General features: G+C 43.8%; 2 long non-coding RNA genes across 4 annotated transcripts; both read right to left on the bottom strand.

Moving 5' to 3' along the window:
* Positions 1-32,838: 32,838 nt before the first annotated feature.
* LOC120223500 lies at positions 32,839-35,035 on the bottom strand. Its single transcript, XR_005526314.1, has 2 exons — positions 34,828-35,035; positions 32,839-33,015 (listed from the first exon to the last, which is right to left on the bottom strand). It is a non-coding gene; the product is annotated as an uncharacterized LOC120223500 (long non-coding RNA).
* Positions 35,036-44,850: 9,815 nt separating this feature from the next.
* On the bottom strand, positions 44,851-47,692 carry LOC120223499. 3 transcript variants are annotated; one of them, XR_005526311.1, is made up of 3 exons: positions 47,522-47,692; positions 45,368-45,421; positions 44,851-44,974 (listed from the first exon to the last, which is right to left on the bottom strand). It is a non-coding gene; the product is annotated as an uncharacterized LOC120223499 (long non-coding RNA). The 3 variants fall into 3 exon arrangements; XR_005526312.1 differs by lacking the exon at positions 47,522-47,692 and adding an exon at positions 46,912-46,976; XR_005526313.1 differs by lacking the exon at positions 44,851-44,974 and adding an exon at positions 45,160-45,216.
* Positions 47,693-72,089: the final 24,397 nt, after the last annotated feature.

Raw genomic sequence — 72,089 nt, 5'->3', positions numbered from 1 at the left:
GTGAAGCCTATTCTTGATGGCTACCTTTGACTGACGACCCTTGCACAAGTACTTGCAATACTGCAAATGCTTATTGAATATCCACTGTGTGCCAGACATCATGAGAGGTGCCCGATAGACTCACTGATGCCTAAAACATGCTTTCTGATTTCAAGAAGCTTATGCCTTGGTAAAGGGGAAAGACTTATACACAAAGAAGAATGGGAAGCTGACTCCATGAAGTTCTACAACTCCAAGGAATTTTAAGTGCTATGTTAGCAGAGGCATGGCCAAAGAGTTGTTAGGACTTGGTACTGGACCAATTGTTGTCTTCATGTCTGGCAAATGGTGGCTATCTCATTTGTATAGTATGCGTGATTTGGGGAGGGTGATGTAATTAGAACATGGCCGTGGGGGGGGTGGGTGAAGCATCAGGAAGGGCTTCACAGGAAGGGATGCAGCAAGAACCTCCTCATTGGTGTCTTCCTTTCCTACTTACACTCTGAGCATTAATAGAAACATAGTGTGTGACCTCAGCTGCAGCAAAGAGGGTGATCAGGAGAAGCCCCACAGTGACAGAGTATCCAGTAAGACTTCATTCTTTAGCAGATACAACAGACTCATGGGCCACACATACCAGTGCAATGTGAGCCTGTTCTATATATGCGTATGTGGTGGCCCAGCTCGCTGAGTGTGAAGAGTGGACACTAGGGACCCATGTGTACCAGCCACCTCAGTCCTCACCTATCCTACAGTTCTTGCCCCAGTGTGATTCCCCTCAAGGAATTCACTTCTCCATAGAGCGTCTGAACAAAGAAAAGTTTTAACTGCCCATGAGGCAAGCTCTTTGGCAAGGCCCACAAGGCCTTTCTTTAACCTTGGCCTTGACTACCATCCCTGTCTCCTCTCCCAGAACCCTCTTCACCTTCCTCTGACTGATCTAAGCTGCTATTAGTTTCTTCTCACACCTCCTTTGCACATTCCTTTGCACTGCCTTTCTCTCTGCTTGGAATGACCCTCACAGAAAGTTTCTACTTTTATCATGTAGTCCAAAGGCCATCTCATTTGGAAAGCAGTCCTTGGCCTTGCTAGGCAGTGAAGCATTCCTCTGAATCTCCATGATGTCTGGTCATATATCTGTTTTCATACTTACTCTAATTCTCCAACTAGTTTATTCTATGTGTGTCTCCCCAGAGGTCAAATACTGTGCTATATTAGTCATTTTAGCCCTAGGAGCCAAACACATGCCTGGCACTTGGCATTTAGTGAATGATATTTTACTAAATAAAGTGGATTTGGTGAAAGACTCTACTTTAAGGAGGGAATAATGAAATATTTTTCATCTTTTATATATAAATGCCTACCTTGGTAAGATAGACCCATTCTCCATAATCTGCATTAGTGGACCACAAGAACTGACAAAGGAGGAACCCTTCTCAAGGGTGGGGGAGAGAAAAAGCCAAGCAGGCAAAGCCAAGGCCTCTTGAGCAGACCAGGAGAGCAGACAGGGTGCAGACACGTGTTCATAAAGAATGCCCCATGCAAAAGAGATCTGTGTTAGAATAATAATTAGAATAGGTGGAATAATTTGGGGAAATGCTGTTTACTCTTTTCTATTAATTCATTATTACTTATTCATCCCTTCATTTAATAAATATATTTTCAATGTCTACTATGTTCCAGGCATTGTTGTAGGCACTGGAGACACAGCAGTGACCAGCAAAGTTCAAAGTCCCTATCTTCATGGAGCTTACATTCTGTCTAGTGTGACCAACAGGCATCAATAAACTAAGAAATTGAAGCATATAGTATTTTAGAGAAGAGTATTAACTCTTACAGAGAAAAAAATAAAGTGGGAAAGAATATTGGATGTGTGGGGGAGGGGAGTGTTGGGATTTTGAAAGGGAGGGCAAGGCAGTTCTCAGCAGAGGTCTTGTTTAAGGAAGGATTGGAACAAGAGGGGGAGTGAGGAGGGTGTATCTCTGGCTAAAGGTGGATCAGAGGAGAGGGAGCTGTGAGTGCCCAGGGTTTACAGAGCCTGGAGGCCAGTGTGGCCACGGCCCAGGGAGGGAAGGGAGAAGATGTGAGATGTGGGCAGAGAAGTTATGCAGGAGCAGTATTTAGGGTTTGGGGTCATAGAACTCTGGCTTCCATTCTGAGTAAAAGTGTGGTGACCTCTTAAAGTCAATGAGACACCCCACCTGGGTGTTGGGTTGGGATTAGACACCATCAGGGAAGAGCAGAAGCAGGCACACTGGCTAGGAGGCCCTTCAGAGAATCCAGGTGGAAGATGATGGTGACCTGAACCCAGGTGCAGAGTGGGCTATGAGAATCGGTTGAATTCTGGAAATAGTTTGAATGTAGAGCTGATGGGATTTACCAAAGAGCAAAATATGAATGTGGGAGAAATGACATTAAGCTTTTTGACTCGGGTCAAAAATTAACTTATGGAATGAAGTGGCTGTTAAGTAGGGTGGCGAGACTGAGGGAGGAGGTTGAAATAAGGTCAAGTTTCAGATGTTGCTCAGATATCTCGCAAGAGTTGAGAACAGGCAGTCTGGCACTCAGAGCAGAGGTGTGAGCCAGAGATACAAACTGTGTGGTTGTCAGCATGTATGCAGTACTTAAGGCTAGGAGACTGGGTAAGGTCACCCAGGAGATGAGTGTAGATGAGCAAGAGAAGAGAGCCAGGACTGACCCCTGGGAGTCATGGAGAGTCACACTTAAATTCTCAACTCTGACAATCCCTGAAGGAATGAAACAGGTTGAACTTGTCCTTTCCCAATATATTTGACCACCGAACTCACATTCATCTTCATAATCATGGAAATGACATTCCTTTGAACTCATTGTGAAGAAGGCCACTTTCAGCCTGGGAGGTATCCTGGCGCCATAAGGTAAAGAGTTTCCCACGCTCTGCTAAAGGCTTTTGACTTTATCTTGCAGGTGGTGGGGGCCACTGAGGGATGTTAAGAGAAGAACTCTCAGGATTACAGATGTTGGTGGCAGTGTGGAAGGTGGCTGATGGAGGGGAGTCTGAAGGAAGAAGACAAGCAAACAGGTGATTGCAATAGCCTAGGTGAAAGGTGCAGAATCTTGAGTGTAGTGATTGTGAATGGAGAGAAAACTTAGCTAAATGGATATTTAGGAAGTTTAGAATCTGTAACATTTGAAGACCAATTAGTTATATAGTGGGTGATGAAGAGATTCTAAGACAACCCTAAGGTTGGATGGGATTTTCTATCATTACCTGAATTCCTTAGAGAGGTCTATCAATGCAAGCTACAAGCTAACATTCCATGTAATTTACTTAAAATTTTTTAAATGTTTATTAAGTTTTGAGAGAGAGAGACACACGGAGTGCGAGTGGGGCCGGGGCAGAGAGGAAGGGAGACACAGAATCTGAAGCAAGCTCCAGGCTCGGAGCTCTCAGCACAGAGCCTGGTGCTGGGCTCAAACTTACGAACTTTGAGATCATGACCTGAGCTGAAGTCAGATGCTTAACCGACTGAGCCACCCTGGTGCCACTACCTATGTAATTAACTTTTTTTTTTTAACATGGTAAAAAATATATCTTATAAAACAAATACAAATCAATATCCAAATGAAATTGCTTTCCTTTTTTGTCATTCATAAAGTCATGTTAGTTTTTTTTGTTAACACAAAAACATTTAAAAACGGTACCTAACAGAGTCTGATAAACTGTATGTGTAGGGGATTTTAATGGTATTTTCTTTAACATTAATAGTTGTATTTTGATAGTGGTGTGTTCTCATGTCTTATATTTGCAGAATACAGATTTAAAAAGAAAACGGGTTATATTGACTAGAAAAAAGTTCCCAGTGGCTGGGTTAACAACCTTTTGTATATATATATATATAGTCCCTGTTCTCCAATATTGAAGAAAAGGTGAGAGACCTTTCCAACATGGCTTATTGTGATTTTTCTGTGTTTAGAATGCTGGCTGGAAAATGCTGACATTCCTCTGGCTATTCCATGAGCCCTGGAAAGAAAGGATGTTTCTGTAATGTAGCTCTGGTAAGTTTGCAGCTTTTTCCCTCTTTAAATAGCTCCTTGCCTGCAATAGTGACATCTCTCAAAGTTCCATATGCTAAATTGAGAAGCAAACCCATGTTGTTTAGGGTTTTATGAATGATGAATAATGTCACAAATTGATGGCTAATGAAGCAGAGGAAAGACTTTCAGTGTGACATCTAATTAATTCTTAAGAAAAAAATGAGCATTTTTTTTGGTAGTATATATTGGTTTGGTTCACAAATATTTCTGATTTTTGGGTGCCTGGGTGGCTCAGTCAGTTAAGTGTCCGACTTCGGCTCAGGTCATGATCTCATGGTTTGTTGGTTTGAGCCCTGCATCAGGCTCAGTGCTGACAGCTGGCTCACAGCCTGGAGCCTGCTTCAGATTCTGTGTCTCCCTCTTTCTCTGACCCTTGCCTGCTCACATTATCTCTCTCTCTTTCTCAGAAATAAATAAAACATTAAAAAAACCCAAAAAACAAATATTTCTGATTCTCTTCTCTCTGGGCACATTGTAGGACTGAATTTTCAGTCTGCGTTAGAAAAGACTCATCGTATGACTGACTTCAGCCAACGAAGTGGAAGTGGAAGTGACATGTATCACCTCTGGATAAAAGTCAGTACAAGCCAATTCATAATTTGCTACCTTTCCTTCCCCTTGTCATGGTGACCATGATGCTTCAGATGATGAAGGCTCTATTCATTTTTGTTCCTGAGTGAGACAATATGGGGATGAGTCTCTGGTGAATTTACAGCCTTTACTGCTTCCAGTGACTGAGATTTGGGGTTTGTTTGTTACAAAGCCCATACTGACTAATATGCTTTTAATTCTTTATTTACACATTTAAAATGCTGCTTATGGCAGAGAAGGACAAATATCATATGTTTGCAGGTATAGGAGGATTAGGAGGAACTTAACTGAGGACCATGGGGGAGAAGAAGGGGGGAAATGGTGGGGGAAAGGGAGAGAGGCAAACCATGAGAGACTCTTGAATGCTGACAAAAACTGAGGGCTGATGGATGTGGGGGGGTGGGGGGAGATGGGCATGGAGGAGGGCACTTGTGGGGATGAGCACTGGGTGTTATATGGAAACCAACTTGACAATAAACTATTCGTAAAATAAATAAATAAATAAAATGCTGCTTATGCAGTGAATGACCTATACAAAAATAATTTTCTGTTAATATTTTGATGTGTTTTTTCTCTCTTTTTCATATATATATATGTATACATATATATACATATATCTCATATATATGTATACATACAGATATATACATAAAGAGAAAGATATATATACTCTTTTAAAAACTAAGATCACACTATACACTATTGCTTTTTTATTTATACTATATCAATAGTCTTTAAAATATATACATTTGCTGCACAATATTAATTAGTGAAGGAATGTTGTAATCTATTTTTATATTTCCATATTTTCTGTTTATATTATATATTCAATAATGAAGTAACATTCTGTTTTTTTTCTTTTTCTTGTTGTAAACAGCATCCCAATGATACATTAGTGCATATCTTCCCTCGGATTGCTGCGTATGTCCTTAGGGTAGAAGCTAGAAGGGGAATTACTGGGCCAAGGAGTATAAATATTTTTAAGACTTTTGCTACATATTGCAAAACTGTCCAGGAGAAAGGTTGTACCAATTAGCACTGCAGCAAAGAGACCTGGGCCATCTCACCACCTCTGTTGACTGTTAGAATTCTTTTAAACTCTGCTAATTTGGTAGGTGAAAATGCTATCTTGTTGTTCTATATTTGCATTTCTTTGATTACAAGTGATGTCGAACATATTATTTCATATGTTGATGGAGTCATTTGCATTTTTTCTTCTGGGAGTTGTCTAAATGGATTCTCAAGGCCCCCAAACACCAAACTGTTAAACAGAGAGCAATGCAGGAAGCCAGCAGCGCGGTTCTGTTGCCACGGAGCCTCCACACGTGTTTTTGAAATGTGAGTGTTGAACAGGCTTCTCTTATTCCCTCTCATCTTCCTTGTTTTGATTATTTTCTCTCCAGTCATCTCCCTCCACAGCCTATGTCTCCCTCAAGCCTTGGTCTCGCTCCAGACATTTTATTGCACCAGGCGGCAGTCGTGACTGAACCTGAAATTTTGGAGACAGAAGGACAAACGAGATCAAAGTTAGTTTTCAAGGGAACAGCATTATTGTGGAAAAACCCACGAAGTGTCTTCCTTATGACAATCCCTCCCTACCCAACTGATCTGTTCCCATGACCATGACCTAAAGGCAGCGGGCACATCCTCTCTTCTACGGGGTCAGTGATGAAGGGCCTCCTCCTCTGGCTTTAGGCTTGAATCTCCCATCCCTAGTGATAAAACTTAAAGCACTCTTCCCGGAAGCGTTCTTATTTATTTCATAGACATTGCATTATCCCAGATTGTCTATTTGGTGCTTTTAAGGAAGGAGAAGAAAGAGTCTAAATTTCCCCAAAGTGAGTGTTAATTTTTAGCTAGTGTGAGATAAAAGACAGATTGAAATGGAGCCAGAGGGACCTGCCCTTCACCCTCCTTCTTATTGGAGTTGGAAGCTCACATTGGTATGTCAGACAGCAGCTGGCAGCCTCTTTTATCATCATTAATTGTCCGCTGAGTTGTCACAAGGAGAGAGTAGAATTCAGGTTTAATTACATCTGTATCATCTCTGATAAAGTTCAGGAGATTCCTGTGGTACAAAACAGGCGTGGGCCAGTGATGTGCCAAGGATAGTCTGGGAGACAGAAGCCATGTGTATCCTTGAGGGGGAAGAGGTGAATTAACTGAATTCTGAGGGAAGTAAGGCTTATCAAGGCTGGAAAACTCTCCTGAGACATGGTGGCGGGGACGAGGGGGAGGGCCAGCCGCTAGTGGCATTGAGCTGACTGAGGGTAATTTGGTTTATTTGGGGCAGGTGTAGTGAGGCTTCACAGGGAGTCAGCAAAGATCCGTTGAAGGAAATTTGCTGTTTTTTATAGGCAATAACCAACTGCCAGGCAGGGAGCAGAGAAATACATTTAGTTTTAGATAAAACAATAGCACCCCTTACTCCCATTTCCTTTATGAAATCGGTCTCTAGATGGGTGCAGGTTTCATTCTGGAAACGCTGGTGTGGAGCAAGGCTTCAGTGACAAGAAAGCCAGCTTTGCCTATAACAGGAACTAAAGTGCAGCTTCACAGGAATGGCGAGGGGCAGGTGGCATGGGAGGTGAGTGTGTCACTAGCTCATTGTTCTCCCAAATACGTCAGTAAGTGTTAAGGGCCTGCACCACACTTAGGACAATGTCCCTTCTGCCCGGCTTAGTCCACAAGGTCGCATTCGGTCTGATAGCAAGCCCTGGGGACCCTCCCCCCCATCTGCTTCTGGTCCTCTCCTTATTGACTACCATCTGAACTTTGTAGCTCAGAATAAAGCTTTGGCCCCTCATTTCCCTCCTTCTCCACACGGATCTTGTGCTTAAGAATGTTCACCCCTTGGTTTCATCTTCCCTCACTTCCTGAAAGAAAATCTTAGGCCATTTCATGAGCTCTCTCTGGTGGAATTAAGTGTTTTCAAAGAATTGTATAGATTGGCCATCTGGCCCTCTGCTTTTCAAAAGGATAATTTCAGTGCTGCTCCCATATCTTAGGAAGAGCAATTTATTTTAGTCCTTAGGCCCTCGTTCGGCATAGATCACATAAATGAAACCTAAAAAAATCTGAAAATAATGATTGTATGTATGTGTGTCTGTGTACTACACATAATAAAAGGGTTTTGCACATATTCTAAATCTCTAGTAAAAGAAAAGTCTTCCTAATCTAAAGTTTGTGGTGTTTTATGTTAGGTTTCTCATTCAAACCACAAAACTACTCTTTGCTCTGATTTTTATAGTCAGGAACAGAGCTTACAGGGGTGAGTTTGGAAAAGCAAATAAATCAAGTTCAGAGCTCTTAAAATTTAAAATATATGTTGACTAAGATACATAAGAGGATTAATATTGAGTACAAGAAATATATATGACATATATCATATATATGCAAAGTTTGCATGTGATTGCAGTTTTCTTGAAGCCAGAGATCTATATTTGTACCCCTATCCAGTAACACTAGGCACAGTAAGATGATTGATAAATACATACTGAGTGTGTAAAGTATTTATTGAATGTGTTCAACAGCTTTTGCAGTTATCATATGCCCTGATGGGCTAATCATGTGACTTGGGGCCTGAGCAGAATTGATGTGAGTGCCAAAATACAAAGTTGTGTGGCTGAGCTCATCCCAGGTCATGGAGCCCAGCAGAGCTGCCTCTGAAGTATGGAGAATTGAGCCACCTGCCTGGGCTCCAGGGCTGGGACTGTGTGCTGCAGGGGCTGATTACAGGGTGAAACTCAGGTGGGCTTCCGACTAAGGAGACAGACATATTCATACATGTAACCAGAGAGGGAGGTCTGGTAGTCACCTCCTTTTTTCCTCTACTGCCTTCTGAAGTCCATTCTGTGGGACTAGTTTCTCGTCTTCACCCAGTGAATTACAGACATGCCCTATGACCTTTCTGTCTAAGCCAGAGTAACTCAAATGGTTCTCTCATCACTTCAAGGTGCCAACATCATCTCCGGATGGATATTAGTATTTCTGATCCTATGCTATAGTTAAAATTCAAATTTTGTGTTAAAATAAAAAGTTCTCTTGGGTCACCTGGGTGACTCAGTCAGTTAAGCATCTGACTTCGATGCAGGTCATGATATCATGGTTTGTGGGTTTGAGCCCCTGTCGGGTTCTGTGCTGATGCTCACACTCTGTCTGTCTCTTTCTTAAATATATATAAACTTAAAAATTAAGATAAGATAAGATAAGATAAGGTATTCTCTCTTTCTCTCACTTCGGGCTTATTCCAGGCAGGAGGCCATGGTCAGGGAAAAGGAGTGTTCTCAGACTTCTCTCTCTCCTCTCTTCTCCCTGGCACTTCTTCTTCTTTTCTTTAAATGTTTTTATTTCTGAGAGAGAGAGTGAGACAGCGTGAGCAGGGGAGGGTCAAAGAGAGGGAGACACAGAATCTGAAGCAGCTCCAGGCTCTGAGCTGTCAGCACAGAGCCCGCCGTGGGGCTCAAACCCACAAACTGTGAGATCATGACTGGAGCCAAAGTCGGACGCTTAACCGACTGAGCCACCCAGGCGCCCCTCCCTGGCACTTCTAATCCTTCTTCCACAGTCCTCCAACTCTTGGGTTCTGATGAAGCCTATCATGCATCCCAGCTTACTCAGGCTGACCCCAGTTGCTTGTTGTCTGTGCCTCATTATTAATAGTTTCCTTTGTATCATGGCTTCCAAGAGAATTAGAAACGATAGGATACATTGTAGGTACATCTACATACATACACATACACGCTCGTATATCTTACTTATCTCTGATCATGAATCTTACAGCCTTGATGAGAGTGAAGTGATTAAGGGTTAAATAGTTTTTGTTTCCTTCCATTGAAATTGACACCATGGCAAAGTGATATCTATGTTTCAAGACTTTAGCCTAAAGCCCCATTTTCACATTCTGTACAGACACACACAAGTGGACAGAGGGATGTATGTATAAATATCATCAGTCTGCAGAACCCCCAGTAACAAGGAAAAAATGGGTAAGGGGATTGTGCCTCACACTGCCCTTCTTTCTTTCCTCTTTAATACTGCCCTAGATGTGTGTTGTGATTTCATTTTACCAGCAGTGTGTGTGTGTGTGTGTGTGTGTGTGTGTGTGTGTGTGTGTGTGTTTGGAGGTGGTAGGGAGACGGGGGTAGAGTATGACTCTGCAGAGGGTGGTTAGTCTGTACCTTCATATTCCTGTGAGTTCAACCCTGGGTCCCCATCAGACAGGCTGTCTGGATGCTCTTTAAACTAAGCAGCAGGATGAATGCTACTGCTGGCGTCACCCTTTGCTGCAAAGGCATAGAAAACAAGGCCTGAGGCAATTAGGACATCAAATAGTCCTATGCTCTTATAATACCTAAGTATCAAATATTTAAAAGGTAAGCAGGCTTGAAATTTGTAATGGAAGAAAAAAATCTCCCTTTAAGTCATTAAGGAGTATGAGTAGCCCCAAGCCTTTGAAAAATAGTTGGAAAAGTTTGAAGAATTTGTAACTCAAAAGAAGCTCGGTTACATTCATAAATATGTAGAGCTTAGAGTAATGAAATGAGGGCCAATTCAGAGGTACATTTAGGAAGGTGACCAGAGCATAATTAAAGTAACTGGCTTCACAGCCAATTTGGAGTTCTGTCTCCAGGAAAGTGGTTACTACGAGACAGTCGCAGACAACCCTGAGAAAATGAGCATACAAACCCTCATCAAAGAAGATAATAAGCTGAGGCGGTTAAGAGAGCAGATTCTATAGTGTGAGTGAACAGATCCTAATCTGCCTAAATAATTCATGGCCTAGGTGGTCTTAGGAAACAAGTAGAACTTTTCTCTGCCTTCATTTTCTCACTCAATTTTCTCAGTTGGGACCTAGGAGCACACGTCCTAGGGTGATCCAGACAATGCTGGTAGTTTCCTTGATGCAAGTAAATGCTTAGTAAGTATTACTAAATCTAGTGATCATTGTTTTTTCTCTTAGAGGCACCAAGAGTCTGACACAAAGATGAGTATAAATAAAGAGCGTCTGGGGGCACCTGGGTGGCTCAGTCAGTTAAGCATTCAACTTCGGCTCAGGTCATGATTCTGCAGGTTCGAGCCGCACATCGGGCCCTGGTCTGACAGCTCAGAGCCTGGAGCCTGCTTCAGTTTCTGTGTCTCCCTCTCTCTCTGCCCCTCTACTGCTCATGCTCTGTTGCTCTCTCTCTCAAAAAATAAAGATTAAAAAATTTTTTAAATAAATAAGTAAATAAAAACAAATAAAGAGCATCTGTAAGACAGTGCATCCAAGCTAATAACAGACAGTAGTTCAGATTTTTTATTGACTCGATTTGATTATATAGTCACAAAAATAAATAACTGACTCAGTTTCAGGTATAAACGAGACAAAAGTGTGACAAAGAAAGTTTTTAATTCTTTCAGAGGAAAGTGACTTTCAGTTTGCTCTGTTTTTTCATGTTTTTTGTGTGGTTTTTTTGTCTTTTTTTTTTTTAGTGTGTAGTTTACTAAATCTCTGTATTCTCCAGAAGAGAGAAAAAAATTCCACAAGAGTTGTTTCATCTTCTGATTACATTGTTTTATATTGGTTTATAGATATGCCTATTATAGACTCAATTCTTGAGTCACGAAGATGTGACTCATATTAGTTAGCACTAACTTTGTGTTGTAACCACTACCCCCCACATTTCATTGGGGGTTATAGTAGCGGAGGCTTACATCTCCCTTTTGCCACAGCCTCCTGGAGATCAGCTACATCTTCTGAGGTGTTGATATGGGGATCTAGACCCATTTATTCCTGTGGCTCCCATGTTTCCTATGGCTTTTTTTGATGTTCTTCACTGAGCTTCAGCTTTCCTCAACTGATGAGCAAGGTAATAGAAGGAAGATGATTGTGTGGGATATTTTATACCCGGCTTGGAAGTGAGAATCATCATTTATTCTCAAATTCCTTTGGACAGAACCTGGTCACATGGTCCCACCCTAACTGCAAGGGAAGCTAGGAAATGTAGGTGTCCCATATTTGCATGAGGGGCAAAAGGGACTGGTGAGCATTTAGTTAGCCTCTGCCGCACTGCTTTTGTTGATGTGAAATTAAAGAAGGGTGTTGTATGTAAGTGATGAATCATGGGAATCTACCCCCAAAACCAAGAACACACTGTATACACTGTATATTAGCCAACTGGACAATAAATTATGTTAAAAAAATAAAAAATTAAAACAATTAAAAATAAATAGAGTTTTTATATTGGGTAGGCTTTATAAGGTGGGTTGCAACAAGGGAAGTTCAGAGACCTTAGCCACTAGATCAAGGCAAAAGCCTTTTGTACTTCAAAATGTGAATGTGCACATTGACATGCACAGCAAGGAGGACCCCTTCGAGTAGGATGCCCCCCAATCCACTGGGTAGGTGGGACTCATTTTTGCTGAGGAAGTGGTGGTAACCTTATGCTTTCTAGATATTCTCATAACATCAAGACCCTTCCTGATAAACTCCAGAGGACATTGAAACCCTTTTTCTCTGGCTAATCTAATTCAATTTGATGTTAATTGATATTGCCTATCTCTTCTCTAGAATTTTCCCTTAACATGGGGCTATCTAGATCATCAAAATGGTTCTTGCCTTGCCCTCATTCAGTGATTCATCCATCAAGCAGCTGTTGAGTGTCTACTGTGCAAAGACGATAAGAATAGTTTTTGGTTATATCTTCAAATAGTAAGGTAACTTTACAAAGGGGTAGAAACTTTCAGTTCATGAAACAATCTATTCAATAATAGTAATTTGTAAAGGTACAACACAGTGTCCTAAAGGAATAATCATGCTATATGGCTGCTGGCATCTCATTTGTGTCATTAGCTCCATGAGAGGGTGGGCAAAAACTCACGACTGCCCTCACAGAGGTTTCACATGCCAATTGAGCTATATAACATATGGCTAGGTACTATTTTGGTCAAGGCTGGGTTGTCTTGGCCTTTCATATCTCTATTCCTTTGTTTCTCCACCTCAGTCAATGAGAAGCTGGACTGGATAATCACCATAGCTCTTTGAGTCGATCATTTGTTTTTTTCTGCCATCTAGCACACTTAAGGAACAGCTTTCCTTACTTCTTCCCTGCCCTGGTGTGAACCCAAGAAAAAGGAAAAGCAATTTAATTTTAATGTTATCTGAAGTCAGACATAATTAGGAAGACAAATCTACTGGAAAAAAAATCTACATTCCAAAGCCAAATACTGTAGTGTTGGCAGTCAGATCAAGCACCAACCTAATGCATTAACTGTGCTCTATGAGGCTTTCACTGAAGGTAATAGTTATGTTTCAAGAGGGCATGATGTGACCCATGGTATTTCCAAATTCTCAAGAGTAACAAGCCATGAAAAAATAGGATTTATTTGTATGCATGAGTTCTAAAAATCATCCTTTGATTTTTCATGGTATGAAGAGTATCAGACTGAGGCAATGTTATCAAAGGGCCATCTAGGTTGTTCAAAACATCGATTTGTGAGCTCCATCCCACACTTTATTAAGTCCAAATTTCTACAATAGAACCTTATAATCTGAATTTTTAGCCAACTCCCCAGTTTGAGAGTTCGTTAAAAGTTTGGCGACCATTAAACAAGTAGTCAAATCACAGACCTATCCTCATCTGCGGAAGGAGAATATTAACACTCTGCCATCGCATAGCACTGTTGTACAGGTTAAAAGGAAATCATGCACCGGATGAAAACTCCCCTGCAAATATAGGCTTATGTTTTTATCCTCAGGGACAAAAGTTGAGGCAACTTGCCATTTTTTGCTTTTGTATTTTCTATTTCCTTCCCCTCACGAGTTTAGGCACAGAGAGTATCAGAAGGTGATGTATTTATTCTGGACCCCCTGCTTTAGTTGAGTTTATGTCAACTGCAGTAGCTCCAAAGTGCATGTGAAGTTAACTATAAGCAAAGTTCCATTTGTGCACTTACAGATTTTAAAGGGGACAAGCACAATGTTCTGTTGATCAGGGACACAAACAAAGCTATTAGCTCTAGGTCTAGGGAAAGGGAAAAAAATTACTTTTCATATTGTGCAACCAACCCTAAATCAGGTCAATCTCTCCTTCATTGCTGGCTAATATCCAAGTCACAGTGAAAAGCTGATGTTTTTGTTTAGAATGGATTTTTGCAGTGTTTATAAACCAAGACTCCTTGAAATTTTCATTAGGAGGATCATACAGTTCACCTCTTGTCCTGCCCTTTATCCTTTCTCCTGGAATAGTTGAGTGATTTTGAAAATTCTCACTAGTTTAATTGATTAGTAAGGAGAGTTATTTTTGAAAGTCACCTTCTGCACAGCAGAACTCAGATTGACATACAGTCAAGATTCTATGACCTTGGTTTATGCAGCTTTGGGAGCGATGAGAACATGACCTTCACAACAGCTCTGAATGTGTGAAGAAGGGAAGGGAAGGGAACATATATGAATTCAGTGCTAGCACTTCGCTAGGTGCATAAGTCCTGTTATGTCATTGAGTCCTAATGGTATATAATCCCATGAGATAGGCATATCCATAGGCAAGGAAACTGAGGCTCACAGTGGTTAATTTGCTAGTAGATGGGGGAGTCAGGATGATTTCTGTGTGACAAACCACACTAAAACTTGATGACATACAAAGATAACCATCTAGCAATGCTCACAAGTCTACGGCCAGTATTAGTTGTCAGGGCAGCTGGGTAGTCCTGCTGATCTGGGTCAGGTTCAGCTAAATGTGGTTGAGCTTGCTTATGCATTTGCAGCCAGTTGGCCAATTGGCTGGTGTGTGTGTGTGTGTGTGTGTGTGTGTGTGTGTGTGTCTAACTGGTTCAGGATGGTCTCTCGTGTATCTGGCAGTTGGTTAATTGTTGGTTAGAGTGTGGGGGTGTGGAAGATGGTATTTTCCAAAGATGGTCACTGCAATTATATCCTGTGCGACATCTTTTTACAGTGGGTTATCATGGTTTCCTCCTATATCCCTTCCCCTTGAATCTGGGAAGAGCTTTGTGACAGCTTTGACCAATAGAATAGGTCAAAAGTAATGCTGGGCCAATTTCCAGGCTTAGTCTTGAGAAACTGACAGCTTCCATTTTCTTCCCTTCATGCCTTTGCTTTTGGAGCCCACCTACAATGCTGTGAGGAAGTCCAGCAGCCACAAGGAAAAGCTGTGGGTAGGTGTCCAGCCCACAGTCCCAACCGAGATCTCAACGGGCAGCCAGCATCAGCCAGAAGACAGGTGAGTGAGTAACACTTAGGTGACACCAGGTCCCAGATGAGTCACCCCCAGCCTTCAAGCTGCCCCAGCGAGTGCTGTGTGAAGCAGAGATGAACAGTCTCTGCCAGCACCTGCCCAAAGTGCTTGTTTGTAAGGAGAATGAATGATAATTGTGTTTTGAAGCCCCTGAGTTTGAGGTGGCTTGTTCTGCAGCAGTGGATAGCTGGAGTGGAGTTACGGTGTCACTCAGCAGGCTACACCAGGCTGGTTTGCATGCGGGAACTAGCAGGGCTCCTGCAGACGCACAAAAGGTCTCTGGAGGCCTAGGCTCAAAACTAGCTCACTGTCACTTTCACTGTGTTCTGTTGTGTAGAGCACATGACAAGGCCACCCCAATTCACGGGAAGGGGAAATTGACTGTCTTTGGATGGGAGGAGCTAAAAGGCACGTTGAAAAGTGCTTGGAATAAAGGGAGAAATTAGGCCTTGTGGCCATTTTTGCAATCTACTGCATTATGCAACCTCCTGACATGGGCAATTCAGGTCAGTAAGAAATTTGGCCATAGAGACTGTCACTCACATGAAAAAAAAAGTCAAGAAAATAGCTATCACAAAGGTCATCCAGATACTTCACTGATAGCAGAGGCAGGTTACCCCCTTTCTGCCCTGCCGCCAAGCCCCACTGAAGTAGCAAGGAATAAAGCTTGAAGGAATGGGAGCGGTTTTATTCCTCTATGCTGCAGAATACACAGGGCGTGCGTCAAAACCTTATTTACATCATTCATTGATTGATTTGACCAACATGCATTCAGTGGGGCTGTTAAGAGGTTGAAGTGACAGTCTTAGGACTATTATCAGGGCCCTTGCTGGGTCTAAGATCATGCACACCGACCTCTGAAGATGGATTATATTGGGGAGGACAAGCCAGGTTCACTGAGGCAAACAACATATTTGGGTCAGCTTTGGAGTAAGTTTCATAACTTCTTAGAGAGACCTGACTTACAGAAAGGCTCCAGTGAGTCACCAACTTGCTGGGCTGGGGGAATGTAGTGCCCCTGATGCCTCTGGAATGGGGTAGAGTCAGAACAAGTCCTCTTTTGATTTCTTCAGACTAACCGAACCAGATCCACTTCAGTTCAGTGCTACTCAAATCAACATAGAGTTACTGAGCATCTCCTATGCTCACTTTTGCGCATGCTCAACACACAGAACTGAAATATGATCTGGGCCCTGCTTCAGAGGTGTTCATGGTCTTGAAATCTGTTGGCAAACCAATTCTTACCATTCAGTTTTCTCCATACTTGATCATGTCAACAAGGGTGTGAACAGGAAGCACAGGAGAGGGACTCTGAATGCAGCCTGTGAGAATGGGATGGTTTTCTGGAAGCCTCCGGGATGAGAAGAATTTACCTAGGAGAAGTGGGGGAAAGGGGCCATAGGCTGGGGGAAGAACATATGCAAAGACTCAGTAGCAAGAACAAAAAGTCTAGATGTGTGTGAGAGAAAGGCAAGAAACAAACCCACAGAGGAAGGTAGGAGTCTGAGAAAAGGGACGAGATCGGATGTGGTTGTAGGAATCGACAATGCAGAGAATGGATTCAAGGGAGAACACAGGAAGCTTTGAGAGGTGATTGTGGTAATTCAAGCCAGCAGAGGGCCCCATGTGTAGTCATGAGACTGAACATTTTAAGGATGTTTACTATCACTGGATTTGGATTAACTGGATTGGGGAGTCCAGGGTGATGCCTAGATTTGGAACAATGGGTGGCTGGTTCAGCCATTGTCTGACACAGGGAACAGAATAGGATGGGCAGGCTAGGGTTGGGACAATGCTGAGTTTGGCTTAGGACATCCCACATTGGAGGATCCATGAGACACTTAGCCTAAAAAACTGTACCCTGAACACGGTTCTCTGGGTTGTTCCAATTCCTATATTCTCTCTCTCTCTCTCTCCTTGTCTACTTTTATCCCTGCCTCCCTATCCCTGACAAAATCCAAATCTCTGAACCAAAATAGTGAAAAATGCATTTGAAACAGTCTCTATGTTCACATGGAATATTGTACATGTTTTCAGCACCTACTACATGGCATTGTATCCTCGCTTGAAAGACCTGCATGTGTACAGCACATATCCACAAATGACTGCTGGTACAAATGTTGCTAAGCAGACATCCTGGAGATTAGAGGCATGGGTTTGTCTGTGTCTGCCTCCAAACCTGAAAACTATTACATACTTTTCCAGTTGTAGTGCAGAGAAATTTCCTTCTATGGCCTTAGACATTTTATAATTTATAAATTAGAGCTCTGATTTGTATTTCACAACAGTCCCCTAATATCCATGGGAAAGATATGAATTCCATTTTATTGATGAAGAAATTGAGGCTGAGAAAGTGTGTGACTTGACTGCTATGGTAGATCTGGAACATGCAGCTTAGCCCGTTTCTCCAAGTCCAGTGTTCTCTCTGTCCCAGCAACTTGTCCCTTGGGCAAGAATAGCCAAGAAATGGTGAGTTCCAGAAGGCTGAAATTATGTCCTCTAAATAAGCATGTTGTGATCTCACTTTGGTGACATCAGCCTCTCCTACCAAAGTGAGCCTTCCCAATTGTATCTTTGGTTGTTTCACTGGGCAGAGGCTGCGTCTGGGTGTTGCATTTGTCTGTTAGGACCTTTACTGAGGTTGTCTGGATAGAATGGAATTACTACAATTGTTTTGGGAGTACTAATTAATATAATAACATAATATAAATTAATATAATATAATATATAAATTATAATATATTAGCTATATATACATATATGTATATATTATATGTGTATATGATAGCCTTCTGTTTTTATGTATTGGTATTATTTTTCCTTGCCATATATTTCTTTCCAGCTCAGTAGCTAGTGAAACTCAAGTACCACCACTAAACCAAGAGCCCATCTCCGTGTCTGAAACTGACAAAGTGGATAGGTACCTTGGTAGCCCCTCACTTATAGTCTAGGTTAACAGGGCCAAGGGCTAGTAGGGGGAAAGGATGGGCTAAAAATATCTTACTTTTCTTGGTTACTTGATTGATGAGCCTTGGTGTGCCATCTGCCTGGCAGTTAGAAGGCACTCACAAAGAGTTTTCAGGAGAGGGTATATTTTATTATTTATGTATTTATTTCAATGTTTATTTATTTTTGAGAGAGAGAGTGAGTGGGGGAGGGGCAGAGAGAGGGAGACAGAGAATCCCAAGCAGGCTCTGTGCTGTCAGAGCAAAGCCCGACATGGGGCTGGAACCCACGAATTGTGAGATCGTGACCTGAACCGAAGTTGGATGCCCAACTGACTGAACCACCCAGGCACCACGAGAGGGTATATTTTAAAAGGATATGTTACAGGGCTGCCTGAGTGGCTCAGTTGATTAAGCATCTGACTCTTAGTTTCAGCTCAGGTCATGATTTCAGTTTTGTGAGTTTGAGCCCCATGTCGGGCTCTACACTGAGTGTGGAGCCTGCTTATGATTCTTTCTCCCCCTCTCTGTCCCTCCCCCACTCACACTGTCTCTGTCTCTCTGAAAATAAATAAACTTTAAAAAAAAGTAAAAGGATATGTTACCAACATTTGCTGGCAAATTCCATGTCCTCAGTGATATTGTGGAGATGGTATTACTCAGTAGACAGTCTCTGATGATAGCAAGGAAGGGGAGAAGCTAATGAAATATAATTCTAGAGAACTTTAGTGATTTTAAGATAAAGGATGCTCAATGTGAATACACACACACACATATATATATATATATAAAGAGTTTAGAAAAATGGTTCCCAAGGGACATTCTTTGAATAACTCATGGTCATATTAAAGCCATTTAAAAAATACAACACCAAGTTCCACCATGAACAAACGGGTATATTCTCATGAGAATAAGTACCATTCTTGTTATTTATTCTGGGTCAAGATCCTCTCCATTTTAAGAAGTTGCCAAGTGATAGTGGCTTCTGAGCTATATTTTCCTGCTTGGTGGCTTCCTCAGAGCCCTGGAGGTTCAATGCCCCTAGGCAGGTGGGGGGCCACTGAGCCAGGAGTCAAAGAACCAATATCTGAGTCTTCTTTAGGCCACAGGCCTACTTTATGATCTCATCTCAATTTCTCAGTAGTTCACCCCTTCAAGCAAAGATGTCATTGGGATACCTGAGAGCAGCCTGGGGAAAGAACATAAATGGGAGGCATGGCAGCTTCAAAGCCATAGCAAATGATGTCCAAGAAGAGCCTCAGGGATGGAAGAAGCACAAAGAAGCCAGCTGGATTCCTGGTTACCTCTCCCTGATGCCCTCTGGGTTTTCATGGAGTGGGCAGCAGCAGGAGACAGGCGTGTGTTCTTCATAGCTCACAATCCATGGTCAGGAGCTCCTGCTCTAGGCTTTTGATGTTCCAAACCATACACTCTTTTTAGTTTGCTCTGAAATGGTTGAGAAACCATTCCTTTGTTGAGAGGCGATGTGGCTTTGTGAAAAGAGCCCAAACTAGCATCAGAAGTCTCTAGGTTCAGCCTCCTTTGCTGACTGAGTGACACTGAACAAACCATTTTAACTGTCCAGAAGTAATTTCTTTCCTATGATAAGGAATGAAATAACTATATATGGAGAATGCCTACCTTAATGTTAGGCTGCAATTGGGACTCAAAAATAGCAATTATTATACTTAATATTACTGTGGAGGTCAGTGGGGCTGGATGGAGGGGAGGATGGGGGAAAACCCCACCCCTAGGTCTCAGGCTCCAGAGCACAGCTTGCTCTCTGACTGCCCCTGGACTGTCTCCTGCCCTGCCCCAGTCCTCATCACACCCTCATTGCTGGACTTCCTTAACAGATCCTTGAGGAACTGCCCATTCCTGTCCCCTTGACAAAGACGATCATTCAGCTCTCACACTCCCAAATGTGGATGCCCATTCCCGCCCACTCCTCCCCCAGGCTCAGTGTGAAGCCATAGAGAGTGGGATATTTGGTGGCCAGAAAGAAGCCTTTTGGCCAGGTTGCAGATGGTTTTAGTAATAATAATGAAAAAAAGTCATAAGAAATACCAATTACAGAAGATCAGCTGTGTTTCCATGCTTTCCCTCATCAATTCATTGAGTTCTTATTCTAATCCTTCTGGCCTTCAAGACCATGTCTGTTCCACTAAGCCTTGGCCAAACTTGGGGGCCCGATCATCCCCCTTTCATTATGCACGATTCATTCTTAAGGATTCCCAAGTCCTGGAGTTTCAGATCATTTATTCATTTGGAATCAGCTAAGGAGCCACAAGACAATTAATCTCATTATCTGATAGTCACACCTGGTTTCCTTTCTACATCAATCAACACCTCACAGCCCAGTCCCATGGAGACTATTTCTGGAGTCTAGTTTGTCCCAGACCCCACTAGACCCTCTGGCGTCAGCGTTTGGTACAGAGCATGGGCCCATCTGTACAGCTGCTGGGTAGCTTCTTGTGGGGTGTGTGTTATCCAGGCAGAGGGCTTTTCGTGACAATGTGAGCTCCAAGGAGTCTGGGGAGACCCAAGGCTGCTCCAGGATTAGCATCTTTTCAAAGGCAGAGTCTGCATTCTGAGTGCAGACTGTGACAAATGCTATAGCCTAATAAGGGGGAGCGTGAGGTGTCAGTTGACTGAGGACCCATGTCTCCGTTAGTTCCCCTCTTTGAAGAAGGTGTGGGGGGAGGAGAAGATGGGGAGGGAGAGTTTGAATGTAGTGGCCACCAGACACTGGTCATTCTCACAAAGGCACACCAGACCATTCTTGTCACTGGAGAGTCATAGTGTGATACCACAGTCTCTACACACACACACACACACACACACACACACACACACACGCTTTCTTCTGGTTCAGCCATCCTGCAGAAAGCAAAGCACATGGCTTGCCTTTCCCAAATTGCCCGATCTCTCTTCTCATCTCCTTTAGATGTACAGATGCTGCAGACTTCCTTCTCCAGATTTCTCCTAGGGCTTATTTCTGTCCCGGTCCTGTGCTGCGCCTGACGTTTCTCCCTTTTGCTTTGAAGAGTGGAGACCCTGCTTTGTAGGATAACAAATAGAAGTGTCAAACACATCAGCACTGCCGCCTGCAAAGATAAATGGGGCGACACGTGGAGCAACCTCTGTGGATCCTGGGGCCCCAGCAGGAGCTGACATTGTGACAGATAGGGGGACAAGTGGCACTGACACAATCAGGTCATGTGAATGTCGAGGGGGTGAGGGTGGTGTCTGCTCCTCTGCTGGCTGTCCCTCCCTCTGCACCACGTACATAGCATGTTGCTGGGGATCATAAAGAGATAGCAGGCAGGTCACTCTCCTCACCAGGCCTTATGAATCTTCCCTGTCAGCGGCACAGGGCAAGGAGGCAGGCTGTCTGCAAAGTCTCCTGCTATCGCAACAGTGATAACCGAGTTACCTTGCAAAGAAAGTCAGTCTTAGGCAAAGACCTAAGCAAAGGTCACGTTCAACATCATCTTTTTCCAGGCCTGCCTGTTTGACTAGACTGTCCTGTCAGTCCTTCCCTGTGCCCACGAGGCGCACCTCATCTCTCACTCAGAAACCCCTCCCAGGCTTTGCCAATTAGCCCAGGCACTGGATCTTTCTACTCCTTCCTCTTAAATCCGAGGTGGTAATGGTTCACTTTCAATTTCCTTCTTCATTCTGCTTAAAGAGGAGTTTTCCTTTACTCATAGGTATTATTCTGAGCTGAGATCTTCTCTGGGTCTCTGTCTTCAATATCTATTGCTGATGGGCCACCTGGGACCCAAACAGTCAATTCAACTCCTTAAATGTGTAGTGAGGATCTACTTTCTGTAAAGCAATGTGCTGACTGCTATGGGGTGGGGGCAGGCAGAGAAAGGGCTGCAGAGATGAATAAGCCATGGCTTGTCACATTTGGGGAATCACAGCTTAGCTGAGAAGAGAGACACTCATGAGTAGCTATAATATAAGGCCAGCCATGAACAAGAGGTAAAGGGGTAGAGTGAGAACAGAAGGAGGAAGATTAACCTTGACTTGGGAACAAGGACATTCTCGAGGAACAGGTGTAATTCGGCAGGGCCTTGAAGGCTGAAGAGGGTCTGGATAAGTTGAAATGTTATGGGAAAGACTCTAGAGGGGAGAGTAAGAATTCAGCCAGAGCAGAGATGCAGAGTGTTCTAGGGTCTGGACTTAGCCAGATATGACAGTGTGTGTGTGGTGTGGAGTGGGGAGGGAGTGGAAGAGAAAGAGAATATCTGGCTGGGAAAAAAGATTGCACACAGCATTAGGAGTTTGAATTTCATTCCATATTCAGCTTTGGGTTGGAGGACAGAATGTTACTTCACATTCCATTTTGTCTCTCATTGCAGGATTCTCAGTGGAATTGGATACTTCCCTTAGAGATGAGTAAGGAAATAATTCTACGGTTCTTTTGGACACTTCAAAAACTGGCGGGTGATGAGCAAGCAGTAGAGAAAAGAAGGACAGAGGGGAGGAGCCAGTGGATGGTGCCTTGGAGTGGAATGAATGGGCTTGGGCCAGCAACTTAAACTCTTTCAGCCTGGTTTTCCTGTCTTAAATAGGGATAACATGTAATACCTGGCCTCACAGGGGGATAATATACTTCCCCCATAGGCTGTTGTAAGGCTCATTTGAGAAAATGCATGTGAAGTGTTTGGTATAGTATATCTCAATACTTAGTGGCTATTATCATGATTATCCCCTGCCTTCTGATCTGATTTAGTAGGTGAGAGCTCTCAGACATGGAGAATGGACAGCTGTATGGAAACAGAGCCTGGTTTGTCCACAGGAATGATGCTGCAGAGGGATACTCAAAGTCTAGATGATGAGGAGACTTAACAAGATCAATACCACTTTTGGAAAAGATTATATGCTATACTAGGCAGCAAATAGACCATTGAAACTGGATTTGAAAGCATTTATGGAGTCTATTAGAGATGGTTAAACATATCAACACAGAGAAAAATAAATAGTGGCTATGCCTGTGCATACACATATGCAGCCTACCAGTGCTCTTTCTTTCTGTGTTCCTCTTTCCCTCCCTTCCTGCCTCTCCATTTGCAGGTTTAGGTAAGCAGGACTGATCATCTAACCTCTTCTGGTAGAAGCCACTACCACTACCTGGTACTGTGGCTGCCCAGGACTAACTATTTAGAGTGTATGAGATTTCAGGAGCTGAATAGGAAGTGATGCCTCAATTTATAGTGGGCAGTGGATGAGTTCTCCCTGATTAATAGGATGATGGGTTTTCCAGGAATAACTTAGACCTTTTGGTTAGCTTTTTCAAGTTACTGGCGAGTAATTTAGTGCACTAGAGTGGTAATTTCATGTTCTCTGGTGACTTGAAATAATTAGATTATTTTGCGGAATGAATAAATGAGAAGTTAACTCACTGGCATGGATCAGTGTGGTAACATGATTTATTTCTTGTAAAGGTGAATGCTCTGGGGTCTTGACCCTACAAATAATTGTTTTGACTTTCTCCCCTTTCTCATTTGTAATATGCTTTGGGTCATTTTGTGGGGGAGGTTGCCCAGTGGAGTGAGAAGAGCATATGGACTTTGGGATCAGCCAAATCTTGAATCAGTTTTTAGTGAGTGGGTGACCTTGGGCAAATCCCTTAAGATGCCAGACCCCACTTCCTAATCAGTGGTAATAATACTTTCCTTCTATGACAGGTACATGAATTAAGTCCGTTACTAAAAGAAAAGCCCCTAACACAGCTCCTAGTCCACATTAGATATCCAAACAAAGATTAGATTCATTTCAGTCTCTCTCCCTGCCATATTATTTTCAACTGATTAATATTTCTACCAAGGATAAACATCCAGCACATTAATTAATTATGGTTTTACTCATTTTTAGGTTAGAATAAACCTCTGTCTTGATTAAGTACATTCATGAAATGTCTACTGAGCTTATGCTCTTGGATGAAATGAAAGGTGCTTGACCCAATCCAAGGTCTCGGGTCTACCGCCAAACCAACCAAAGATTCCCTTAGTATATAGAATTTAAATAAAATCTTGATTAGGGAATTGGCTTTGTATTATCTTGGTTATGGTGTTATATACAATGGACATTGTATAGCCCTTAGATAAAGTACAGAAATGAATAAAAATCAATAATCAAACTGCATTTGGAGGCTGTAGGGCCATTAGTATTTTAGTCAGTTGGTGATAGAAGCAGACTTTGCTTTTCACAAGTTTGCTGGTTTGTGATACTAGCAGACTACCCAGCCACAACAGGCCCAAATTAATTCAGCAGAGTGGGATGGGGATGTGTGCTCTCAGTTCCTGCTAGAACATTACAGCATTGGAATTCTTGTTACGATTTATTCCAAGACTCGAATCTGTATATCACTTATCCGCTGAATTGAATAAATTGAAAGTGATCACATTTAGGAGCTATTGGTGGGAGGTTGGTGCTTCCTCCTCTTTAATAACATCTTGAGAGCTAACTGGGTTCACTGATGTTCCTCAAATCTATCCTACCTCCCTCTGCACAAATGAACTCAGTTGGAGTCGAGTTTATTGACGTTTAAATGAGTATATTTGGCTCACTGTAGTGTCTATCTAAATGAACACTGCTTTGGTGCATTGAAACTTAATGATTTACTCTGCATCCAGGTGAGAGAGGGGGATGTTGCGGCATTCAGGCAGGGGTGAGGACATATGGAACACATGTCTTCCAGCGAAGAATAGTTGGAATTTGAATTAATTTCTGAAATATATCATAGAAGGTTATTTTGATATTGGGATAAGGAAAGTTTAGGAATATCCCACTGAGGCTGGGAAAAGTAAAATAATAGCTGGAGGTCAGGGGAGGAAAGAAGGAGGAGTGCCCAGGCTAGACTACTTATATTTGTCAGTGTTTTCCTACAACTTCAAGCTTCCCCTTAGGGGACAAATGATGTAAGCTATTTGGTGACTGAGCTTAGAATTTCTGAGGCAAACTCATGGAGACCAAAGTTTACTTCCTATAAATATTAGTGATCAGTTATGACAGAACTTTCTTGACTCCACATGCTCTCCAGCCACTGTCTCATTTCTCTGATATTCATACATGAATTTTTCAAAAGAGTTGTCTATATATATTGCTTCCATGTCTTAACTTTCCAATCTCTCTTCAACTCACTCAAGTCAAACTTTTGACCCTACCAATTGATCGAACTCAGTTTTGCCAAGATAACCGGTGACCTTTAAGTTACTAAATCCAGTGGCACCTCTTCATTCTCACCTTGTTTGAACCTTCAACATCTTGGGGCAATGTTGACTATTTCTTCCCTCTTTGAACATTCTCCTTTCCTGGCTTTCATTAAAATTCTTCTTCTGACTCTTCTCTGACCTCACTCACCATGACCCCCCAGTCTCCTTGGCTGGCTCTTTCTTCTGCACCCAACTTCTAAATACTGAGATTCTTTAGAGCTTGGACTTGGCTCGTCTTCTCTTTTTCTTTCCAAAGTCTTGTCCTATCTGACCTACTCAAGTGCCATATATTTAAATATGTTTACACTGATGTCCACAATATTTATATATTCTTTTTAAAAACATTTTTTAATGTTTATTTATTTTTGAGAGGGGAGGGAAGGGGCAGAGAGAGATAGAGGGAGACAGAATCTGAAGCAGGCTCCAGGCTCTGCACTGTCAGTACAGAGCCCAACGTGGGGCTTGAACCCATGAACTATGAGAGCATGACCTGAGCCAAAGTTGGATGCTTAACCTACTGAGCCACCCAGGTGCTCTAATATTTATATCTTCTGTCTCACCTTTCCTGAGTTCTAGACTTAAAAATCCTATTGTCTACTTGACACTGTTGCCTGTAAACATTTCATACTGAGTAAGACCAGAAAGGTACCCTTGGCGCCTCTTTCCCCACTGTTCACATTATATTGATCAGTAAGTCCTGTCACTCCAAATTCAATAATGTACCTTACAATGTCGATCACTATTCCTAGTCCTGGCCTACATCATCTTCCACCTGGACTAGTGTACCCACCTCCTAAGGTCTTTCTTCTTCCAGTCTTACTCTATATTACAGTCCATTCTACACACAGTGGCAACTTTCCTACTCAAAAGCCTCCCAAGTTTTGCATTGCCTCTGGAATAAAATCCAAGGTCCTATCATATATACCAGACCTTGCTTGCTCTGGCCCTTACCTCTCCAATTTTTTATACCATGTTTTCATCTTTATTAACCATGCTCCAGTCATGCCAGTCTTCTTTTAATCCATTCAACATGTCAAACTTCCTTACACATCAAGGATTTTGCTGTCCCCTTTGCCAGGAATAGTAATTTACATCACTGATTTAATGGCATTTATTATGAGCCTGGCTATTTCTAAGTGCTTTCCATGGATTAACACATTAAATTCTCCTATCACCCACACAAGATAGGAACTGTTATTCTTATTCTTTTATTTAACAGGTGAGAAAATTGACTCACATTTACTCATCTGAATGCTCTTTCCCCCTTTTCCTGTGCCAACTTCCTCTTGTTCTTTTAGGTCTTAGCTGAAATATCACTCTTCAAGGATGCTTTCCTTGACTCGCCTATCCTGAGTGCTAATTTCATTCTCAGTCCTTTGTTTTGGTTTTTATAGCATCAATTATAGCTTTCAATTTCTTCATTTACTTGTGTTTTGCCTGCATGGGCTGGGATTATGTCTTCCTCACTCACTGCTATATCCCCATAGCTCAGAATGGCACCTGACTCTTAAATCTTTGTTGAATGGATAAATGATGAAATGAATAATCACCTTTCATGGAGCTTAATCAATGGATTAGGGATAGGAAAGGGAAAGGGGTGGGTGGGTATGTTGTGTGGAGACACTAAGTGAATCACAGATGCGGTATCCTGGTCCACATGACTTGTTCCATTTCATTCTATTCTTCCTGAAACAACAAGAAAACTAAACAGACCACTAAGAATGAGCGAGAAAGAGCTTAAAGGGAAGACAAGTTACTCATCTATATTTCTCTGATCATGGCATAGGCCCTGAAGTAACAAATACTTATCAGGCACACACTCTGTGGGAGACGTGACATAGACAGAAGTGTGGAGGCAGGACTCAAGCTCGAAGGGTTGACTCTAGCGGTCTGTCTAGGGTAGCGGGTTTGAGTACGAGTGCAGTGAGAGATAGCTTCAGGAAATTAGGTTGTATCTCTGAATGCTGGCCTAGGGAGTGTGGATGTGAGTCATTGAAGGTGAAAAGCCACCGGATACTTTTGTACAAGCAGTTTAGGAATTACTGAGAATCATGAAACCCTCAATATATTACAGATATTAAATTTGTGGTCTAAAGGCCTTGCTGTTATGGCCTTAGCTTGTATTGAGGGAGGTTATAAGAAATGTATTTTCTCTATGCCATTTACTGTCCACCTCTATGAGGACCCGTAGTTTCAGTGCCAGTAAAGCTATGTTAGATAAAGTTAGCGTATATTTTCTAGTAGCTAATTGTATTTCTGCCTTTGCTAGGATTAATAGGAATCTGGACCATAAATTTAAATGACTTGGATCATTGTGCACATCTTTTAATCTTGCATTTTTCTCTCCTATCATTCCACGGCCTCAAAATACCCTTAGATATTATTTCTATGTTACCATTTTTGTTTTTATTTTTATTATGTAGTTTTCATATTTTCATAACTTCCCACCAATCCTTTATTGGTACGATGGGTTATGCTTTGATTAATATATACACAAAAGAAAGGTTTCATAGGCTTAGACATGTTTTCGGGGTATATTATTCTTGTCTTCGCCACTGTAAAGGTGACATTTATTTATTTGACATGGGATTGGTGTATGGGTAATTGATTGTACCTTTTCCTTTAAAACAACTTGCTTTATCCTTGTAAGTCATTTGGTCCTCAAGAGGATGAAACAGGATTAATGGAGGAGAAACCCTGGTATAGCAATGACCCTGTCTTGAATTTCATGGGGCCTCATGTAAAGAGTATTAAATGTTTCTGGGGCATTGCTGTCCAACCTTAAAAAAATAATTAAGTGCCTATGGGGGAGAGCCGTGTTCCACCTTGACTCTCTACATCCTAAATGGCATCTGTTCAGAGTTTAACATACTCAGGTCCCTTAGCATTTTCCTTTCCCTTTTAACTTCCCAATTTCCCTCCTCTTGCCCCCCATCCCCAATTGAAAGGAAGATTAAATTATCTTCAGGATAGTGGTTCTCTAAGTGTGGTCCAGGGGTTTGAGGGATGTCCCTAAGACCACTTAGAGAGTCCCTGAGATTGAAATTATGTTCAAAACAATATTAAGGCATTGTTTACTATTTCTACTTTCCATATTCTTAGTGTACCATGGAATTTTCCAAAGGCTACAAGACATGTGATATCACAAGAGATGAAATATAGAACCAGACATGAGAATCTAGTTATTTTCTTTAAGCTGGGCATTAAAGATATTTGACAAAAATGTAAAACAATGCCGTTCTTTCACTGAAATTATTTTTATTCGAAAAATATATTTTTCAAAAAGAAAAATGCTATTTATGTTAACACATACTGGGTTTATTATTATCATATTTAAATGATTTAAATAAATAAATAAATAAATACATATCTCAAACATTTCTTATTTTTAATTTTAAATGTGGTAAATATTGTTAGCATTAACAGTTATGATGGAAGATGACCAAAACCCCCCTACATTGAACAGAAGCCTTTTGGGGTCTGCAATAATTCCTTAAGAATGTAAAAAGATCCAGAGGTCCCAAAGGGTGACAATTGCCACTTCAAAACTACTAGTAAACTTGTAGAAACATTTTCTTTGTGAAGGGGAGGATGATTGAAGAATTAAAGAAATAGAATACAAAGGTGGTTTTGGTGAGGAAGTTACAATGGTGAGGAGCTCACATTAGACCTGGGCTTTTGGAAGGCAGAGGCTGTGACCTGCTCAGGCCATCTTCCTCCTCCGCGGTGTACAGCATTATACCTAGCACACAGGAGCAGCTCAATACAATTTGGATATTGACTGAATGGATGAATGAATGGGAAAACACAATTCATCCTAGGGAAAAGTGCATTTGACATGGTATACTAGCTCTAATTACGACCAGTCCTGCCATCAGCTATTAGGGCAAGCTTTCATTCATTCATTCATTCATTCATTCATTCATTCATTCAGTTTTTAATTCATCCATTTATTCAGTAGCTATATATTGAGTACCTATTATGTGCCAGCTGCTTTGTATATCACATTATGTCTTCAATTTTCTCATCTCTAAAAAGGAAGCTCGAGTAATCTGTGAAAACCCCTCTAGCAATGTCTTCCTCTGGATAATATCAGAACTCTATCTTTGTCTCTCTTGGATAAGCTAACACGAGAAGGAAGGTAACTTTCCTCAGGCAAAAATCATTGTCTGCTTTAAGTGCTACTGCAGAAACTTAAGTGGCAGATGGCCTACTGCCTTGGTGTTTTACAGATAGAAACCGTCAGGTTTGGAAATGGAAAAAAAAAAAAAAAACTTGGAGCATGAAATCAGCTAGCTCCATCTTATTTCATAGATCTATTTGGTGTTAGAGTTCAATTGAATAATTTCAATTTAGAGAATTTGGAAACCCTACTAGTGTCTCTCCCCTAGTAGAAAGATGATGATCAAAGGTCTTTTGTGAGAAATCTGGGAGATTTTGAGCAGCAAATGCAAGAGAGGAAATGGTGTCAGGCTCAAAATGGACCATGACTTTGGGAGAATGAACACCCCTTTTCCTTTAGTCATTTATCCACAATTTCCATTCAGGTTGGCAGAATTTTAAACATGAAGGCTCCATTTGCCTGTTTCTTGGAGCCTTGTGTGAATACGTTCCCACCTATATTAGTCAGTTTGCATCAGATTAGGTTGCAGTAACAAGCAACCCCCACATCTTAGTGGCTTACAACAAAAGTTTATTTCTTGATCACATTTCAGATCGTCTGTGGGTTGGAATGGCACTGCTCCTACAACAAATATATTCTTCCTTTAAGAATCTAGGTTGAAGAAACAGCCACCATCTGGGATAGCTATTCTTATGGAAAATGAAAGAGACATGGCTTAAGCACACAATGGTTCTTCTGTGGTATGTGGCATATGTCACTTGTTCACACCGAGTTGGCTAAAGCAAATCTCATGTGGCCTGTGATTAGTGGAGGCAAGGAATATATTTCTTTCACAAGGAGTTTCTGTAAATTGACATTGTTTGACAGTGGAAAAGGATGCATATTTCTCTTATAGAAGGGGAGAGGGAACAATTAAGAATAATAATAGAATCTAGCAGACCATTTTTTTAAAATTGAGGCAAAATTGATATGTAACATTATATTAGTTTCAGGTGTACAACATAATTATTCCATATTGTAGACACTATGAAATGAACACTATAATAAGTCTAGTTAACATTTGTAACCTTATATAATTACAATTTTTTTTCTTGTGTTGAGAACTTTTCAGATCTACTCTCTTAGCAACTTTCAAATATGCAGTACAGTACTATTGAACTTAGTCACCATACTGTACATTCTATGCTAAGACTTATTTATATTCTAACTGGAAGTTTGTATCTTTTACCTCCTTCACCTATTTCTCTGATCTGCCCCACCTCTAGCAACCACCAATATGTTCTCTATATCTACAAGCTTGCTTTTTGTTCATTTGTGGGTTTTTTCTCTTTTCTCTTTTAATTCCACATTTAAGTGAGATCATATAGTATTTGTCTTTCTCTGTAAGACTTACTTCACTTAGCGTAATGCCCTTGAGTTTCATCTTTGGCAAGAGCTCATTCTTTTTCAATGGCCAAATAATATTCCATCTTCTTTATCTGTTCATTCACTGATGGATACTTAGGCAATTTCCATATCTTGGCTATTGCAAATAATGCTGCCGTGAACATGGGAGTGAATATATCTTTTCAAATGACTGTTTTTGTCTTCTTCACATAAATACCCAGGAGTAACATTACTGGATCATAGGGTAGTTCTATTTTTCATTTTTTGAGGAAACTTCATACTGTTTTCCATAGTGGCTGCACCAATTTCCATTCCCACCGAAGTGTACAAGAGTTCCCTTTTCTCCACATCATCACCAGAATTGTTATTTCTTATCTTTTTAATGATAACCATTCTAATAGGTGAGAAGTGATATCTCATTGTGGTTTTGATTTGCATTTCCCTGATGATTGGTGATGTTGAGCACTTTTTCATGTAACCATTGGCCAATATGTATGTCTTCTTTGAAAAAATGTCTGCTCAGATCTTCTGGCTGCTAACAACCAAAGCACCAGTTTTTGGCCCCCCATCTCCACCCCATCATCCCTACCCACAGCCTATGGTCTAGCTTTGACAAACTACACTCAGATCCTTAGTCGGCCATCCTGGCCTTCAGATCCATGCCACTGGCCATGTGCCACCTCTAGAGTGCTTTTCCTTACTCCGTCCATTTGGGTCCTTTTGCTTAACATGAAGATGCATTTCAAAAGTCACTCATAGACTGATGTTGCTCCTGACCCTCTAGGAGAATAAATTGTTACCTCTTCTGGTACCCTTGAATCACATTTCAAATACTAGGTTATGCTCTTTTCTTTTCATGTTTGTCTTTTCTGCTAGGCCATTAGTTTTCTAAAGGCAAAAACTCTGTCTTAATTCTCTCTCCATATGGTGCATATTGCCTGGCCTGTAGTAGGTGCCTAACAAGTGCTTTTTCAATCAATAAATGTGATAGATGGAGTAAAGAAATGATAAGACTATAGGAAGGGGTTGAATAAAAGGCAGATATGCTAAGCAAAAGCCACACAACGATTCTAGGATTTGAGGCTTAGGGTGAGAAAACAGAGAGTAAGTCTGTACTCTGCCCTGTGAGGGAGTTAACAGTGCCTTGGGGGAAAAGTGGCTTTAGTGTATATATGTCCTTAGGAATATAAATTTATCATGAAAAAAATCTGGAGTTAAAAAGACCTACAGATTGGCTTTTCCTTTATGTAGTAAATAGGTCCTTTATAGATGTGCTATTTAGTATCCTAAATCCTGAGATGTCACACTGCTCCTGGGGTAAGCCAGGCCTCTTAAACTGAGTAGGCATGCAAAGGTAAGATTAAACAAGTAATTCTCTTTGCCTGCCGCACACACCATTGTTTAGCTAGAAAAATTAAATTCTTATTCAAGCTTCTCAGTGTGTTTAATAAATGTTTCAGGTTCATAGAACCATATGTGAGGCAGGAAGGAGCAAAGCCATTCCCTGGGAGTGACATATTTATTAACTTTGCTGAGGAATACAAGACCTGCACCTGGGATGCTGGTCAGGCAGAGAAGGATGCAGAGGATTCGTGTAACACACCTGCTCTGTCTCCCGTAGCACAGTGTAGGTGCAAGGACAGTACTTTTGTTTCGGATTTGCAACTTGTTACCTTGGACATGTTACTTGTTATGCTTTGCCCTCCCCCCCCAATCTCCTCAATAGCCGCCATTTTGGGAGAACCTTTTATGTACTATATGCTATAGTTTCTCTGCTTTAATCTTGTTAGGTTTATATTATTTTTTAAATAGTGGTAAAATATGCATAACATGAAATTTACTATTCTGACTATTTAAAGATTTTTTTGTTTGTTTATTTATTTATTTTGAGAGAGAGAAAGGGAGGAGGAGAAGAGAGAGAGAGAGAGAGAGAGAGAGAGAATCCCAAGCAGGCTCTGCACTATCAGTGCAGAAACCAAGAGTCCAATGCCTAACTGACTGAGCCACCCAGGTTCCTCTAGCCATTTTTGAATATATAGGTCATTGGCATTAATTACATTCACAGTGCCTCTGCTTTAATCTGGCATCAACCCCGTGGGACCGTGTGATCATTCTCTTCCTTTCACAGATAAGGAAACTGAGGCTCTGAGAAGTTAAGATGATTCTTTAGAAGATTGTTGGTGCTAAATATGAGGTAGCTGTTGTTATTATTTTCCTTTCAGGCCACAGCCCAGAAGATCCTATTTAAAGCCTTAGGAAAGGAAAGGAGAGAATGGAAGTTTCAGATTTATTAATTTTCCTGATGTATTAGCAGAGATACACATAGCAGCCAATGGAGAAAGTGAAAATAGCCAGGTCCCCAGCAGTCTTCCCTCCCCTGCACCCGGCAGATGGGTGTGCGGGCTCCAGCTTCAGCGCCATCTCCCAGGGCTGACCCATTCCAACCACTGCCCCTGGAGGAAGGAAATGAGTTAAGCTTCTCTTCAGACACGTTTGTATTGATTCTGTCAGTTTCGTGCTGCTTGCTGACAGGAGATAGATGGCTCATAACGCAGCTGGGCACAGCACATTACGTCCCCGTCTCGGGGCTCCTAAATCATTTCGAAATTTTAAATTCCCTAATCAATATTTTATGGCGAACACAAGACAGTGATCAGGCCTGCTTCTCTCCAGGGCACGTGCTCGCACGCTGGGACCGGTGGACACGAGTGACTGGAGGGGTCAGCCCCATCTGGGCAGGACTGGAGGCCGTATCCTCCTGAGGACAGTCACTGTGCCAACCCAGGACTGGAAGGGCCTCGGAAGGCACGTGATCCCAGCTCACTCCTTTCAGGGGGAAGAGACCTGAGGACTTGAGAGATGACAAGGCTGGTCCTTGGTCACCCAGCTCCTGGCAGAAGAATCAGGTTGTATGACTTGTAGACCAGAGCCATTTCTGTGAAACTGTGCCTAGCACAATGCCTGGTCCACAGGAGATACCCAAAGATACTCGTTCAGTGTGGAACAATTGTGAACACTCACAAAAAGCCAAAGTTTGGGCCAAATAAGGCTTTATGCTTCTTAAGCACTCCCTAAGCACCGGCCTCTGCTCTAAATTCTTTACTTATAAAATATCGGGCCGTACTCACCCTCCCGTGAAGTAGGGACTATCATTATCTTTATTTTACGTATGGCAACACTGAGGCTCTGAGAGATGGCCAGCCCAAGGTCACATATCTGGCAAGTGAGAAGGAACTCAGACCTTGTGCCTTAACCATTGTGCCTCATTGCCCACCACCCCACCTCCACCCCACCTCCCTGGAGAGATTGAGTCTGTTATTTCATGGTTGTATTTGGGCCCGTATCCACTCTGCACCTGTGTTTCATCACATGGAAAAGACAGATAAAAGAAGAAAAAGAATGTTGGTTTGGTAACCAGCCGGTGCATCATAAAGTGAGCAATTGGCTGTCAGATCCAAGTTTTTCAATAATACAGAGTGAAGAAAGATGCTGAAAACAAAGGTCAGGCTCCAGAGTGTTTGGAGGAAGTAGCAGCTGGTGGGAGAGGACAGGGCCCTGGTTTCCTGATGTTTGTAGCAGGAAGTAGGTGTTCAACAAAGAAATTCCAATGATGCTGGCAGTCAGCAGGCTTGTTTGAGTGCTGCAGTAGAGAAAGAAAAACAAAAGGAAAAAACCCTCCAAACCCCAGACACTGGCGAATAGGCCTTCCATATAGGATCTGGTCTCTCCCTGCCTTCTCCTGGGGTTTGCCGCCTCTGACTGTGCCCCCGGACTCCTGCATCAGGACCGTGGCCTGATGTGCTCACCCACATAATGTCCCTACTTCTGGCTCCTGCTTGTGCTCTAGAGCTCAGCCCACAACATCACTTGTGTAGAGAGGCTTCCATGTTCACCTAGTCTAAACCGAGAGCAAGACCCTCCATCCTGAGTGTCTAGGCCAGCGCCTGACTTGCGGTAGGTAATAAGCAAATACCAACGGAATGAAATAAGAGATTTAGGGATGTTTTGAAGAAGGTTCTTCAGGTATCAGGCACAGCACGCTGCTCCTAGACCTGGGTAAGAAGAAAAAGGATTAAAAAAAAAAAAAAAAAAAAAGCCCTGCCAGAGGGCATTAGCCTGTGAGTGACCATCTCCTAGGTCAGGGATCTCACTTGTCTGTCAGGGATCTACTAGGGAAGTTGAGGCCACTTTTGAGCAGCTCCAATAGTTGCCGTTCTTCCTTATTTGGGCACGAAACCTAACCCTTTGTAACTCCCCCCACCTACTCATTTATTGGTCTTGATTCAAATCCTGGGGGTCCCTGGAAGCTATGCTCCATCAGCAGAAAGCTCCCGAGGCACGGAGAGCCCCGCTGTGTGGGTCAGCTGTGCAGGCCAGAAACCAGAGGGAGTAGCTGTGGGGTCGGAGCCGCAGGGATCTTCCCATCCACTGTGGAGCAGTTTTAGCTGTCAGAGTTAGCTTGCTTTTCCAAGGAAACCTGCAGGGAATTCTGGGTCAATGTTCTTGCAGTCCTCCTAGAGCAGTAGGAGGTCTTGCCAAGAGCAGGGGAAGGAAAGCCAAGGACTTGGCTGTTTTCCCTTTTAAAAAACCCTATTACAAATGTGGCGATAAGAATCACAATCTCTTCCACTCTCATGGTGTTTGATGTGTTGCAAAGCCCTTTCAGGCACATGATGGGGTGCTCTCATCAATCTTATCACTGCCTCTGGAGAAGAAAGGACTTGCATAAGATACTCCACCAGCAAGCATTCAACATCCATTCCCCTCCCCAGTGCTTTACTCACACGCTACGGATGACTTCAGGCTTATCTGTGATTATGGAGTTATGCTTCTCAAACCTGGGTTCATAAAAGCCTCCTGGAAAGTTTGTTAAAACACAGATTCCTAGAAATGCTGGTTCCATAGGTCTGGGGTGAAGCATCCAGGTGATGCTGATGCTGTGGCGCACTTACCTGCCAGATGGCCACGGCCAGCTTCACACCATTGCCTCTCTCTGAACTCCAGTGAGAAGCCGGTAACTGAAAAAGCATGCTGCATAAGGTGTCTTACTTGATCTTATGATGAGATAACTACATTTATTGTTCCCATTTCACAGACAAGAAAGTGATGGTGCAGAGAGGTCAAGTAGCTCACCCTCATTTGTTAAGTGCCTGAGTCTGAATTTTGCTGGATGTCAGAGCAATGGATTTAACCACAATGCCATGCTCCTTCCTGGAAGTGAGAGGAACTTCTGGCTACCCAGGTCTCCCTCACTTCCCTGGAAGAAGGACCCTGCTTCCCTGTGGGCACTAAGGTAAAAGCTGAGGTCCCTTGAGTTTACAAAAGAGACTAAACTTCTTTCCAGGTGTCAGGCTATCCTGACATCTAGGTGCTGTCTATACTGCCCTAGTGCAGGCGTCAGACCCTACCCACAGGATCACTATACACTTGTGCTAAGCTCCAAATGCTATTGTATAGGATGGAGCAACCCTGGGCAAGACTGTCTGGCATGTTTGTCGTGGAAACCTCATCCCTACGTGCTCCTGCCTGTGCCCCTGCCCCCCCCCATTCCTCCCTCCATCCCTACGTGCTCCTCTTCCCCCCACCCCTCCCCCTGGTCCCCCCTCCATCCCTGCAACCCCCGCTGGACTCCTCCCCAGGCTCCCCACAGAGTGATCCTCCTATGCCCTTCCTCTCCATATGCTGCCCTCTTCGTGATCCCAGCTATGGGGTCCCCATTGCTTGTTCCTCCCTGCCTCCCCAACTAGACTTTCAGAGCTTTCCTGCTTTTTTATTTTTTGAACAGATTGGCAATTATTAAACTCTCAAAATGCAAAGGTTAGCAAGTTCACGAGCAGCTCCTTCCACAAGTCTTTGGAGAAAGCAGTGATTAACCAGTAGAATTCATTCTAGATGTTGAATTTCTGGCATCGAGATGGGCAGGCAGGAGGATTTGGGACAGGGGTCTTCCTCCCTTTCCTCCTTGTACTTTTCCTTCATAGCACTGAGCACAACGGTTGTTTTGTATTTCTCTGTGTGACTGCCTGTTTAATGACTGCCTTCCCACTGAACTATAGGCTGCGTAGGGGAGTAGAGACTTCATCTGTTTTGCTCTTACTGTTGCCTAAAATCAAGACATGTAGTGGGTTTGAAACTTAGTCACAACTCGAATGTGCTAACTGAAATGTTATTTTCTTAAAACTGTCACTAGCCATCACTTTTTTGCTATTGTGAAAAGATTTATTCTTAACAATTAAAGGTAGCTTAGTCAAATTCTGTCTTGATTTGTAGTCTTTTTTCACTACTCAGACAGTAAAAACTCACTCATTTATTTTATTTATCTCATGTTTATTTATTTTGAGAGAGCGAGAGTGAAAAAAGGGCAGAGAGAGGGAAAGAAAAAGGATCCTAAGCAGGCTCCACACTGTCAGCACAGACCCTGATGCGGGGCTTGAACCCACGAACTGCGAGATCATGACCTGAGCCAAAGTCTGATGCTTAACCCAACTGAGCCACCCAAGCATCCCCAAAACTCACTTATTTTAAGTTCAAACTTTCTATCAGCATCCTTATCCCTTAGCAAGTGTTCTGTCTTCTCCCGGGATGGCACCTGCCTGCCGGAAGGAGTGAGAGGGAGGATGGTTCCTGTCTGGTTTGTGTGCTGGCTTCTGTCCTGCCTGGTCTCTGAGGTGGAGCAATTGGTCCTGCCAGCTTTGGGGGCATGACTCTCTGCTCTCACTGCATTGGTTGCCTCCGTATCTGCAGCCCATGTGATGTGTGGCCTGTCCTCCAGTTCAGAACAAGTGACCCTGACCAATGCCCTATGAACTCGTGATAGAAGACTTTCTTTCCACTTGGAGTTCTATAAGCAACCACCTGGAGAGGTGCCCTAGAAGGGACAGGCTGAGTCTAATCAGGACATTCATGCCACACAACTCTACTCCATGATTTTCCTGGAGCTTCTCTCCCTCCAGAGGAGGTAAACTGCTCCCACTTCATGTCTTCCATCCTGCCTACTCTGCGGAATTCAGAAAGACTCTTTCATCTTCTCAGCTGCCAAGTTTTTGTACTGGAAAACCAGGGCTCTCAAGATTATTGTCTTTTCTGTGAACTTAAAAAATTGAACTTGAATGTCAAAGCCACCTTCTTCTTGGAAATTTAATCCCTTGTTCTCTCTTCTACTCCATCCCACCTCAAGTCATGGATAACTCAGTCTCTGGGGGTAGAGTGCTGGTGGGCAACACAAGCTACCAAATCATCAGAAATGATAAATGTATAGAATAACATGGCCAATATTATTCTGCTTAGCGTTAGGTGCAAGAATTTATGAAATAAACAATAGTGTGAGCTCAGCGTAAATTCTGGGTTAAAACTAGGGCTCATTTTGAGGTCTTGAGAGCCTTAGAATGTTGAATAGATGAGGACTGATTGGCACTCTTAAATAATTGGCACTCTTAAATACTACATGCTAGGGAGAGCCCAGGGTAACACGGTAATGATTATGGTGATAACATTTAATTTACAAGTGTTTCTCCTACAAACTATTTTGTAATTTATCCTTCATTTTATCAAACAACACAGTTTACGAAGTACATTGCTAGGACATGTTCCTATGCAAGGAGACAAAATTTATTAAATTGCTAGTATTGATCAATTTTCCTCTCTCTCCAGCCCCCCAAAAATAATCCTATTGGGATGTCTGGGTGGCTCAGTTGGTTAAGCATCTGACTCTTGATTTCGGCTCAGTTCATGATCTTGTGGTCCTGGGATCAAGCCCCACGTCAGGCTCTGTGCTGAGCATGGAGCCTGCTTGGGATTTTCTCTCTCCCTCTTTCATTGCCCCTTCCCCCTTTCCAATAAATAAATAAATAAATAAATAAATAAATAAATAAATGTTTATCAAAGAACTGAAATTACAATGTATTTTATGGGTGCCTGGGTGACTCAGTCAGTTAAATCTCGGACTTCGGCTCAGGTCATGATCTCATGGTTTGTGGTTTAGAGCCCTGTATCGTGCTCTGTGCTGACAGCTCAGAGCCTGGAGCCTGCTTCAGATTCTGTCTCCTTCTCTCTCTGCACCCCACCCACACTCTGTCTCTGTCTCTCAAAAATGGATAAATCTTTAAAAAATAAAAAAGAAAGCACAACAGCTTTATATATAAAAAGGAAAGTATTTTTAAAAATCTTGTTATCTAGCCTAATTTTCTCCCCTTGTAGAAATGCAGAGTCTCAGGCACCATCCCAGATTTGCTCAATCTGAATCTGCATTTTAATGAGTGAATTATACACATCATTGAGTAGTTGAGAAGCTCTGCTATAAACAGTATTCACTCCTCCCCTACCTTCTGGCGCTGTGTCAGGTGTCCACTCTGTCCCTGATTTTTGCCTCCCGTCCTGTCCTCTATCCCTTCTCTCCTGGGAAGATGGGAGCTGGGGCTCCGTAGGTTTTTTTTTTCCTTAAATAGTTTATTGTCAAGTTGGTTTCCATACAACACCCAGTGCTCATCCCCACAAGTGTCCTCCTTCATGCCCATCACCCCCATTCCCCTCACTTCCATCCCCATCAGCCCTCAGTTTGTTCTCAGCATTCAAGAGTCTCTCACGGTTTGCCTCCCTCCCTTTCCCCAACTATCTTCCCCTTCTCCTCCCCCACGGTCCTCCGTTAAGTTCTTCCTAATCCTCCTATACGTGCAAACATATGATATTTGTCCTTCTCTGCCTGACTTATTTCGCTCAGCATAACACCCTCAAGGTCCATCCATGTTGCTGCAAAGGGCCAGAGTTCATTCTTTCTCATTGCCATGTAGTATTCCATGGTATAGATAAACCACATCTTCTTGATCCATTCGTCTGTTGACGGACACTTAGGCTCTTTCCATGTTTTGGCTATTGTTGAGAGTGCTGCTATGAACATTGGGGTATATGTGCTGCTATGCATCAGCACTCCTGTATCCCTTGGGTAAATTCCTAGCAGTGTTGTTGCTGGGTCATAGGGGAGTTCTATGGTTAATTTTTTGAGGAACGTCCACACTGTTTTCCAGAGGGTCTGCACCAGTTTACATTCCCACCAACAGTGTAGGAGGGTGCCCGTTTCTCCACATCCTCACCAGCATCTAGAGTCTCCTGATTTGTTCATTTTCGCCATTCTGGCTGGTGTGAGGTGGTATCTAAGTGTGGTTTTGATTTGTATTTCCCTGATGATGAGGGATATTGAGCATCGTTTCATGTGTCTGTTGGCCATCTGGATGTCCTTTGGAGAATGTCTGTTCATGTCTTCTGCCCATTTCTTCACTGGATTATTTGTTTTTTGGGTGTGGAGTTTGGTGAGTTCCTTATAGATTTTGGATACTAGCCCTTTATCTGATATGTCATTTGCAACTATCTTTTCCCATTCCATCAGTTGCCTATTAGTTTTATGGATTGTTTCCTTTGCCATGCAGAAGCTTTTAATCTTGATGAGGTCCCAATAGTTCATGTTTGCTCTTGACTCACTTGCCTTTGGGGATGTGTCAAGTAAGAAATTGCTGCGGTTGAGGTCAAGGAGGTTGTTTCCTGCTTTCTCCTCTAGCGTTTTGATGGTTTCCTGTCTCACATTCAGGTCCTTTATCCATTTTGAGTTTATTTTTGTGTATGGTGTGAGAAAATGATCTAGTTTCATTCTTCTGCATGTTGCTGTCCAGTTCTCCCAGCACCATCTGTTAAAGAGGCTGTCTTTTTTCCATTGGATACTCTTTCCTGCTTTGTCAAAGATTAGTTGGCCGTACATTTGTGGGTCCAATTCTGGGTTCTCTATTCTATACCAATTATCTACGTGTCTGTTTTTGTGCCAATACCATACTGTCTTGATGATGACAGCTTTGTAGTAGAGGCTAAAGTCTGGGATGGTGATGCCTCCCGTTTTGGTTTTCTTCTTCAATATTACTTTGGCTATTTGGGGTCTTCTGTGGTTCCTTACAAATTTTAGGATAGTTTGTTCTAGCTTTGAGAAGAATGCTGGTGCTCCATAGGTTCACCTACCTTATAGGGGCACCTGGGTGGCTCAGTCAGTTGAGCGTCCAACTTCAGCTCAGGTCATGATCTCATGGTGCGTGAGTTCTAGTCCCGCATTGGGCTCTGTGCTGACAGCTCAGAGCCTGGAGCCTGCTTCAGATTCTGTGTCTCCCTCTCTCTCTGCTCCTCCCCACTCATGCTTGCTCTTTCTGTCTCTCAAAAATAAATAAACGTTAAAAAATTTGAAAAAAAACCCTTGCTCTGCTCTGTTCTGACATTTGTAATTTAGGGTCTTATTTAGCTTTTCCCACACTTCAGCACAGAACTTGAAGTTTCTCCAAGGAATGGTATCTTGGGGGTAATGTCATCATGAAGGAGCAAGTCAGTTTTTCCTTGGTGACATTCTGTGCCTGAAGATCTGGATCTAGGCTTCATGTCTGTTGTTCTCCAACTGTGCTGATGAGATCGTTGTGATCCTGTGATTCTTGCTGAGCACAAACAGAGCTCATTGAACTGGGAACCTCCCCCACCTGGCTCAGCAGGTGGGAGTGGGGGAGTCTGTCCTGGCCCCTCCCCAGGGAGATTATCCCTCTCCTTATGTGGATGTTCCCTGTAATCTACTGACTGGACAGAGGTACTCGATGTTTTCTGGCTATTGTGCTCAGTTGCTGATTGAGAAGAAGCAGCATTATAACAGTTATTTTTTATTTAGTGCCTTCTGTATGCCAGGCACTGTGCTAGGTTTATACTTTTCATTTTACAGCTGATGAAGCTAATTCTGAGAGACATTAAGTGATATGCTCACGGGCACATGGCTTGCAAGTGGTTGAGTGTGATATAATTCCAGGTTCATACTCTGAACTCTGAAATTCATCCTTTTACCACATCACTTTTTAAAGAAATGCTTCTCTTTAAGGGCTGGTGGTTCCTAAGTTCTCTTGGGCAAAGGGACAGACTCTCATAATCTTAAGTCTTTGCTGACCTCTTCTGCGGTGACTCTTAAATTTTAGTGCACATCAGAATCAGTAGGTGGGCCTATTAAAACACGTACTCAGCAGTTATGGGAGGGGGGAAGGGCATTTGCATTTCTTACAAGTTTCCTGGTGATGCTGCTGCCACTGGCACAGGCCACACTTGAGAACCACTGTCTTGGTTTGGGGAAGCTGGGAGGTGTGGGAAGCAAGGCACCTGTTGTTCTAGCCCCTCCAGCCCATGGTGCCAGTGGTGCAATGCTGCCATTACACCCATGACTCGCTTAGTGCTTCCTGAACGGTACTTCACCGGAGAGCCAAAGGATGGTTATTTGTATGTGTTTCAGTGTGGTGTCTCTTATCTGGGTCATGTTTAGGCTGGTGCACTGCCCTAAACTCATGAGGATCACCTGCTAACAAGCATTTAAATGCATACAGTAACATAAGTAAAGGCCTGGAAACTGAAAGCATTTTGTTTTATGGGCATTTCCCAGGAACTAGTAATCCAATTCAGAGGGGGAAAAAAGCCCTGGCTCATTCTCCCTAGATGGCTTATCTGAAATTTATGAGATTTGTAGAAATGAGTTTCACCATTTGCCTTTCCTTAGAGTTACTATTATTATTATAATTATTATTATTATTTTTAACGTGCATAGCCAAGTTTCCAAACAGGGTCAGCTTTGAATTTTTATCATGCGACATCAAGCATGTTTGGATGGACCACTAAGGGTCCATCTACATGGCTTCCCAGTAGGCATTCGGCCTGAGAGAGTCCTAATGTATGGAGCACGGGGCTAACAGCACTGGGCTATGTAGTTAGATAGGGCTGGTTATGAATGCTGGCTCTGCCATTTGACAGTTGAGGGTCTATAGACATATTACTTAACTTGTCTGTGCTTCATTGTCTACAGAATCAAGGCTGATATAAAAAATATTTAGCCAACAGACATGGCATGGGCATCAGCTAGTCAGAATGGATGGAAGCCAAATCAGAAGCGATGCCATCTGTAAACAAGCCAGAACCAGTGTGGACAACTGGCTTGCTTCTCAAATATGATGTGGGTTCCATCTGTGATTTATCTCTGTGCAGGAGATATGGGTTTTACTCAGTAAGGAGGTTGGTGTTTGTGTGTGTGTGTGTGTGTACGCTCATGCACACATGTGCTCTCAGAGAACAGCAGGAAGCTTTCATGGGAGTGATGCCAGACATATTCTCTGTTGAGGGTCAGGAAGGATACCTCTTTTGGAAGCCTTGGACTATGGCCAGTTTGGCCTGTCCCACTCCCTTTCCACAATCTGGTAGCCTGTGGGTATGAAGCCAAGAATGAGAAAGGATCCCATTGGTTGATTCATCTTACTATGCTATCTCTGGGAAGAGACAAGGCCAGAAGCTATTGAACGTATAGAATATATTGAATTTATAGAAGCTAGTGCTGCCTGAGATATTGAAAAGTATAAAAAGGTGTGTAAAGGCCTCCTCCCCCAGACACAATGGAGGACTGGAATGTTCTTTGTACTGCCATACAGTCATTGGCTACTCTGCTTTACCTCTTCTGGGAAATAGGACAATGCTACTACCTACCTCACTGGCATGAACTGAGAAAGAAATGAGATAATTAATGTAAAACAATGGCACACAGTGGGAACTTAACAAAAGAAAACTTTGTGTTGGACCATGGACCTCCTAGACCATGTACCTACTGCAGCAGGAACTCTTTGAGACTCGGAGGGGCACTTCGTCTACTGCCCGAGGGCCAGTGGAAGATGGGGTTTTACCTGGAATGCTGTCTGGACCTTGCTCATTGATACCTGAGCAGGTCCTTCTGGGAAACTTATACTAAATTCTAAGACAGATGAGCTATTTATTCTGGGAGAGTAAGTCAAACAAAGTGCTATTGAGTTCTAACAAGTAAGGTGGAGGAGGTCTTCCTATTTGGGGCCTCAGAAAGTATCAAGGTTGGTGGCAGTAGCTCTGTCATCTCTGTGCAAACCACGTGGGCAGCTGCAGAGGCCACAGCATGGTTGGTAACGGGTGAATGCCTGGGTGAGTGTCTGCGAAGGTGAGGGAAGGTGGCCGTGGGGCAGTTGCATGCCTCAGTGTCCTCCCCAAGCTCAGGTGTGGCCTCTGCTGGCCCCTGTGGAGGCACATGGCAGCCGCGAGGGAGCAGGTGGGAGGAGCTACTCTGCTCCAGTTCTAGGAGCAATCAGTGATTCAGGCCACTGTGGCCCCCTGAGAGCCTGGGGGAGGCAGGCGTCCAGCCATGCGGCAGGTGGAGGTGCGGAGCCAGAGCCCTCTGTCGTCCCTGTGCTCTTCTGGACTGCCATTGCTTGGGAAACAGCCACTGACTACACCTCATCGTTGGACGGTTCACCCTGTGTTGCGCCCCTCAGTTATCTCAGATGCTGTAGTCTTTACCCTACCCTTGGGTTAATTTACAAGTTTGGCCACTCTATGCCCCCTGAAACTCTTTTGTCTCAGGAATCCATGTGATTTGCCCCTTTGACCATCCTCCTATTTCTAAGCCCCCTCCTTGGAAGTCTCCTTCCTTCACCTACATCTTTACCTCTGGTGCCCATTCTCATTCTCACTCTGGGCAACTCTGGACTCGAGAGTTCAATTGCCCCCTCATGGATGAGCCCCTAAACCTCCATCGCCACCTCCATCCAGACACTCTTTCTTCAATATTTGGATGCCATCTGCTTATTCTTTTTCAGTTCCTGTCAGGGCCATGGTACCAACCTCCTAACTTGGGGTCTCACTCCAGGCTCACTGTCTTCTAACCCGCACTCTTCCTGCTGCCCAAATAGTTTGTTTTGCTTTTCCCCAAAGTACCCATTAGATCATATCCCCAAGCAGCTTCAACGACTCATCAATACAGACAGGATAGCTGCCTAGTATGGTTTAAAAGCATCTTGCTACTACTTGGGGTCTGATTCCTTGCCAGCCTCATTTCTTGTTACCCTCCCACCCCTCTCTCCTACTCTGGACTAACCAACTTGTTCAATTTCTCAAAAATACTGTGCGTTTCCACCTCCTCATGTCTTTAGACATGCTGTTATCTTTTTCTAGAATGTTCTTCCCCTCCTGTATGCTGGTGACTTCTTTGTCTTTCATACTAGGCTGCAGAAGCACTTCCTTTGTGAGGGGGTATGTGACATCCATGGACGTGTGACCTGTGCAGTCACACAGGACCCTGTGCTCAGAAGATCCTCATGTTTGGTTTGATGCTCTTCTGTCACCATCTTAAAATTCTGAGATTTTTTTTTGACAGAGGCCCTGCATTTTTATTTTGCACCGAAGCCCATAAATTATGTATCTGGTCCTGCTGACACCCCCACAGCAACATGTACACAGCACAGCCACCACATTTATTAGGTCGTATTGCGGTGGTTATTATCTGCCTGCTTCACCCACTGGCCTGTGGACTCCTCGGGGGCAGGGCCTGTGTCTTGTTCATCTCTATTCCCCAGCCTGCAGGACAATAGATGACACACAGTAGGGGCTTAATAAATGCTTGCTGACAGAATTAATTCATATCTGTGGGTCTGTGAGAACAGCCTTTCCTTTCTGGAAACATTTGCCATGTGAAAAGCAGGCACCAGAAACTGTGAGCTCCAGTTTCAATTTACTTTTTTTTTTTTTTTTTTAATTTTGAACTTTGTTTTATGATGTAACTTAACTGCATTTGCTTCTTGGAGCCCCAGTTTCCTTATCTGTAAAATGAAGGGTACGTTGGAACAGCCCAACACACGAGGGGCTGCCGGGCCTTCAGCTCTCCAGCGCCTCCCCCCCCACCCCCTTCCCTCAATCTGGCTCTCTCAGGAATCTTGAGAATCCTTATTCTTTGTCCCCATTTCTCCTCACCTTCTCTCTCACTCCCCTTCTTTTGTTTTCCATCAAGAAAGGCAGGGCCAGACTCTTCACTCAGCAGAAGCAGTGTTTGTTGACATTTGGAAAAAAAAAACGAAGAGAAAAGTCAAAGATCCTTCAGAATCTTGGTGTTTGAATATTTAAAGGCGATGAATGCTAGCAACATTGACAGGTCCTGTGTCAGGCTTCATTCTGATCCCTTGGCCCATTATTTAGTCTCTAAAAAACAAAAGTAGCTCCGCTTCCAGGGGCCTCGTGCAGAACAAATTTGCTGCTCGGCTTTCCTGCCCGTCCACTCCCTCCCCCAGCTGCCCTCTGGGACTGTTCCTCACCCAGGGTGTCCCCGTGTCTGGATGAGGGTGACGACATGGGAGGACCAAGCAGGAAGACCTGGTAGTTGGGCTCTGGGAGTCCCTGCCCCTATCTTCACCACCTTCACTGCTTTTCCCTATTGGGTTTCTGTGTAAGGTTTCACTGGAAAAAGGGGTTGTAATGCTAGAAAATGCACGAAAGCCTCTGTCTACTGATCCAGGGTCAGGTCTCAGTTTGAGTGTGGGGCCTTAGCAGGTTGTGCTTACTATGTGGCATGATTCTTGTCAATAAAAAAGAGTCCAAATTACTTATGCTTTCTGTTCTTACTCTCAGCCAAATGGTTATGGAGGAATAGGGCTCCTGGGCTGGCCTCTTCATCATGTTTCCCGGGCAGTGGGCTGAGTTTGGGCTCGCGATCAGATTCCTTGGTGAAAGCTAGGATGGAGCTGTTAATAACATCGCCACAGAGATTTAATGGCCTTAGACCCCACTTCCTCACTTGAGGGTTTGTGTGCTTGCTAGGAGGCCCTGCAGTGTGGGACAGGGGACAGGGGACAGGAGATCTGCTAGTTCTGAACATCTCTGTCCTCTTATCCCCAGATCCAATAATAGTAATAATTAATAATATTAACTTTTCCCCCGAGGACTTCTGGTCAGCCCAGCCATGGAAAACCATGGAACAGAGGAAAGCATGTGATGTAGAGCAGAGATGCCTGAATTTGAGTCCCCTCTTTGTCACTTAGCTGGCTCTGAAGCAACTAAATGTGCCTGGTGCTATGCTACCTTCTCCAGGCAATAAAAAGGAATTTGCATTCTAATCGGGGAGAAAACAAATCTTAACTTTCTGGGTAGCAATATAGTTCTTTCTCTTCACTTTTACCCCTCGATCAAGCCAGAGAGAAACCCAGAAATGGAGGAGGAGAACCTGGGCACAGTATCTTTCACTATGTAGGAAGGTTGGGAGGGGACAAACGTAGAATAATCAGCTCAAAATTGCATTAAGGAGATAAATGTGTGTCTTTCCAGCAGCCCTGGTGAGGAGTTTTGGCAGGATGTGAATCCTTGCAGTTGAGATGTGTCTGGTATATTTAGATATTTGGGGAAAGAGCAAACTACAAACTTGGATGATAAACCCTAAAGTCCTTCCTCCCACCCATGGACCCAGAGCCCCAAAACACATGCCCAGCAGCAGAATTGGGGGCAGAATAGACCTATTGTTGAATTACCATGGATAGCAGAGCCTGAATCTTGGAGTCTTGGGGCTACATGATACGTGGAGCGAGGGAGTGGGTTCTGGGTGTGTGTGGGGGGGAGAGGGTAAAGAAGAGGAAACTTCAGTAAAGGGTTAAATAAGATGGGGACTGAAGGAGGGGTGCATGGGTGGCTCAGTCAGTTAAGCATCCGACTCTTGATTTCAGCTCAGGTCATGATCTAACAGTTCATGGATTTGATCCTTGCATTGGGCTGTGCACTGTGGACTGTGGACTGTGGACTGGCTGCTTGGAATTTTCTCTCTCTCCCTCCTCCTCTTTTGCACTCTTTTTCTCAAAATAAATAACTAAACTTAAAATTAATATGGGGACTGAAGGAGAAGGGTGTAAAAGCAGCCTAGGAACAGAGGGCTTGGTCCCACAGAAGACTTCTCTGGGTCCAGCGAGTGTCCGTGTGCCAATTAATTACAGGCTTCATGGGGGTTCAACCTCAGAGAAGGGAGGGTTCCTGAGGGACCAGGGATGCCTTAAGGAACAGGCAGGGTTTGAACTGAGCCTGAAGGACCAGAAGATCCTGCAGACAGGCGGAGGGGATTGGTGAGGCCATTTCCTGGGCAAGACTAACCCGGTTAAAATGGCATGTTTTCAGTCGTAGCCCCTCCTGCATCCACCTGTCTCCTTCTCCTCCTTCCAACTGAGCCCATACATTTCACCTGGACCTGGTAGGGGCCTTGGCCCCTTCTCCTCACCAATGAGCCTGGAGCGTTTACTCAAGCCTGGGACTGGCCTTTTCTGGGGTTTGGAGGAAACACAAACAAGCCATGCTACGCCCGGGAAGTCCTAACAGAGGAAGGCATATTTCACATTTCCAATTATGACACAATCTGGTCGGTGCAGAAGTGGGAGCCTGTTGACTTTAACAGCCCAGCTGCTCTTGTCTTCCGGACAGCAGTCGAAATATCCTCTAAGCAGAGGGGCGAACAGTCTGAAGTTCTGATGGGAGTCCTCCATCACGGACATACAAGAGCAGTGAGGGCCTCCATGCTCCGGGCCTGCACAATGCATGTCTAAATGTCAGTATCTGTTGAGAGGAGTAAGTCCCATATTTCTTACACTTCCTTAAGAAGTGTAATTTTTTTGAGCTTTCCATTGCCTTACTTTCCTGACCCCTTCTCTCCCTCCTACCTTCCTTTAGAGGAGGTAGCTGGAAAAAAAAAAAAAAAAAAAAACCAAAACTTTATTTCTTTTTTCATTTAAATTTTTTTAAATTTTTATTTATTTTTGAGAGAGATAGAGTGAGAATGGGGGAGGGACAGAGGAAGAGGGAGACACAGAATCTGAAGCAGGCTCCAGGCTCTGAACTGTCAGCACAGAGTCCAATGTGGGGCTCTAATCACAAGTGACCTAGGCAGAAGTCAGATGCTTAACTGACTGAGCCACCCAGGTGCCCCTAGAACTCTCATTTTTTTCTGAACATCACAAGCTGTGCGCCCCCTGCTTTCTCCAACCCTCAGGTCTTTCCCTCTCTTCCTTAGATCCCTATGCATGGCTTTTCTCTCCACCAAGAAGGGGAAAACCCCGCTAACTGCCAAGGTTCTTCAGATGTGGCCACTGAACCTGCTTTTGTCTGATGGGTTTCTAACTTCTAACTACCTTTGAATGCCTCACCTCCTCCTAGTCATCTTTTGAACCCCGTTACTTGTTTCCCACCTTAACAAAGAGGCCATGCCACAAAATTAATTGCAAAGCAAAGGAAAATGTAAATGTAGTAGAAAATATGATTAATCTCTCTTCTAAAAGAAACATATGGTTAAAAATGGTTTATTCATTTGCAGTTCAATCCCTTGTTCCACCTTTTATTTATTAATGTTTTTATTTATTTTTGAGAGAGAGAGAGAGAGAGAGCAGAGCAGGGTCAGAGGGAGAGAGAGGGAGACACAGAATCCCTCTCAGCTAGCTGTCAGCCTAGAGCCCAACACCGGGCTTGAACCCACGAACCATGAGATCATGGTCTGAGCCAAAGTCGGCCGCTTAACCAACTGAGCCACCTAGGTCCCCCTGGTTCCACTAAAAACACAGATGAGCTGGTACAGCTGCTTGGGCTTCCTGGTGAGGGTTGGTAAAACCCACCAAACCCTCTTACCTGTGTTCATATTTGAGGTTTTACTGGAAAGCAGTAAGTGTGATTTTTTAAAAACATAAAACAGAATTTTGTGACATGAAAACTACCCTCTCCAAAGTTGTGAAAGTATAACTGCTCCATACACGCCACTTGTGTCTTTAGAATTGATGATGCAGTTCTCTATCAAAGTTTCATCTGGTTCCGTTCATAAGCCACTGAAATAGGTCAGAAAGTTCTGTATTTTAGCAACTAAGTGATAGTGGTAAGGTTGCTTCTTCCACGTGAAAGTGGCTTAAAAAGACGTTGTCAGATCATGGGTACCAACTTTTAGCTTCAGAAAGTATTACTCACCACAGTACCCATAACCTCCGGCCCACTGTGCGTCTGTTTCCTAAGGACAGCATTCATCAGACTTCAGGATCAGTTTATACTGTAATCCCCTTATCTGCCGATTCGCCTTCCGCACTTTCAATAATCCCCGGTTAACAGTGATCTGGGGGCGCCTGCGTGGTTCAGTTGGTAAAAGCACTGGACTCTTGATTTCGGCTCTGGTCATGATGTGATTTCACTGTTCGTGAGATCTAGCCCCATGTACTGATATTGTAGAGCCTGTTTGGGATTCTCTCTCTTCTCTCTCTCTCTCTCTCTCTCTCTCTCTCTCCCCCTCCCTCCTTCTCTCTTTCTCTCTCTCTCCACTCAAAATAAATAAAATAAACATAAAAGCAACAACAATAGCAGTCTGGAAGCAGAGGATTCGCCTCCTGACGAATCATCCAAAGGTCAATAGTAGCCTAACTTTACATCACGAGGCCCGCGTCGTTCACCTTGCTTCCATCCTATCAGGTAGGCATTTTCTCGGCTCGGGTCATCACGAGGAGGGTGAGTCAGTACAGTAAGATATTTTGAGAGAAAGAGAGCCCACATTCATGTAATTTTTATTACATATTTTGTTACAATCGTTCTATTTTATTGTTGTTGTAATGAATCTCTTACTGTGCCTAGTTTATAAAATTAAGCGTTACCATAGGTGTGTATTTATAGGGAAATAGCCCCAGTATGGCTGGGGTTCAGGACGCCCCGTGGTGTCAGGCATCCACTGGGGGTCTTGGAATGGATCCGCGCAGATAAGGGGGACTGTTGTATCTAGTAGAAAACCACATTCGTCTCTCTACCGTCATCCTCATGTTGGCCCCAAAGTTTTGCCTGCTTTATTCCAATGACGTTTGACGGTCACCTGTCTGGAGGCGAAACTTTACTGTAGCCAGAGGTATTCAAAGAATAGCTGCAGACTCCGAATAGGACTCCTGGAGAGCATTTCCAAAATCTTCTGAAGGACTGTAGCATCAAAAAGAGAGACTTTGTCCTAAGGGGTCCGCCTTGAAGGAGATGGTTATTGGGTTAGGAGCAGAGCAGGCATTCCTCCCTTGATTACATGCACCTGTGTAGAGGGCTGTCCTCTAGAAGAACACTGCTGACCCTTCACCACCCTCTCCCTACCCCCGCCCATTCCCCTCCCCCCCCCCCTCGCGGGGGTAAAGGATAGCTGAATCTGACCTTGAGTTAGGGAGAAGGACCGGGTGTGGATGGCTCAGCCTCTTCTGGGCTCTACTTTCAGATTCGCCAGGCTGCAGATCTCTTAGCCTGAGGTAAGACACCTGCCCTGGAGAAGTCTGTGTGGGTGGCTCTGATTAACTTTGAGGAAAAGTGTTAGTAAGTCCTCTTGGCCATAGATTTAAAACCTCACGGTCAATAATGTTGGCGATATTTTGAATTCTGTGTGTGTGACTGTTGTGTATCTCTCTCATTTGGTTTTAATCTCCAGATGATAAAGGAAGCGGTGTTATTTATTGGCCTTTTAAAACACCATCAACTATGTTCATTTGGATGTATAAATTTCTGCTGCCTGTATTAGGAGACCAGCTTCCTGTGTTATAGATATATGTCTGATATAGTAAAAAGTAAGGAGCCACAAGAGAGAACATCTTCCTTGGCCCTATCCCTTTCCTTATTTTTAAAATTCCTTCAAAAATATGGAGAAAGAGAGAGATGTCCATTTCCTGCTTGTGGAAGTTTCCTGTGAGCAGCTTTTCTTGGCCCTTATAAAAGAGGATGATTTTCTCATGTTGGGTTATTTTTAGAATTGATGGAAATGCTCTGCTTTGCTGTGATACTTATTTCCTCCTTGAATATAAGCTCTGACAGGGCAGGATTGTGTTGTTTAATGTGATCACACCTTGTTTTGCTGCCAGTTGTGTTGCTGTCTCTCTTTGCATCTTCGCCGAGGCTCAGGTGTGCTTGTTGCAGAACCTTAAGTGGAGGTATTCCGGAGTGAGGTCAAAGGATCTTTCCCCCTGAGGACCCATGTTGCAGCTACACGCTAGCAAGACTTTCTTTTCTTCCATGGTTTCCTTGGGCCCTTCCAACCCCAAGAGCAGGGAAGACTTAGTTCACCTGTCCACGGGGGCAGGGAGAACAGGACCTTCACCCAGGATGGATGTAGACTCCCCCCTAGCATAGTGTGTTTGTGTGTGTAGGGCAACTGTGTGCATCAAGCTCTGCTAGGACTGGCAGGCTTTGACCTGGGGCACTCTGAAGTTGGGTCTCAGACTGGTGGAGAAAGTTCCACCAGCTTCTCCCACAGAGTCCCTCAAGGCTCCCCCAGTATTTGTCTTGGTGCCTTCAGGCTCCAACAACTCCTTTGCCCAGGAAATAGAGGTAAGTTGGAGATGGAAGTATGGGGGGACCATTGGGTGGTCAATCTAGCATCTTTCCAGAAATCTTCTTGATTCCAGCCTGTTCTAACCAGGTATCAGGCCCTTGTCTGTCTCCAAGAAGCAAACACCATTATGGTTTATAGTGATCACCTTGGAATCCCCAGGCATTTGACAGCATGTTTGGCCCCAGTGGGAAAAAAACAAATCAAGCCCTCTAGCAAGGGCGGATTTGATTGATGTGCAGTATAATCTGACCCCTTTCTAGCCTGGGCTGCCCTCTTGTCTTGGTGGTCTTGGGAATCTCTTCTTCTCTAGTCCAATCTAATTTCCCTTTGGGCTTTCTCTACTCAGCTCTGCACTTCTGGTTTCTTTGCCTCTGGTCCCTCTCATCTCTGGATCTGGGTTTGAAGCTCCTTTTCGGTAGCTTTTGGCTTTTGTTGTGTTTGCCCCACTAGATCTAGTCTCTAGTAGGAAGTTCCCTTTTATAGACCCTAATCCCTGTCCTGGACCCTTGGCTGGGGACCTGGTTGGAGCCAGATCTGCCCTCTCTGGGTGGTGGAAATCAGCCAGGTGCCTGATAGTGTGACAAAACTGGGGGCTGACATGGGGGAGTTTTGCCTTGAATTGTAAGCAGTCCCTTCTTATTGGGAGTTCGGGAATTGAGTGGCCACATTCTCTGACATTTCCAGAGTGAGTGTGGTGATAATGCTTTTGGTTACCCCAGGTTGTCTCCAGTATTTTTATAGCCTTCATGAAATTCTCAAAATAAAGTTGCTTTTACTTTTATTTTATTGAAAACAGAACAGTAAGGTGTAAAGCTGGATGAGCAAGAAAAGGATTATCAAACAAATCAGAGAAAACTTCTGTAAGATTCCTTTCTGTCCTACTGTCCTTGTGTCTATGGCTTGTGAAAATCAGGCCAAAAGAGGCTTAAGTAGGGAAAAAAGATTTTAATAGTAGAGAAGCCTTGCCTCTTGATGTTTTATTTTTTCCCTCTTCAAATACCAAAACCAGACCTATAAGTCTGGGTGTTTAATTTTTGTTTCTAGGACACAGAAGGGAATCTAGAGTTTTTAGAGCTATAAGGAAATTAGAAGTGATTCGATTCAAAACACCCCCTGTTCTGTACATGAAGTAACTAATAACCCAGTTGGTGAGATGAGGCAGCCAAGTCTACACAGACAGCTTGTGGCTGGCATGGAAGTGGGTCCCAGTCTTCTGGCTTCCCAGCTAGTTCCTTGTCCACTCGTGTCCCTTCATGACCAGAGGAGGGAAAGGAGGAGAAATGGGGTCTCAAGGTCCCTGTTCTCACCGACACAGGTGCTGGGTGGAAACCGAGGCATGGGAGAATGCAGAGGATGAAAGAAAGGCTTGGTACTTTTAAATGTCAAGCGTAGGTCAGTTGGTTGAGAAAAATGCAGAATTCGTATGTAAGCGTTCACTAGATCTCTCTAAGTTTTGCAATATAAGGTGTGTAAGTCATGTGTTTAAAACAGTATCCAAAAACCTCACAGAAGCAGTTATGAAATATTTTGTTTTACTGGCAATGGGACAAAAAATAATTGGGCATTAAATCAAGGAAATGGGGAAAAGGGAGCTGCAAATCAAGGGAAATGGTGGAAAATTAGGTCTTAGTGGAGAGAAATGTGTACATATGAACTGCCTGATGTTTCAGGGAAAGAAATATGGTACTGTAAATCTCCTCTTTAACCCTTTAAACTCGAAGGCTGAGTTGTACCTACCTGCCTGGTAGGGTCTGGGGAGCCAGCCACTCTTTGGGGGGTGTGTGTGTGGAGAATTGGCTTCTCCCTGTACCCTATTGTCAGAGATCAGGTGTGATGATTAAATAGACACAGCTCCTGTCTTAAACAGGAGATGGAGATCCATGCTGTGATCATATTCCTAGGACTATCACGACATCCCCCTTCCTCTTGCCCCCTTGGTGGAGGGGGGCTTCATTCCTACGGCAATTCCTACGGCAGCCCGGACCCAGGGAGGAGAGACTGCAGAGCCTTTCACTGGGGGGCACTAGGGCCCTGCCGATGTGCCACCTGGCTTCATTAAATCCCGCTGAAAGCATGCTTTATTATCTGTCTACTATATACATAATTTCTATAAATTATATATTATAAAATAAATAATAAACACCTTTTTAATTGCATATCCTCTTTTGCTCTTGTCAATTAAAGTGAACTTGCAAAGCTGCTTAACACAAGAAAGCTACACAGACATCAACTCTTGTTAGATGCGGTACAAGCTGTTACACTGATTTTCCCATAGCTGCAAGGATTAATCACAGATAATCATCACAAAAGGATCACACCCATATAAATAATATAAAAATAGCAAAATGCCCAAAGTGGAACTACTGAGGAAGAAGAAACTCACTTAAAAATGGATAGCTCTGCGTTACCACTTAGGGGCGAAGAAGAGGACAAGGACAGGGGTCGGTGCTTGCTTTTGAAAGAGCCTGGATCTTGTCCGTTTGATTAGGGACTTTGGGCCAGAAAAGCTGATGAGTGACTGGCCCTGGGATGCAAGCAGGCTTTTACTCTCTTGTCCTTGATGATATTAATTTGTCAGAGAGCGTCCTTTAACTCCTGTTGACTACATGTGAACTAGGTCATGAAACTTCATAGAGACAGGGAATGTGCACAACTGGGAAAAATGATTCAAAGCTTCGGCAGAGTTCAGGTTAGACACAAGGGAGAGCTTTTTTAGAGAAGGCCAAATGGTGACTTGATGGCAGAGGAAAGAATGGCGTTCCTATGCCCAGGAATTGTCTAAAATGAAAGTCAGTTCTCTCAAATGACTTAGGCTGGGTCTGGGCTGGTGGAGGGACAAGATGGCACCTGGGAATCCCCATCAGCTTGGCTTCTGTTAGGTCTTACTTTGGGGAGGTCATTGAAAGGATTTGACCTCTGGCTGACCCATGAGATGGACCCCAGAACTCGGAGACTCCTCACCCCCTCCCTGTCCTTGGAATGTGGATTCTGGTTGCCTTTCCGACTCCCAAGGACAGAATCCTGAGATGGTGATGTGATGTTGAGACCATCTGGTTGGTGTGTGTGGCTGAACCCAGTTAAGGCCTCCGTATGAACTTTGAAGATGTGCAGACAGTCGTGGAGATCTACTCATCTTGACGCCCCCAGAGGCAAGCCTTGTAGGTAAGTTCTCTTTGTGTGTTAAACCTACCATCTGCCAACCTGCCATGGCTGCCTCTTTCTTCAGTCCCTCCGGGCCCTCTGAGTGCAGGGGCTGGTTTCAGAGTACATCTGCCTGGGATACTCCCAAGTTTTCAAACTAATACTCCTGTCTTTCCAGGGCACGTGGCAGCACTTAGACTAAGTCCATATACAAGGTCATTAAAGAAACAGCTGTGGCATACTGCCCTTGACTGGTACTCTGTGGCAGGTAGAAACCCACATGGCTGTCTGATGTGACAGTCCCCATGAAAGGAGGGTTAGCATGATCTCCTTCAGGAAGGGAGAAGAGGTAGGAGCCAGATAGAGCCCTTCTCCTTGCTCACCGTGGGGCTTCATCACATGGGACTGGTGTGTGGGATCCAATGCTAGGAACCAGCAGGAGGCCTCACAGGCTGGGGCCATATCCCAGCCTGTGGAAGTTCCTATGAAATTCCAGAGAAGGGCTTCTTTCACCCTCATCTTTGCCTGAGACCCCCTCTTGCTGCAGATGCCCACCTGCCTTGGCAGGGAGCACGTTACATGCTTTACTTTGGGGATATCTGGCTTGGTCATATGGGGACTCTTAATCTGCATCACATATAAGATTATCCTCTTCATTCCTTTTTGAGTGGGACACGCGAGGAACAAGGGTATATGGTACAGGGTTACACAAGAAGAGGTATTCATCTTTTTTATTAAATTTTTTTCTAATATTTATTTTTGAGATACAGAGAGAGAGAGAGAGAGAAAACACAAGTAGAGGAGGTGCGGAGAAAGAGGGAGACACAGAATCTGAAGCAGGGTCTGAGCTGTCAGCACAGCCTGACGTGGGGCTAGAACCCACAAACTGCAAGATCATGACCTGAGCTGAATTTGGCCATTTAATGGAGTAAGCCACCCAAGTGCCCCAGGTATTCATCTTTTCACCTTGACTTCAAGGTTTTAAAAGGTGATGGGAGTTTGAAATCATTTTTAAAAAGATGTTTATTTATTTATTTTGAAAGAGAGAGAGAGAGGTGGGGGGAAGAACAGAGAGGGAGAGAGAGAGGAAAGAGTAGGGAGGAGGGGCAGAGAGATGGAGTGAGAATACCAAATAGGTTCAGAGAGGTGTCAATGCAGAGCATGATGTGGTTTCGAACTTGCCACCTGTGAGATCATGACCTGAGCCTAAACCAAGAATAGGACACTTAACTGACTGAGCCACCAGGCACCCCTGAAGTTATTTTTGAAGCCAGAAAGGCAGGGAAGAGGGTCTGGGAGCAAGAGAGCCCTGTATGTGGAGAATGAAGATACTGACATATTTATGGATCTTAGTACAAGGCGCTGTGAGACAGGACGGGCAGACTGAAACTCAGGGCTGCTGGTTTGAGTATTGCTGCACTGGTGTTCTTGGCTCTTGTGCGTGCCTTGCCTGTGTGGAGCAAAATGAGATGAAGCTCAGGTGAGATCTCCGCAGGTAAGATCCACTGAGTCTGAAATGCTGCCCTTTGGTCACTGGCAAGAACTCGGCTTGTCCTCAGGTCGGACTGGCTCAGTGTTGGACTTTACAAGGCTGGAGAAGCAGCATCTTTCCTCAGCACTTACAAGTTAAATTTTAAAAGAAGAAGCTTTGCCCCTGCATCTTGTTTTCTGACACCTGTGTGTCTGGTCTTCCAGCATCTGGAGAGAGAGCTTTACCTGCAGCCTTCGTTGGGTTGTGCTGATGGGCCCAGCCCTAGGCTGTCTCCCAGAGACTCCTGTGATCACCTGGTGCTCCCAGAAGCCGAGATTGGGGGTTTCTTCCTTCACAAGCTGTTCTGCACGTTGCTTTCTGTTTTTTAACCTTCAGGTAGCTTTTCCCATCCTCCTTCTAATTTCCTGATTTGCTTTGCTTTGGAATCATGTGGTTGTCAGTCCTGAAGACGGCAAGACAAGGCATCTGTGGGCTAATGAACAGCTGTGGGAAGATAATTAATGCTCTCCCACCTTCCTCACTGCCTTTACCACCTCACCACGACACAGCCTGCAACATCTGCGCTTCCCAGCAGCCGAGCTGTAAAACACCCTTCCCTGCTCCTCACAAAACACTCGTCAGATGGGCTGGCGCCCACGTTAAGGGCAGAACTTACAAAATGCTACAAAAGATGAGCTGTGTTACTCCCAAGTCACAGATGTTGCGTCGTTCTGTGACAGGACTGTCAAGAACTTGGTTTGGGACGGGCCTGGGTCTGCTGTGGTGTGGATGGGGAGGTAAGTGGGAGGGTGGGGGAACAGCCTCCAGTCCCTCCTTTCAGGGAAGGGTGCTGAACCTGCAAGCTTTTGAGCTGGTTGGGAACAGCTTTGCCAGTCACTCCTTTGCCAGGAGGGGGCAGGGTCATCTCAGACTCCTTAGTGTCTCATCCAGGGGCAGGATTCAAAACAACGACCGGAATACACAGACACCATTCAGAGCAGACGTTGTGGCGAGCATTTGGCCACTGAGGTGCCTACGAGCTGCATAGCAGCCCCGCGCTCACATTCCATGATCCCACTTCAGCTTCAATGTAGTAACATTTACTGAGGACCTCATTTTTAAAAATGTTTATTCATATTTTGAGAGAGAGGGAGAGAGAGAAGGAAGGAAAGAAGCCCGAGCAGGCTCCGTGCTGTCAGCACAGAACCCCATGTGAGGCTCCATCCCACAAAACGTGAGATCACCATCTGAGCCAAAATGAGGAGTCAGATGCTTAACTGACTGAGCCACCCAGGTGCCCCCTGAGTACCTTTTTAATGCCTGAAATGGTTTTAAGTGCTTTTGATAATTTTGCACATGAAAGGTATGACCAAAACTGCTTTAATTTTGTTTCCTGTTTTATGAGTGCTAATTTGCATGTGCAAGACTTTAGCCCCAGCTGCATTTTCAGGGTTGCAGCCTCTTTGAAGTGTTGCCCATCACCACCCTCCATCTAGGTATTTCTGGGCATTTGCAGGTGACGTTTCATCATTGACCATTAATGGGCCTTTCATATTCTCCTGGTTCTGCCTCCTGATGGTGTCCTTAACTCGCAAGACACCATAAGGAGGGTACCGGTGGCTGGTACCCTCCATGGGAAATTGCTTTCCTGACTGGGGTGCTGTCTTCTGATACTCTTACCTGCAAACTCTCTTGATATTACCATGCTAATCAAGTACCTCAGGGTCCCACCTTGTCCTCAGGGCCCTGGTGTGGCATGACTGTGCCTGAAGTGTTACAGTATTCTATGAAAGCAGTGCCTTTGCTTCTGCTTGTGGTCCTGGCCACTATTAAGCAAAGCCCAACAGGAAATCTTAGACATAGGATCTTATTTCCTTAGGTTCCTTATCTCTCCACAGCTGGACCCCCAGCTCTCTCTCCTTGTAGGCCACATTCTCCCCACGCAAGCAAGCATTTGACATGAAGGCTGTGGGTGTCTTTGGCCACACGCAGGCCCTTTGTAGCCTGTGTGGTTACCATCACCTAGCATCAAGTAATTCAACTAATGTCAAGTCTCAAATTGCCTTGCCCAGGGGATATTTACTGGTGTGGCGCAGGAAATGATGTGGCATTATGCAAATGTGGTCCAAATAAGTTTGAATAGGAGCAGGGAGACTTGTTCTACCAAACAGACTTTAAAACCACTTTTTGCTCAGAGGAATATGGAGTCTTCCCAGACAACCTACTGGTCAGAGACCATGCAAATGGAGCATGGCATGGGCATTTGGTACCATAGGGTTATAGAGTCACAGACAGCATTTTGTAGAGAAGGGAAGGGCAGCACCTTTTTAGAAATTAACTGAAGTCATTTCTTAAAATATTATTTGTTGGCCAAGTGCCTAAAGCAAAACCCAAATGCACTCCAACCATGATGAAGCCATAGAGGCAGAACCATGTGGGGCCAGGAGAAGAGAGCCCAGGCAGGCCAAGGGTAGTTGCTGCTCACTGCTTATCACCATTCTTCAGAGAAGAGGCATAGGAGGGCGATATCAGAAGTCATTGCCTCTCTCTATAAATTCTCAATAAATCCTTTTGTAAAAAAAATCCTTAATAAATTTCCATGTTAAAAAACTCTTTGGGGGCACCTGGGTGGCTCAGTCAGTTAAGTGTCTGACTCTTGATTTTGGCTCTGGTCATGATCTCATGATTCATGAGAAGAAACCCCATGTGCTTTCAGCTCAGAGCCAGCTTGGGATTCTCTCTCCCTTTCTGCCTCTCCCCCCTTCCCCCTTCTCACTCTCAAAATAAATAAACACTAAAAACCCACAGAACTCTTTTAAGTATTGTTAAAATACAGATATCAAGCCAGACAGGACACTATATAACTAATGGAGTTTAGTCTCTGGTGCCTAGACTTTGCAAAACCATTAATCTTTCTGCATGAAAGGGGAGCAGATTTGACTACCCCAAGATACACCTCTCTGGCATGTTGATTATTATAAACTGGTTACTGTCAAGAAAAAAAATCCTCTGAAACTGGGTAGAAGTTAGCCTTTTGTAAGAGATAGTTACATTTATAAAGGAAATCTCCAGTTATAATGGTGTTTCTCTTGCCTTACTCGATCTCTAGAAGCTCTTATCAAAGGGGAAGGCAACAATTTAAATCTGCATAACAACTATGCCCTTGTTTACCCTGCTCTTCCTGCTCACCTCCCACAACTGACTCACCACTCCCAACATCTTCTTTTCTCCCGTAACTGAGGATGGTATTTAAGGGGATGGTTTCAGCCTTTGAGGAGTTAGTTTTTCTGGCTCTCTTGGAAGTATACATGTTATTAAACTTTTATTTGTTTTTTTTTTTTTCTGTTGATCTGGCTTGTGTTGATTTAATTATTGAAACAGCCAAAGAACTTAGAAGAGTAGAGAATTTTTTTCTCCCCAATAGTACCAAGTAATATTACTCTTCATTATCTTCATTATTTAAATTTCTGCCGTCTTTTTTTCTCCCTTGACCTATGGATTCCATTCTACTTGAATCTGGCAAATAAGCTCTTCATGATAATTTACCCTAGAGAAAATGGAATGAAAGGCAAGCTCTGGTCCTCAAGCTGCTCATTGTCTAGTTGGGGAGATGGACAAATAAACAGTATAGGATGTGATAGCTGTTATACAGAAATACACTAGATGCAGTAAGTATATATGGAAGAGATGCCAAAACTAGACTTGGCAGGGGAGAGTGTGGGGCTAGATTAAGGAAGACTTCAGAAGGGAGGTGACTCTTATAGGGAAAAAATCTGTTCTAAGATGGCCGACAGGACTGATAAGGAAATACCTGTCCCTGATCAAAGACTCCGCCTTCCGGGTTCTTCTTCCCACCCTGCTTGTTGCTTGCATTAATGAGGAATGCGGAAGTAACAGGCTATAAATTATTCCCTCTGCTGATGCTCTGAGCTCAGACCTCTGGAGAATGATCTCTGAATCCACTGGTGTAAAATAAACCTCTCTTCCAAGATCTCCAAGTGGTTCTTCCACTGGGTGATCCAGACCAGATTCTGTAACAACTCCAGGGGTTGAGCTCAATAAGTATTAATTAGATGAAAGGGATTTTCAGGATGAACAACAGACATAAAAGAATGAAGCCTTGGAGACCACAATGTGATCGAAGAATTGTCATTAATTTACTACAGTTCAGAATTTTGATGTTAGTGTATCAGGGTTGAGTTATAAGACTTGGAGAGAGACTTGTAGGTGAAGGATTTCATGTTAAGAAGACCATAGTTTGTTCAAAAAACAGCATGATACCACTGGTTGATTTTTAAGCAGGGGATGACATGGTTACAGTTAACTTCTTAGAACGCTCACCGCTCACAGAGGCTCCAAGTTGAGTAGTAGCTGATGTGGGAAATGAAGGCAGAAGGAAATGGTAGATAGAATTAGATTTTCTTTCTTTTTTTTTAAATTTTTTTTTAATGTTTTATTTATTTCTAGGAGAGAGAGAGAGAGACAGCCTGAGCAGGGGAGGATCAGAGAGAGAGGGAGTGACAGACTCTGAAACAGGCTCCAGGCTCTGAGCTGGCAGTTAGCACAGAGCCCGACGCGGGGCTCGAACCCACGAACCGTGAGATCATGACCTAAGCGAAAGTCGGACGCTTAACCGACTAAGCCACCCAGGCGCCCCTAGAATTAGATTTTCTTTTAACCTGCTGCTCATTGACAAATACTCGAAGCAGGCAGAATAAAATTTTTCTCCAAGAACCGCCTTACTGTCTTAATGTTAATGCTTTGCTAGAGGGAAAAACAATCTTAGCCTGACAATAGGTAGACCTCCAGTATCCCTGTGAGTCATCTTTAGCATATGAAAATCTCTTTGGAAACTTCCCCTTGACTATACCTCCCCAACCTCCCAAGTAAATAACCAGTCTCTCCACAGGGTCTGGGAGCAGTTCTTCCTGACTCCACCCCCTCCGTCGTGTCCCTGTGCTTTAATAAAATCATCTTTTTGGCACCAAAGACATCTCAAGAATTCTTTCTTGGCCATTGGCTTTGAACCCTCCCACCACTCCCCAAAACCCTCATCAGTAGCAGCATCATTTAATATTAGAGCTCATACAGAACTTTCTTGGAGCCTCCAATGAGTACTTGCATTTCCTGGTTTGTCCATGGTTTTTCAAAGCCCACAGAAGAGTAACACTGTCCCATTTGTTGCAGCCATGAAGCCTACAGGATTGGCACCTGAGAGGCCTTGGTTGACCATCCTCAGTTTAAATGTTTAGACCAGCTTCAGCATGGAGAACTTTTAATGTGCCCATTTTTGACAAAGTTAAGGATTAAAGAATAATGTCAAAGAGCCTCAACTCCTTGTCCTTAGAGGGCTGTCTTGGTCTTGGCAAAGGACAATATGTTGACACAGACTGGAGTCATCACTACCAGTGAAAAGGTCAGGGAGCTGCTGGTTGGCTTAAGGCACCTTCACTGGCTAGTCAAATAATACTGTTTTCAGCCTTATGGACTTCAAGAGTTTTTATTATCTAACACACCATTATTTGGACAGAAATAATACTTTTTATCCTCCCCCCACACTGTTATTTCTGAAAATGTGATGTATTCCTTCATTGCTCTACCTGCCTGGAAGATGTATTTCTAAAGTCAGGCAGAAGAAAAGTGGATGCCTGCTATTCACAATGCAATTACCATGACAAGTATTTCTAATTGCCACTTCCCTTCCTCCAAGCCATCCTTTTCTTCAGACATCGCGGATTGCTGGTAATCTTGGGTTATTATCACCCTGAGCTGCTAACCTGAGTCTTGACAGTCCTCCTGGAGACCCGTGTCAGAAATAATTACAGCTGAAGAGAGGTGATTCTTCCTTCGTTATTAGCAGTTGCTGGTGTCGGTGTCTAACGTTGATTAGCAATTTGAAGCAATCCATTCTTTGGGCTCCAGCACACATTTTGTTTCTTCTTCTGTGCCTTAGAGGACAGCACACATTGTTTTTCATTTCCTAGCCTCCCTTTGCCCTTTGTGTCTGTGTGTCTTGAGAAGGTTCCTTTCATGCTCTAGCGATTTATTTACTTCTAATGTTATTCCTTCTTTCTTGTTTTTCAAACAATTTGCCAGCTGTATTGGTGAAGTAGAGAATTTGTATCTTGGGAATGGATGCTGTGTGTGGTTGAGAGTTTTCCGAGAGCTGAGACGGCCATTTAGCAACCAGTAACCCAGGTCTTCAGCAACAGAAGTAGGAGAAGGCTGGGAGAGATGAGGCCAATTTGAACAGGGAGTAGAGAAAGGCAGGGGTGCTGCTTGCACAGATGTCTGATTCCAAGAAACCCACTTCTTTTCTTTCAGACAACTTCTTACCCTGTTCATTAGCTATGGAAACTGGGATTGCCACCAGGCCTGGGGCTGCGAGAGAGATTTATAACTAAATTGGGAGGGGCTTGCTCAGTATTTGTTTTTGTCTGCTCTGGATGTTGAGTGAAGGCGTGCACCCTGCCTAACAGCTCATCATTAAATGTCACCACTGTTAAGAAGGGGCTGTCTTACATATGGTTGTAGAAAGTCCAAAGAACTTCAGGAAGGCAGTATGAACATAGGGAAATTCCTTCTCGAAATTCCAATTCTTCATGAATGAGCTGGGCAGGAAAATGTCATTTAAATAGGAAACTTTCTTTCCTGGCCTGTACATTGTTCTCAAGATTCAACAAAAGCCAGAATCATAGTGCTCAAGTGTATTTTAGGTGTTTTTGTGCTATAATATGGTTGCTGTGATTTATTGAGATTCTTCCATATTTTAGTCCTTGGATAGACATCACTTCCTTGACTGTAGCTCTAACTCTTTGAAAAGGCAACTGCCTTGAGTTCCCCCAGTGATTGGAGTTGATATACCATGGGGTCAGATGGCCCCTGGAAGCCCAAGGTCTCAGTGTGACAGCCTCATGTGACGTATAGTTTATTCGCTCATTTGGACATCCAGTCAACAAACATATATTAAAATAGTGTATCATATTGGGTGATAGTCTAGGCGATACTAATATGGGCTTTGAACTCAAACAGATCTGTTTGAAGTCCTAGTTCCGTCAATTGGTACATGTGTGACGTTAGACATGTCCACTAACTTCTTAAAGCCTCAACACACTTATCTATGAAATGGTGGTCATATTAATTCCTATTTGGGGAGGTTGCTGATAGAAATAAATGATTTGATGCATATTAAGTGCTTGTAATGCCTGGAACATCATACATTTATGTTATCTGGTTTCTTTTAATCTTCTTAAGACCCTGAAGAATAGGTATGATTATGATGCCATTCTACATAGAGAAAACTGATATTACAGAGTTGGGAGAATTTGTAGCCTAGATTCTAGAACATTAAATCACTATGTCCATACTTACTGCTTTACAGTGGAAACAGCTGAGGGCGAGAGAAGCCAAAGACTTGGGTCCTCTGACTCTGAGGCCAGGTCTCCTTTGTTACTCAACATTTCCCCTCACTTGCTTTACAATCTCCACAGCCATCTACAAGGAAACTCTCTGAAGTGTCTGCAAATGTCTGTCACCACTACTGTTAGCATCGGCCCACCCTTATTTGAAGGTTGACCGCAAAGTTTATATTTTCCAGACCATTTTCATCTCCTCTCTCTGTGCTCTTTGGGCCTTTCCATCCTCATTAACACCTCTACCAGAAAGGAAATGTAAAAAGGAAATAAAACTTAAGCCACTCAGTTTTGCTCCTTATTAGCAGCTCTTTTTAAAAGATTTGGTGGATGGGGAGGCTGACTTTTACCTACAGTGGGTTTTTTTTTTTTATTATAGCAATGGATTTAAATTAGCTGGGCTGCCTTTCTTGCTGTTACCATGGATAGATAGGAGTCGATTGTCTGAACCCCAGTGGGCCTGTGGCCACAGAGACCCCCTGTCGGCCCAGCCAGTAGCTCTGGCCCTTCTGGCTGGCTGCCCTCCCCTCCACTCGGGGCTCCTCATTCCACATTAGAGACAGAGGATCCTCTCTAAGGTCACTGTGTCCTTGGCCACGTTAGTTAGTAGGACTGCCATGTTGTGAGAGGAGCCCCCGGATTTGTGCAAGGGGGTGGCCCTGGGCTGACCTGAATTGGAAAAACACAAGCTGGAAATCAGAACATGTCAGACATTTCCTTTCATTCCTGTTGTATTTTAAAACCTAGCTCCCTTTCAAGCTACACTTCACTCTCCTTGGAGAGTGCACGCTTCCCTTTGCCAGCAGTCCTTGGGGCTTCCCTGCTGCTTGTTACCTGGATTTCATTTGGCCAAGGGCTTGGAGGGGAGTCTGGCAGCCAAGCTCCTGTTAGCCCTGCCAAGCAGACCTTCTTCTGTCCGGTTTTCATCCTGGGAGTGTCAGGAGGATACAGTCCCCAGATGATTGTGCTTTTTTGGTCTACTTCACTTCTTAATTCCTCTGCCTTGTTTAGCATAGACCTTCAATACCTCTTGTCTTTTATTACCTAAAGACTTTCTCTGTGACCTGATTTCCTGCAACCAAGTATGGGCTGGATTTTAATGGTGGATGTGATATTGAGCAGCCACTTGGGAACTAGGGATGGCCACTTCACTAAATGGCTTCAGTTTCCCTGTCTGTAAAAGCCTAGGGGTCTTCTAAAAGACATCTACAGTCCCTTTGGCGCTAACTTTATATGACTCTATAAATACTTGTTTTAGAAAGTTTCTCTTCAGATTCACAGAACCAAAAAGCAATATATAGTCAGGAAATCAGGCAACTGGTATGTAGGCTAATATTTTCATTAATCATATGATTTCAAATTCTAGATCTCATTTTTTTCCTCATAGAATCTTCCATTAAAAGTCTTAGCAGTATTGTAAGAAGAAATGGGATACCATCGGTGCAAACTCTTTGAGTGTTTCATGAAATAATAAGAACATCATTATTATAAGTCTAAGCTATAATTACAAGTATTTTAAGATTTCTCCGATGTAACAAAAGCATAGTTTCTTTGTTTTTAGAGTCTCTAGGAAATGCCCCCCCCCCCCCGAATTTAGGGATACTTTTTTCATGGTGTATATTTAGAGTTATAAATAATTGTTTTTGTAATTAAAAGTTTTTATAAGATGTTTGAACATTTTTGGTAAAAGTAAAAATGGTTTCTTTTTTATAAGTAAGGAAATCAAACTCAGGAAATGTGATGTCCTAGAGGAGAAAATATACCAGGCTAGAGTCAGAGGTCCTGGGTTCAAGTCCCAGCTCTGTCATAATTAGACTATAAGCCTCTCAAGTCCCCAGCACCTGAGATGGCACCTACACTGAATCCCTGGTGCCCGGGGTGCTCATAAATATGATAAATACCTAATAATAATGAAAAGAAAGTATAGTACATAAAATAATAAAAAAAATTAACTGGGTGACCTTGGGCTCCTTCCTTTGTTAAATTTCCTGGGTCTAATTTCGTTAACTCAGAGAATTCAGGGGTAGCAAGAGCACACCATATACACTGTGTGTTAGTTATCTTGACAATAAGTTATATATATATATGATATAAGATATAATCTGTTATATATTAAAATAAGTATTTATAAAAATATATATTGTATATATATTATATTATATAAAAATATGTAATATATATATATAAATATATATAAAAGAAAATTCAGGGCTAGGCTCTAGGTGAGACACAAAAAGTGTCCCTGCTCTGGAGGAGTGGCCAGTGTAAGAAGAGAGAACACCCCCCTCTTCACTGACCTCGGGCTGTCTAGAGGAGAAAATGGAACGGGACCATTGTTATGGTGCGCCATTCATGAGGGTGTGGGGAAGCTCCAGGTGTGCCTGCTCCTGGCACGTACCAGTTTCTGGGAGATTCCTCCATGCAGTGGGGGAACTTCCACAGATTTCCTCTTTTTGTCCTGCTCATTTCTACACCACTGTCTTCCATCACCACCAGGTAGGGTTCATCCTGTGGAAAAGGCCTGAGCCTCCATCTTTGTAAAGATAGCAAACAGCTACTCATGACCGCGGTCCAAGAGGCAGTAGGCATAGCAGTCCTGCTTACCTGGTATCTCTCCTCCGTGGTTTCAGTTGTCCACCTTCCAGTGCGGTCCGGAAGCAGATCATCCTCCCTCTACGCATTGTCAGAAAGTCCATAGCAGCATACTTGTGTCACAGGGCCGGCATCATTCACCCCACTTCATTTCATCCTGCAGGCATTTTTTCATCTCACATCATCACAAGAAGGGTGAGTGCAGTACAGAGATTTTGAGAGGAAGAGAGAGAGAGGAAGAGAGACCACATTCACATAACTTTTATTACAGTGTGTTGTTCTAATTGTTCTTTTTTAGTGTTAGTTGTTGTTGTCAGTCTCTTACCATACCTAATTAGAAATTAAACTTTATTATAGGTGTGTATATACGATGAAAAATATAGCATATATAGGGTTTAATACCATCTGTGTTTGGAGCATCCACTGGGCATCCTGGAATGTGTTCTCCATGGGTAAGGGATGGGGGGACTACTGTATACAAAACATTTAAGAAGCTTCTGTGAACACAGCTGGCCTTAGTGGGGATATATAACCTGGCAGGTTCTGATTTGCATGCCCATTTTCCCCAACCCTCCCTTCCTCTTCAAAGAAATTTGAGTTCTTTTATTTTATTCTGGTCCTGGCTCCCACAGGGATTTGGAACTGAATAACACATTTCATAATTTGAGAAAGAGAAAACTTGTGAGCCAGGAGATGAGAGAGGCAAGTTGGTTGTCAGAGCTGTAGCTTTTGGGGTTGAGCCTTGGGGAGAAAAAGAACAGTGCCATGTTTTGGGAGGAAGAAAAGGCTGGGGAGGGTGGAGGGGAAGGAGAGTTAGGAGGGAAGGCTGGGGGTGTGGGTGAGGGGTGGGAGGGTCAGGGACTCATAGCTGGCAGGACCGGCCACTCCTGCATGGAGTTCCTGGGAGGGGAGCCTGAAGCCTGTACCCTGGGAATTGGGGAAGGGGGTTGAAGACCCTCTGGAGAGCAGTGAGGATCCTGCAGGTGATGAGGGGGACCATGTATGTTATAAGTGGAACCCACGGCTTTTCCTATCAGGAGCATTTAAGTTACTCCATGACTCAAGAACCATAAATGTTCTGGAAAAAGAAGTTAACAAACAGGGCCCTCTCTTCAATTCTGTGAGACAGCCATGCTATATAGGCTTAACAGATATATATTAAACTCTGCTGGGTTTCTGATTACAAAAGTCATGCTTGCTCATTGTAGAAAATATAAAAAAGCATCTAGAAGAAAATAAAAACCACCTAGAACTCCCCTTCTGAGAGGTGACCACTGTTAACATGCTGGTGTGGAGCTGTGCAGTCCACACACATGCTCCTAACAGACAGGATATAACACCTACCTCATTTTCTGGCTTGCTTTTTTTACTTAACAATAAGTTCTGAACTTTTTATTTCACTATTTGCTTTCAACATAAATTTTTGAAAGTTTATTTATTTTTAAGATAGAGAGAGAGACAGAGAGAGAGAGAGAATCCCAAGTGGGCTCCATTTTGTCAGCACAGAGTCCAGTGCAGGTTTTGATCCCATGAATCCTGACGTCCTGACCTGAGCCAAAATCAAGTGTCAGATGCTTACCCAACTGAGCCACGCAGGTGCCCCTGCTTTCAACATAATTTTTCATATATATCCTTCACTCTTAGCTGGTTCTTTATGGCTGCTGCTGCCACCGAGAAGCTTGGGTGGCAGATTGGGATTCACCAGCTCTGTTCTAATCCATGTGGAAATGACCTCCCTATGCTTTGTCCCATCTCAGAGCTCGAAGAGCCCTGTGTCCTTGTCAAGGCAAACGCTTCAGCCCTTGCTCTTGACTGCATTCCCTTCAAGAAACCTGCCTGCACTGGCCTCCACCCCACAATATTTCCTGTCCATGGGTGTGCCCCTTAGCTTATGCCTCTTAATTCCTCCCATTTGGTAGATGTCAGAAAAGAGTTCTCACTTATCTTTTCCCTGCCAGTGTCTCTCTTCCAACCTGTATTACATATTATTGGCATATTAATCATCTTAAGTAACAGCCATGGTCTCTCACTCCTCTCCTCAAAAGCGTTTAGCGTCTCCCCACTGCTTACCATGTCCAGCCAGACACCATAGGCTGGCGTGCAGGACCTCTCATGTAAGGTCTCATTTCTCCTACGAGGGAGGAAACTTTAGCTCTTCTCACCAAATCCAGTGAGTCACAATCTCCTGTTGAATGTACCTTGCAGGTATGATTGGCCCTCCTCTGTCCATCTTCTTTGCTCCTGCCTTAGCTCACACTCTCCTAATTATTGAAATACAAGAGACCTGTCCCTGGCTTTCCTGCCTCCAGTCCCTCCCCTTCTGCATTTCTCTTCACACCGCACACAGAGTGCTCTTCTGAAGTGAAGTACGACCATTGCATGTTCCCTTAAAATGTTTAATGGCTTCCCACAGCATTTCGAAAAAGCCCTAATTTTTTAGCATCACCTAAAGGCTCTTCCTGATGGGGGTCCTGCCTCATGTCCCTTTTCTACTTCCTTGATGTTGGGTTTAAATCACACTAAGTGCCTCCAGTCCCTGTGTACCCCAGAGGTGCTCTCCAGGCCCACACACTCTGCCCCACCCCTCTTTTGTCCTCTGCACCCTCCTCTGAGACTCTGCCCCTGCCCCTGGGTTAAATGGCCATCTTAAGTACTTCTACAGCAGCATCTTCTCCCCTTTATCCTAGCTTCAGTCATACTGCTCTGTAATTGCCCCTTTACTTGTCTGTGAAGTAAGGAAACTTAGGACCCTTGAGGGTAAAGATGGTGTTGTATGTATCTTAGTATTTTCCCAACACTCAGTACAGGGGATACAGCATTGTTTATTCAATCAGTTTTGGTTTGTGGATGAATGGACGAGTCCTAACATTGTGTAGGAATGTATCAGGCGTTCAGACACTGAAAGGACGGGGCAGTGGGCACTTATGGTCCCTCATTGGCCGTACAGGCAAAAGGACAATTGAATCTAACATGCAACTCCCATGATTGCTCTAAGTGTTCGTCCTTCTGTCTGTGCTTGAGGCTGTTGATATGTACTCTCTTTCCGGGCTTTTATGTTCAGGGTTTCTTTAGGTGTTTGTGTGTGTGTGTTGTGGCTGGGGCACGGTGCCATTAGCTGTGACCCCAGAGGGGAGACCCTGTGCCTAGGAGCCTGAGTGGAGTCATCACTGTACCGGGGCCACTTGATCTTTGCCTGTGATTTGACAGCTGTGTTCCTGGTACGTGACAAGCCTAGGGTCCTCCTACTCTACTGGCATCTTCCCTCCAAAATCCACCCATGATTTAATAGTAATGATGACAGTGACGATGGAAAAACACACACAAAAAGTTTTATTTGTATCAAGTCCAGGCTGAGGATACGAGTCATGCCTTTATTCTATACTGGTCATAAGTACTTCCCTTTTCCATAATGAGCTTGACATGTCCCTGGTCCAGATCACTAAACACTATCACAGTTTCCTTCTACAAATCCCCATGCTTTCATTTTTGGCTCATGGCATGGAAACAGATCAGGTTGCCCTTCCTTTTAACACCCTCTAGTAGCTTCCAGCTGCATTTGGATCTGAGGTCTCTGCGATGACCTGTCAGTATGACCTGGATCCTGCTCTCCATTCCAGACATATCCCACATCCCTTTCTTCCTTAACCACCCCATTCCAGCCAGGGCAGAACTCCTTCCAGCTTCTTCCTTTAGTTTCTGATCTCTTTCGCACCTGAGTATCTCCGTTATGCTATTCTCTCTGCCTAGGATTCCCTCCCTCGGCTTTTTGCACAACTGATTGCTTCTCTCGTTTCAAGTCTCAGCATGGGGCACCCTGACCACCCTCACTAGCGGGTCCTCCACTGTGTTCTGTCACTGGACGCTTTCCATTTTCTTCATAGCCTTTCTGACCAGCTGTAATAATTACAAATTTATCTGTTGGTTCATTGCTACTCTTCAAATCTAAGGTCTAGCACTTACTGGCTGAATGACCTTGGGCAAATTATATAACCAACTTTCACCCACATCACCTCATCTGAAAAATGGAGATATTTTTCTTGAGAGCTATTACTTTATGCCAGGTACTGTACTAATTATTTAACATGGATTGAGTCAGGCCTCCCAGCAGAGGGGCACAGAGAGAGTGCCCAAATTGCCCAAGGTCACACAGCTAGTTAATGGCATAGACAAAATTTGAACCCATTCAGTCTGACTTCTAAGCCCATGCTCTTTCCTGCTTTGCCAGGCTACGTGCAAATGTTTGTTGAATACATAAATGAGAAGCTTCCTCCTCAGCTTTCCTGATTTTTCTCTGAAAGTGTTCTGCATGATAGCAGGAGTGTTTGCCAGCTTCCCAGATCCATGTAGAATGCCTAGATGCCCCCTACCTTGCCCCACTTACCCTACTTGGGAGGAAGTGTGGCTTCTTTGGCCCCCTGAAGGCTGGAAACCGAGCCGCAGCCCCCAGGGTGGCCCTGATGAGGTGGAGGCAGCCCCCCCCCAACCCCCGCCTTTGTGCAGCAGGAGCTGGTTTCAGACAAATACGCTGTGTGTGCTCCTGGCAGCATCTGCTGCCTGCAAACACCCAGCTACAAGGAATTCACTCTGAGTAGATTCTTCTTTTCTTTTCCTTGACAAAAGGCAAGAACTATGCAGGGAGGGAAACCTTTACTCTGAAAAGAATTGGTAAGTGCAGAACCGGCTTTACTGTTCCACTGATCAATTCAGAGGACCTGGGGGCCTGGCAGCTGGGGCAGGGGGCTTGGCTCGAGAGGGCTCCGATCTGAAGCCCCACTCTCCCCAGTGGCCCCACCATATAAACCCCTGACCCCGGGGAGCGAGAGGTGCTGTAGAGAGACAGGCTTTGCCTTCCAGCTGCCAATGACAGATGTCATCGGGCACAGGTCCATATTTCTATTTTTAGTGCCTGCTTCTTTTCTTTTCCTTTTCTTTTTCTTCTTCTTCCTTCTTCCTTCCTTCCTTCCTTCCTTCCTTCCTTCCTTCCTTCCTTCCTTCCTTCCTTCCTTCCTTTTATGAACAGAGTATATTGAGGACCTGTAGGGATTCCTTTGAGCATGTCTCCTAGTTGCTGAACCCCACCTGTAGGGCTTTGCCCACAAGTACTGTCCTCCTCCTCCTCTATCCTTCATCTTACCAGATGTATCTCTGTGTATCAGGCTTGTAGCAAGGATCTCATGAGTCAATGTGTAACCCTCAGGGACTCGCAAATGACCCTGTGCAGGTCTCTCCAGCAGGGGAAAAGCATTTGGAAGAGAGGATGTGGTGTGAGCAAAGGCATAAGATCAGGAAATTGTGTATGTGATTAGGAATCATGAGCTCATGCATTTGACTGCAGATAGGGTACTAGTGAGGGAGTGTGTGGGTTATACTCCAGATGCCCCTTATGTCTATTTTTTGCCTTTCTTGTCCCTGCTCTGTGCTCCAGGAAGGGGACTCCTGTGGTTCCATCACAGGGCCTCCTTTGTCCTGAGCTTTCATGTTGGAATTCAACAATGAGAGGCATGGCCAGCTGTCAGAGGAGAGGGAAGCAGAGATGGGGTTATTTATTCCCTTCCTTCTCACCTCCCCCTCCGCCTACCCCCAAGCTGCTGGCATTCTGGCAGAGCTACTGTCCACCAGTCCTTTAGCCACACTACTGTCACAGGCTCTTCTTCCTTCACCTGTGGCTCCCCCAGGGATCAGGGGAACACCGTTCCTAGGCTTCACCCCTTCGGGCCTAGCCACAGTATGGCCTCC

Source organism: Hyaena hyaena, unplaced genomic scaffold (assembly GCF_003009895.1).
Source record: "Hyaena hyaena isolate Hyena2069 unplaced genomic scaffold, ASM300989v1 scaffold_994, whole genome shotgun sequence".
Lineage (NCBI taxonomy): Eukaryota > Metazoa > Chordata > Mammalia > Carnivora > Hyaenidae > Hyaena > Hyaena hyaena.
This window is presented reverse-complemented; position numbering and strand designations above follow the sequence as displayed.